Raw genomic sequence first — 68,553 nt, forward strand, 5'->3', positions numbered from 1 at the left:
CATTGTTTACTTAGGGTCTGCTTTGCGCAATAAACAAATATTCTCTTTTCTCAACCCAGGTTCTGTTGTTACTGAAACTGAACTCACACTATGGTGTAGTGGGTAGCCATTCCAGCTTTGATCTGGAAGTTCCAACCCCCATTGAGACTTCGGCAACTGTCACGCCTACAAGGCAGGGCCAAGGGAGGCGCCTGGAGACCTGAGATCTGGATAGGCTGGCTCTCACTGGGTTCTGGGACCCTGGACGGTGGAGGTGGGCCAAGCAGAGTTCCAGAGAACACCGCTGGATTGCGATGCACCTTCCCCAGACCCCGCGACCTACCTATCCCTTAATTTGTAAGTTACGCCATTAAATAAATCTCCTTTTAACTACGTGGAGTGGCCTTAATAATTTCACCAATACTATGGGCCATTTGCTGGTGGCAGTGGAGTGGAGAATGGGATCAGGGAGCACCCAGAAGTCCTGCTTGGAAGCAGCGAGGGGAACCTAGGTCAGAGGATGTGGAAAGCTGCATACCTGTATCTTCCTTCAAGCTGATATTGGGGCAGTTCGGATTACAGGAAGCAATTGTAGACTCACTACCTATGGAGAACCAGAGGTCCTAGGCTCTGCACAAATGTCAGGGGATGACAAAGACCCAGGACCCTGAAGCCTTCTGAGGAAGGCGACTAGACTTCTAGTCACACAAGTTACATGATTCTCGAGTACCACTGTGATCAGGCTTGGGGGACACCGATGAATAAAGGACTTCTCCACAGCACACACAAGCAGCCCAGCTCCCCCAGACCACCACTAACACACACACACACACACACACACACACACACACACACACACACACACACTAATAAAGGACTTCTCCACAGCACACACGAGAAGCCCAGCTCCCCAGACCACCACTAACACACACACACACACACACACACACACACACACACACACACACGGTCTAGGACAGAGTCAAAAGGATCCACTTACGTACTTCTTTGGTTTGAATGTAAACCTCTCTGCAGTGCATGGTACTGCTTGTTTCTAGAAAGGAGGTGCAGGAGAGGGGAGACTAAAAGAGGAGATTTCACTGTAAGCACTTTACATTTGGAAGCTTGCACACAAATTACCAATTCAAAGGGAAAAATCCAAAAGATGGGCTGGTGAGGTAGCTTAACAGCATGATGGCGCTTGCTGTCAAGACTAAGGAGCTGAGTTCTAGCCCCAGGACCCACACAGTGGAAGAAAAACGGACCCTAAAACCATTATTCTCTGACCTCCATGCACACTCCCCAAATAAATGTAAAATTAACAAAGCAAAACAACACCAAAAAAAACCACCAAAACTAGTTTTTGAGATTCCAACTGGGCTGGAGAAATGGCTCACTGGTTAAGAGTACTTCTAGAGGACCTTTGAGGTCTCAAAAGCCCACCGCATTCCCTGCTAGCTCACTCTGTCTCCTACTGGTGGGCTAGGATGTGAGCTCTCAGTTACTGCTCCAGTGCAAACCTGCCTGCCTGCCGCCATGTTTCCCACCATGATGGTCGTGGACTAACCCTCTGGAGCGGTGAGCCCCAGTGAAATGCTTCCTTCTGTGAGTTGCCTTAGTGATGGTGTTTGTCACACCAGTAGAACAGTCACTAAGACACCTGGCTACGTAGCAAAGTTTAGGCCAGCCTGGGCTGCATGAGACCCTGTTTCAAAGATCCCCAAACCAAGCAACTGGGGCTGGAGGATTGGCTAATCAGTTAAGAGTGCTTCCAGAGGACCTAAGTTTGGTTCCCAGCACCCATGCTTGGAAGCTTACAACCACCTATAACTCCAGCATCAGGGGATTCACCGCACTCTCTTGCTCCTTGGGGAGCATAAACAAACCTTTAAACACAAAAACAAAGAAACATCCCAACCAACCAACCAAACAACAACAACAAAAGCATGGTGGTTATTAGAGGGCTAGGAGGGGACCTTGGAGGTCAGTATTTAATCGGGGCTAGTTTTTATGTCAGCTTGACACAAGCTTGAGTTATTTTGAAAGAGTGAACCTAACTTGAGGAAATGCCCCCACCAGATTGGCCTGTGATGCAGGTTTTGGATTGATACTTGATATGGAAGGGTACAGCTCACTGTGGGTGGTACCTGGGCTGCCGGTCCTGGGTGCTCTAAGAAAGCAGGCTGAGCAAGGCATGATGAGCAAGCCAGTAAGCAGCACTCCTCCATGGCCTCTGCATCAGCTCCTGCCTCCAGGTTCTGCCCTGTTTGAGTTCCTGCCCTGACTTCCCTCAGCAATGGAATGTGACCTGAGAATTCTAAGCAGAAATAAGTCCTTTCCTCCCAATGTTGTTTAAGACCATGGTGTTTTATCACAGCGATGGAAATCCAAGACAGTGTTTAATGGGGATAGTTTAGAGTTTCCAAGTTGAAAAGGTGTTCTGGGGATAGTAATAGCCACACACTAATGCAAGAACACTTGATTTTTGCTTTGTTTCATTTTTTTCTGAGACGGGGTTTCTCTGTGTAGCCCTGGCTGTCCTGGAACTCACTATGTAGACCAGGCTGGCCTTGAACTCACGGAGATCCACCTGCCTCTGCCTCCTGAGTGCTGGGATTAACAGTGTGTGCACCACTGCTGGGCATAAGAAACAATTTTTTTTAGATTATTTTATGTATATGAATGTTTTGCCTGCAAGTATGTATGTGTATCATGCATGTGCCTGAGGAAGTCAAAAGAGGGCTTCAGATTCCCTGGAACTAGAGTTATGGATGGTTGGGAACCACCATGTGGGTGCTGGGAATCAAATCCAGGTCCTCTGCAAGAGCAGTAGATGCTCTTAACCACTGAGCCAACTCTACAGCCCAAGCTACTTAATTTTTTTTTTTTTGTTTTTAATTCTTCAAGACAATGTTTCTCTGTGTAGCCTTGGCTGTCCTGAAACTCTATCTGTAGACCAGGCTGGCCTCAAACTCACAGAGATCCATCTGCTTCTGCCTAAGTGCTGAGATTAAAGGTGTGTGCCACCACTGCCTGTCAAGGTAATTAATTTTAATGAAAATTCATTTAAAGATGGTCGAGGGGGAGGAGAGATGGCTCAGCAGTTAAGAGCACTTGCTGCTCTTGCAGAAGACCCAAGTTCAGTTCCCAGCACCCATACCAAGCAGCTCACACCCACCTGTGACTCCAGTCCAGGGGACCCAAGGCCTTCTTCTGGCTTCTGGGGATCCCCACACACGGGACATACACTCACAATCACATATACATTTTTATAAAAAGTCACGATAGGAAAATGTATGTTATGTGTACCTCACCACAGTGGAAACCACTAAGTCAGAGAGGAGGTCACATTGCCAGACCCATTGCATGGTAGCTGTATGGTCTTGGGCACAGCATTCTCTGCCATGATTGTCTTCTCTGTATAAACAGTAGAACACTATTGTCTATGTGTCTGGCTCTGAGGACAGAGTCTGCATAAAACATCTTAAGTGATGCTAGGCACTGAGAACACACTTAGTGTACATGGGCGCGTTGCGTTCGCTTATCTCCACTTTAAAGGTGTAGGAAGACCTTGTCACTTAGAGGTTCCCGTTTTCAAGACTGTACGTGTGAACCATGGAAGTAGCAGATACTGGGTAACGGGCGCTGCCTCACCCATGGGCTTGGGCTTTAGGATGAACTTTTCCTTTGCCTCTGCACTGCATTGCTGTATCCAGTCAATGTAACTGGGTTTACCGACTCTCAGATGTTCATGGGTAAGGTTACTTCAGGGAAGAGTTCTTGTGAGGTACCTCCACAAGATGTTTTGTAAACAGCGCCTTGAATTTTTATCTTTGAGTCCTACAGTGAAACTGTCTTTCTGTGTCTCTCCATCCTGAAACCAGATGTTAAATAGGAAGCCCTTCTGAACTTGTGACATGGCCACTAATGATACAACCAGTGGCTGTACACTGAATGGTTTTGAGTGTCATCAAGCCTTAAAAGTGAATGCAGGGGGTGGGTGGAGAGATGGCTTGGACATTAAGAGCGTTGTGTACATAGAGAAGACCACAGAAGGGGTGTTTGGACAATCACAGCCTTGCCTTTTAGCAATCAATCACAGGAGAGAGGAGTGCTCCCTTCGTAGCCTAGGTGGACATGGCTTCCGGGGTATCTAGAATTCAGAGGCTTTTGACAGCAAGAACTTACGCCTGTCTCAAACAGCCCTGGCTGAGGCTCCGCCCTCAGGAGCAGGGACAATCAGCTTTTATCTATGTGTCATTTTCTCAAGGTGTCCACCGAGTGTTCCAGATAGCTGGTGCTGACCTCAGGTCACTACGGCTGGATGTGTGACTAACAGTCCCTTTGCTCGTGGCGACACGGGCAACAAGGGAGAGTCTTGTCATACGGAGTCAACTGCCCCAGTGTGGTCTTGTCTGTTTATAGGAAAATAAACATCAACGATGTTTACAAGATAAAGCTAACTATTAACGTCAATAGTGGCTTTAACAGATTGCAACAATGCTTAACACCTGTCCAGGCAGAGGTGGGCCTCCGTCTCAGTGTCCCCAGGCATCAGGACTCCTGCTCTTCAGCTCAGTACAGATGGAAATGCTAGTGGGTGGGAAGGGGATGCTGCCCAGGATGGAGGCTTCCATCTCTGATTAGATTGCATTTTCCAGGAAGCTCCGAGACCTCCCAAGGACCTGATTTAGACTAAGCGCGACCCAGAAGGCGAAAATAAGACTTCTTCCAGACCTCTAGCTCCAGGGTTTCCCAGGTTGGCCCGCCAGGGGAATTCTCCCTGTTCATTGGCTATTCATCTCTGACCGACAGCGTTCGGGATAGTAAAATTTCCAAACGCTGTCCCCGCGCATGCGCCAGCTGGTTTCCCGGCGAGCCCCGCGCGAACTTCCGGCACCGGGAGCTGGTGGGGAAGCTGCCAGTCCCCGTGCGGCTCTGGGCGGCGTGTCCTGGGGGCGGGACCGGAGCTTCGCGCAGTCGGGCTCCTGCGGATTCGGCACCGGAGGGGACACGCTCCTCGGGGCAGTGGGCCGCCTGCGGCTCCTTGCTCTCCGGGTCCCCGGGTAGCACCGCTGAGCCCGCCGCTCTCGCCAGGCTGCTGGGGACCGTCCCCTTTTCCCACGTCCTGTCGAGCGACCCTGGTGAGTCCCGGCCCTCTCCTCGGTCACTGGAGGGTGAGGCAGAAGGCTCGAGAAGAGAAGCGTAAATAAAGTGCTTGTGGTAGTGGAGAAGAATTGGAAATGACCCGAATGCATCACTCGGGTTGGTTGCGAAACAGCAACACCCCCATGCCGCAGAAGCTTATAGGTGCACTAATGAAGAACCGTTGCTAGGTGAAAAACGCAAGATCCAAAGTGGTAGGTCCTTAAGATCTCATTTATGTAAAGCACACAGAAAGCACTTGTCGGTTCTGAAGATAACAATTTTCGTTCAGTAAAAAGCACAGGAAAAAAAAATACGGCACATATCATATATCAGATTGTTGGTGAATCAAATGAAACATGTATTGGTATATTAACATTCCCCTCCCGGTTTTTAAATTATGATGCTCATGCTAATTAGACTGTTGAAACAAAAAGGGCAAAAATTCGAATCACACTTATGAGAATATTGTGAAGCAGTAGCAACATAAAATCCAAATACATGGCGTTAAATGGTGTTCATGAGGCCTCTAATACCACCCCTTATCTGGAGTAAAATATTTCTGGAATTTGTAAGCTTTTTTTAAAAAGATTTATTATTTTAGGTGTCTTGTGTTTGCCTTCATGTATGTTAAGCGTACCACATGCATGCAGTGTTTGAGGAGGCCAATAGAGGGCGTCAGATACCCTGGAATTGGAATTAAAAATGGTTGCGAGCCTCCACGTGGATGCTGGAAATTGAATCTGCTGCCTCTGTAAGAGAAACACATACTCTAAACCACTGAGCCATCTCACCAGCCCTGTCAATTTGTAAGTTTTCAAATTTTAGAAAAATAACAGTATGACCTATTAGTAAAGGGACTTGATACAACATTCATAATTAAACACAATAATTAGAAAAAAAAATTTGAGACCGTTTTTTGCTCTATTGCCCATACTGGTCTCTAACTTTGGGCATTCCTGCCTTGATCCTTATAGTTCTGGGATTACATATATATATCACCATGCATGTACCAATATATCCAGTGAAATTTTTTTACAAGTGAAGCATATATGCTGAAAACATACCTTAAGAATAGCTGAATAGCTGGGCAGTGGCAACACACGCCTTTAATCCCAGCACTCAGGAGGCAGAGGCAGGCTGATCTCTGTGAGTTCAAGGCCAGCCTGCGCTACAGAGTAAGTTCTAGGACAACCAGAGATGTTATGTAGAGAAACCCTGTCTTGAACCCCCACACCCCCAACCACCACCACCAAAAAAAAAAGAATAGCTCAATGATTAATTTTTTTTCTTTAGATTTAGTTATTTTGTGTGCATGAGTGTTGTAACTGCATAGATGCCTGTGCAACCTGCAGAACTGTTGCCTGAGCAAGTCAGAAAAGGGCGTTGGGTCCCCTAGAACTAGAGTTACAGATAATTGTGAGTCACTGTGTGGGTGCTGGGAACCAAACCTGGATCCTCTGTAAGAGCAACAAATGCTCTTAACCCCCGAGCTCTCTCTTCAGCCCTCAAATGATTCCTACACACACACACACACACACACACACACACACACACACACACACACACACACACCAGGGTCTTCTAGATCCTAGGACAGCTTCAGACTTTGCACGTAGCTGCAGATGACTGAGTACTGGAGTTACAAATAGGTACCACCCCACCCGGTTTGATGTAGTGTTGGGGAGCGTAGGCTCGGCACCCACTGTAGCAGCTGAGCTACATGTCAGTTGGCTCAGGGAATCGTTACAGCCTCGTCACGTGCTTCATTCTGCCATTAAGCCTGAGCAGTTACTATAAATGAAGATAAAAGTGTGCTCATACCAGTAGTGCTTCCCAATGAGTCGAATTAGGTTTTGCCGTCAAATGGGCCATGAAAAACCCAGATTTGGGATGTCAGATATAATAATAAAGGATTGTGGGTCTGTGTAGAGCACACCATTACAGTCAGGCCTAAAGAGGCTTTAGAGGTACAAAAGAATACAGGTGCCAGAGTCCCTAGACTTTGTACCAGACTGATGTATTCCACTCTTCCTCAAATCTGTTCTTTTACTTTTCCCAAAGGCATATGTGTCCTGATGCCAGCCCAGCTGTCACAGAGAATCCCTGTAGGAGACTGACAGGATCAGCTCTGGAGCCCCAAGCTAAGGCTGACTAGCCCTGAGCCTTCGGCCAGGGGATGGCATCCCTCCAGGAGCTCCAAGCCCAGGCTCCTGGGGAGGAAGAAGGACTTGTGATTGTGAAGGTGGAAGATTGCTCTTGGGAACAGGAACCTGCCCAGCAGACGGACAGCAGGGATTCAGAAGCCTGCCGGCAGCGCTTCCGCCAGTTCTGCTACAGGGATGTGGGTGGGCCACACGAAGCCTTCAGCCAGCTCTGGGAGCTCTGCTGCCGCTGGCTGCGGCCTGAGCTGCACAGCAAGGAGCAGATCCTGGAATTGCTGGTGCTGGAGCAGTTCCTGGCTGTGCTACCAGGGGAGATCCAAGCCCAGGTGCAGAGGCAGCACCTCGGGAGTGGTGACGAAGCTGTCGCTTTGGTGGAGGACATACAGAATCAGTCATTGAAAGCCTGGCCACAGGTGAGGGTCCTTTCCCTAATTAGGAGCCTGAAGAGTAGAGGCTATCTTCATGGAGACAAGTCTCTCCAGGTGACAGGGAGAATACCAAATCCAGGGCAGCACATACACAATCCCAACGTAGCAGCATGTGATGTGTTTCTTAAGTAAATGTAGTCTATTTTTCATGACTTCATTGGATTTAAAGTGGTTATGGTCCAGAAAGGTTTAATTTTTTCTTTTGAGACAGGGTTGCTCTGTGTAGCCCAGGCTGTCCTGAAACTCACTCTGTAGACCAGGCTGGCCTTGAACTCAGAGATTCACCTACCTCTGCCTCCCCAGTGAATCCAGAAAGGCTTTAAGCTCCATACAACTATTCATGTTTTGCTCTACTCAGTCAAATATGGTGATAAGCATCAGATCATGGGAGGGTATGAGAAGGTAGAGCCATTGAAGGGTACCCTGCTGTCTTGAGTGCTTGACCCTGGGAGCATCTGGAGACATGTGAATGAGCAGCTAGGGTGTGAGGTTCTGCCATTGACAGGAGGAACCCTCCCCCTTCCCCCCCCCCCCCCACCTTTCTCCCTTGCTAAGTAGCTGTAACTCTAGCCTTTCAGGGATTGGTTCTTGCCCCTTGATCATGAAGTATCCTTGAGTATAAAACATTGCCTGATGTCACCTTCTTCTCTCTTTCTTTCTGGGCCTCCATTTAATCTCTTCCCCTACCCAACCCCCAGCCTCCTAATGGGTATGTCTCCTACCTCCTTCCCCCACCTCCAGTCTGGTCTCCGGGCTAATGGGCGTGTTATGGTTACTACACAGGATGGACTCTCGGAAGTGGAGCCTAAGGCAGCAGCCCAGGGACTCCAAGCCGCAGGGCCTCCCCAGAAAGCAAGAGTACAGAAGCAGCTGCCTGCACCCCAAGGGCAGCCTAGCCATGGTGAGTAAGACTCTTCAGTGAGCAGTGTGGCTACACAGGGCCTAGGTTTCTTCTCTAGAATTGCCCTGAGGGTAGCAGCACAGGGAAGCCCAGTCACGCGAGCACATGTGTGCATGCATTTGGCGTGTGTACATATGTGGTATGGACGAAGCCATCCGCCTCAGTCCTTGACCTTGGCTGTACGAAGCTCTGTTCTTCTCCTTCAGCCCAGCTTCCTGTTCTTAAAGAAGGACAGACAGGAGAGGTGGTGGACGCTTGCTTTGGCTCTGCAGTTCATGTGAGTGAGCAGTCCCTTTGTTCTCTCTGCGGGCTTGGTGCTGTTGAATGTATGATTTGACCCTCTTGTCCCCACTCACAGCTGCCTGGGAGACCTGTGCTGGGTCACATCTCCCCATTCCAAAAACCTGTGGCACTGGGAGACATCCCTTTCTATTTCTCCCGAGAAGAATGGGGCTCCCTGGACCCTGCTCAGAGGGATCTCTTCTGGGACATAAAGAGAGAGAACTCCCGGAATGCTGCTCTCGGTAAGCAGATCTATGGGGCCCTCTTTCTGCTGTAATCCTGGTTTTTCTTCCCACCCTTCCCAAACTGGGTTCTAAAGCTAGCTTTTTCTGAGTCTTCTCAACAGCCTCCTATGGTGTTCAAGTGTGTGTGTCTCTGTGGGTTATGTGACCAGTTGACAGTGTTCTCTGTGTACAGCTCTGTGCTAGCGCCATGCTGGGGGCTTGTAAGGGCATTTTCTCAGTCAAATCTCAGTCTGGTATGTAGCAGTGTTTGTCCCCAGACAGAAGTCTGAGATTCAGTGAGTTTGATGGATCTTGTCAGCCACAGACATGCTAAAAACAAAACAAAACAAAACAAGCTAGAACCCTGCTGCACCCTGAAGCCACACCAAGTCAAGCCCTTTCTCAGCATTCCCTGGTCTCACTGGGAGTGGGTTTGGAGCTCCTCCTGTGCAAGGCTGCCGTGTGTTGTATCTGCAGAGCTGGAGCTTAAGGAATAGGGGGCCACAGTAGGTACACATACACATACTGCCTTCGGGTTACAGACTGGGAATGGGCCATTGGCTTCAGCTGTGGGCCGTGGCACTGGCCAGCCACAGGGTGGGGAACAGGCAGAGGGTCTTTGTAATAGCAGGTGCCTCTACGGAAGAATCAGCTCAGCTGCTCTCTAAGTCTGCCTCAGAACTGCTCATTTGCTAGCCTTTTGTCATCTTCTCATTAAAAAAGGGCTCTTACAATAAAATCACATTTAATATTTTTATTTTGTGTACAGTACAGAGAGGGGCATGTGTGGAGTCAGAGGATGGCTTTCTGGAGTTGATTCTTTCCTTTCACCGTGTAGGTTCTGAGTGGAGCTCAGGCTCAGTGGTTAGGCTTGGCAGCAGGTGACTTTACCCATTCAGCCATCTTGCTGGTCTGTCTAGTCATTTTGTAGGTAAGACGATTGAGGCTTGATCTGTCTGAGCCGCAGCAGCCTGAATCTCAAAGCCAGGGAGATTTCCCCGAGTTTCTTTAAATCTCTTCCCGTCCCAAAATCAAGGGGAACAAAAGAGGCTTCTCCCCTCCTTGCAGGTTTGGGATCCCAAAGCCAGAGTGACAGAGGTCCTCCGGAGGAGGCCGTGACAGCATTGTTGGGACAGACTGACTGTGGAGTGAGTATGTCCTGGAATCCCCAGGAGGCCGAGACAGAGGTCTGGAAGAGTGAAAACCCACCGAGGACAGCCCTGGGCCCGCTGGTGGTAGCTCGTCCTGGCCGGCCGCCCACTCGCAAGCGTCAGTTTCGGAATTTAGTTACTGAGAAGCCGCATAGCTGCGGGCAGTGCGGGAAGCGCTTCCGCTGGGGCTCAGACCTAGCCCGGCACCAGCGAACGCACACTGGTGAGAAGCCGCACAAGTGTCCTGAATGCGACAAGAGCTTCCGCAGCTCCTCTGACCTGGTGCGTCACCAGGGCGTGCACACGGGTGAGAAACCCTTCCCCTGTTCTGAGTGTGGCAAGAGCTTCAGCCGCAGCGCCTACCTGGCTGACCACCAGCGCATCCACACAGGCGAGAAGCCCTTCGGCTGCAGCGAGTGCGGCAAGAGCTTCTCATTGCGCTCCTACCTGCTGGACCACCGGCGTGTGCACACGGGCGAGCGGCCTTTTGGCTGTGGCGAGTGTGACAAGAGCTTCAAGCAGCGTGCACACCTCATCGCGCACCAGAGCCTGCATGCCAAGATGGCCCAATCCGAGGGGTGAGTCGCCAGTGGGACCTGAGCAGCCCAGCGAGGTGGACACTCCCTGTGAGCTTCACAGCCTCTCTTTGTTCCTCTTGGAGAATTCTCCTTTTGCCTGTGACCACTGCCAGCCTATCAAGGGACCCAAGGGCCCCATACTCAGAACTGGCCTGCCTGCTCCCAGGATCCTCCCACCTGTCTCTCCCCATCCTGCTCTGGATTTCTTTTCCACTTGTCTCCTGGAGCTTCGTAGTTTCCAGTTGAGTATCAGGTGGTGTAAGGCCTTGGGCAGGACCTAGAGATTCTCTCCAGGACCCTCCACCCTTGCTTGGCCAGAGGCTACCTGTTTCTGTCTACTTGTGCCTTCCAGTGGGGACTGGCCTTCATCCTCAGGGGACTGCTGGGCTTTGGGAAGGACCATGGGCCCACACCAATGAGAATTTAGGTCCTGGGTTTGGTCACAGCAGCTTCCTGGCCTTCCCTCTCCTCCCTCCCAACCTGTGACCATTCTGTACTGACCCCAGGAAGCTGCCTAGATGTCCTGCTGTGAACCCCAGACACACTTGCCTGCAGGTGCTCTGGCTGACTATAGCAGCAGGCTGACTCTGGAGAGCACCCACTCCTCCAGAGGTGTGGCTTTTGTTGTACTTAACACTAGCACTCTATCAGCACTTGGTAGCTCACTCCTCCAGCACTGTGTTCCATGTTTTTAATCTGCGTTGTGTGCAGATTCACATTAACAGGGACAGACCATGGACCCTCCAAGAGGGCTCGGCCCAGTGGGCTTCAGAAGAGTTTGAATAAACATGGAAACTTTCCTTGAGGCTGTCTTTTTTTTAGCTGGCTTTTCTGAGTTGGGGGCGTCAAAGTTATCTCTTGGCTCAGTAACACTAATGGTCATGGTGTATGCAGTCACCAGGGGGAGCCACATCCTGTATCTGCAGCCCTGTGACTGCAGCCCTGTGACTCACCCAATCGGTGCAGTCCTGGTTTGGAAGAGCAGGAGCCAAGCATGACTTGGAGTCTGTCAGGCCCTCCTTCACTTGCCCTGGTGAAATGAGCAGGGACTAAAGTGGGACCGACCGACTGAATGAGGGGACACGCCTGCCTGCTGCTCTGTGGGGTCAGAGCTCAGAACTGCCCTGTGTGAGCTGGAAGCTGTCAGGTTGATCAGCCCAAAGGAGTCCAGCTGTTACTCCCAGCCAGCCCTCAACACCCCTTCCCTGTCCCAGGACGAGCTGGGCCTACACCGAGCCGGTGGTGCCTGGTCAGGGCCAGTCACTCCTCTGACGCTTGCTGATCCTCTTGGTTTATTTTGTCAGCCTCAGGGGGCCTCGCCTGGGGATAGACAGAGACGAGATGTTCCTGTCCCTTATTAACTGGTCGTGTGTGCCAGCCTTTGCCCTCAGGTTCCTTTCTCTGCCAGCCCCCAGTTTATCACATCGGCCTGTGGTCTCACCCATCCCCATTCCCCACATGAAGCAAGCAAGGTCGTACTGTTGACCAAGCAGGTTCCCGTCAGCTGCCTATCCTGCCTCTGTAAGCTCTGCACTGTCGTATGCTTGGGTTTTGTGCGCTGCCCCATGGAGGACAGAGGGAAAGGATGCTGGGAGCAGTATCAGGGCTTTAGAGCTGGCAGCTCCCTCCTAAAGGAGACACTTAGGTGTAACAAGATCAGATAGGAACATGGGCCAAGGGCTAAGAATAGAATTGAACTCAAGCTCATGGCTCAGGTGGGAACACATGAATACCAGCCATGAAGTTATCAGTCAGAGCTGGAGAAGGGAGCTGGGCTGGGGGAGTGGAGCCCAGGGTTACCAAGGAAGGACAGAGTCCAGACGGAATCATTGCAGTTGATAGGAGGTAACGTGTGTAGAAGGGGGCAAGGGTCAGGCCCCAGTGTACAGGGAACCAGAACCAGGGAGTAAGCTCCGGGCTTGGAGGAAGCCCCACCTGGTCCTCATGGCCTTCCTGGTGTCTGGGACCCTACAGGCGGCAGCACAGTTGGTGGATGCTTGGGACAGCGTGGGGAGAAAGGTAGTGAGGTGCTCTACCTGGCCCAGCCCATTCCCAACACCCAGCTGGGCTCCAGCCCAGCACAGCTCTGCTTTTCCTTTCCCAGGGGAAATACAGTGTGCAGGGTTCAAGGGTAGCCTTGATACTCAGCAGCCCCGGGGTGTCTGTGACTGCAGTTGCTGCCCTGGATGGTGTGTCCCAGGCTCTGGGCTTTGAAAACTGTGAGAAGAAGAAGGTCCCAGTCCAGGTGAGCATTCACCCCACAACCCTTAACCCTTAGCCACAGCACTCACTTTTAGCTGGGGCCTCACTAGACTTTGCCTCTTTCTCCTAGAGTTTCCTTGAGGAGCTGAGTTTGTTCCGGGAGCAGCTGGATGTCAAGAGGGGTGCTGTGGGGTGCGCCCTTGTGGTTTTGATGGCCCCCAGTGGGCAGCTAAGGCAGCCACAGCTGCTGGTTCAGGAGCTGAGTCGCTGTGACGCCTTGCAGGGTTGCCCCAAAATCTTCCTGTTGCTCTCCAGTGGCCTCAAGGGTGAGTGACTAGGCAGTGACCCCAGTTCTGGGAGGGAAAAGTGAAGGTGGGGGATGAACAAGAAAGCTGGGGCCTTCTGTCCTACCTACACAGCCCTGTGGTGCTTCTCCACCAGCTGCCTGGGAGCCTGAAGCTTTCCTCACAGGTTTGGGGAAAATCTGCAGCCAACATCCTCACTGGTCACTGCTGCAGCTGCTGACGGAGGTGGGGGACCCGGAGGAAGGGAAGGCGGGGCCTAAATCTCGCTGGCTCCCCAGAGCCAGTTAGAGCTAAATGTATTCACATCCATTGCATCTGTTCTGAAAACCTTTATCAGCTACACACAAGGCATGGGCTGCAGGACATGCCTTCACACCTACACAGGACCACCCAGACTCCAAACTTCCTTTACACCCCACGTCTTTGCCCGAAGTATTCCCTCGATGTGGTGTGCCCTCCCTGGTGGCCTGGCCAGTCTCACTGTCATCAGTGGTACCCTTCCTTGTGCTGGTATCTACAGTGAAACTTCAGTCTCAGCCTTGGACAGGCACGCAGGCAGCGACTGCTGATCTGCTCTATTCAAAGGCCCTGTGGCTGAGATAGGCTTAGGTTTGGTCCTGAGGTCTGAACATCTTGCTAGGTAGTTCAGTGGTGTCTGAGTGGCCTAGAGGTGTAGAAGTGAGAGCTGTGGGCTCTCTCAGCCTAGCCCCTCTCCAGGTTATGCCACCTTGGGAGTCCTCCTCCACAGATCTGTGCTCCTCCAGGGAGGGTCCTGCCTCTGTGTGTATTAATCCCTAGGGTGAGATAATGAACTTGAGTGTGAGTCAGAGCCTAGGTCTTGCTTACGTCCATCCTGACCTCTCTATTCCCCACTTTCCCCCTGTCATGTGACCTCCGAAGTCTTCAGTAGCTCTGAGCTGGCTAAGTTTCCCCTGGAGCCAGGATCTTGACCCTCTGTTTGGGTTGCAGCCCCACCCCCATTCCTAACGGTACAGTTCTCTGAGGGGTCCTTGGGCCCCGCCTTCTAGCTCTTTTGCAGAGTGGCTGAAGAGCCTGCTGGGGATACCTACTGCCCAGTCTTCAGGACCTCCTTGCGGGGGACCCTGTGTTTGCGAGATGTGGAGCCCTGGAGGCCAGAGGTGAGGGGCAGGGAGAGAGGCTGGTCCTGTGTGGGCAGATGGAGGTTGGGTGGAGGCTGAGAGAGATACAGATGGGGAGACGAGGACTGGGAGTCCCCTCAGCCCACTGTGTGTCCCTAACCCTCCGTACAGTCCGACCCCGGACCAAGTGCACAGTATGACCTGTCTGGGACCAGGGCCGCCCTCCTACTGGCTGTGATTCAAGACCGGCTTGGGACACAGCATGATGTGGCAGCACTGGGGGACCTGTGCCAGGCCTTGGGCTTCAAGGTCACCCTGAGGACAGACCCTACAGCCCAGGTCAGGGAAGTCTAAAACTGGCGGTGCTTGGAAGGAAGGGCGTTCTGCCCCTAGGACCCTGGAATTTTCCTTCCTGGGTTTCTCCCACATCACAGGCAGGAAATACATCTTATGTCTAGCCTCTGACTTCTTGCTACATGCATATGACAGTCACTTCTCTGCCCTGGGAAGCCTGCTATCGAGGATAGAGGCTGAAGAGGTGCCCCCAGCCCCATGGAGAGCAGCCAGGGTCTGGCTCAGACCTTGCCCTTGCCCTCACCACTCCAGGCATTCTGGGAGGAGCTGGCTCAGTTCCAGGAAAAGCTGGACACTCACAAGGGCCCTGTGAGCTGTGCCCTGGTGGCCCTGATGGCTCACGGGGGGCCACAGGGGCAGCTGCTGGGTGCTGATGGGCGAGAAGTACACCCCGAGATGCTGGTACAGGAGCTGAGCTTCTGTCGGGCCCTGCAGGGCCGCCCCAAGATCTTCCTGCTCCAGGCCTGCCGTGGTGGTAAGAGGCTCTGCCTTAAGCCCAATCACCCACCCTGGCATTCCTCTGCCAGCCCTTGGCCTCCCCCATTTTCCACCCACCTCCTCCAGGAAGCCTGCCCACTAGCCTTTCCCTGCCCCCTCTCCATCTTCCCCACAAACTTGACCCTGATGACTATTGCCAGCTCTGTAAGCCTGCCCCACTATTTATATGGAGTCTAGATCACCCAGAAATATCCCGAGGTACCACTGAGTAAAAGTATCTGCCTCCCTCCTTCTCCAGGGAACAGGGACCCTGGGGTGAGGCCAAGAGCTCTCCCATGGTACAGGCGCTGGCTGCGAGCACCCCCAGCCCTCCCTACCCAGGCAGATGTTCTTCAGATTCATGTGGATGCCCCAGGTGGGTCTGCCTTCCTTCTAGAGCCTGGGCTTGGCACACTGGTGGTGGGAATCATTCATGACATACTTCCAGGACTGTCATGGTTCTGCTATCACCTCTGCGCCTTCTTTGCCAAGACTCAGGGAGGGACCTAAGTGACCTAGCAATGTGAAGTCAGCAAGGAGAACTCGCTTCTTTGAGTTCATACAGCCTGAATGCTGTAAGGCTTGTGGTTTTTCCATCTGTCCTGCGCTCTTTGCATGGCCCTGTGCTGCCCTCGAACCAGAGATGACAAGACCTGAGGCAGTCAGGGTTCCAGGATGCTGCTAAAGGGGGTTGACTCTTTTTCAGGCAGCCCTCCCTCCACTCCAGGAAGCTCTAGCCAAGCAGACATCCTTACTGTCTACGCAGCTGCTGAGGGTAAGTTGTCGGGGACCTAGCTTCCTGCCCCGAGACCTGGGGTGATTTTAGTATCAGCAAGAGCAGAGGCACCAGCCCAGCTGCAGTTAAGCCGTCTTCTCCCACAGTTTATTCTTTGTAGTCATAGTAACCATGGCACACTTTTGTCAAGTGCCTACTAGACAAGCACTTGTGAAGGTCTTCAAGGACAGGGCAGGTCTGTTTGCCGCAAGACCCTGTCAAATGCTTGGTGCCTAGCAAACCCACAGTAAATGTTTGTTCTGCATTGAGTCTACCCAGATACTCTACAAATATCAGCAAGAAGTCCCTGGCCCTGTTCTGGTCTCAAGCCAGATACCCAGAATCCCCGCTGCTTGCCCTTCTCACTCCTCCCACCCACAATAGGCCTCTGGGGCTTGGGAAGCAGAGGGCAGCAGGCCAAGGCTGACTGACTCTCCGGCCCTATCCCCTGACCTAGGCTGTGTGGCCTATCGGGACGAAGAAAAGGGCTCAGACTTTGTCCAGACGCTGGTGGAGGTCATCAGAGCCAACCCTGGAGGAGATGTCATTGAGCTGTTGACAGAGGTGTGAAGGGTAGGGACAGGGACAGAGAAAGAAAGGCTGGGTTGGTGGCAGTGTTCCCATTATCTCCCACTTACCCCAGGGAAAGGAGAAGGCTGTCTCTGTCTCTGTGTCTCTGTCTCTCTCTCTGTCTCTGTGTTCCCCCCTTCTCTCTAGGATAGTAAACACCTTTATTACTAGGAGGGATCTCTGGCGCTCATAGTATGAAATGGTCAAATACACATGGCCCCCTGGTCAGACCAACTCAGAAGCAGTATATATGGGAGCGGGGAGCCTTTCCCACCGGGTGGGGCTTTTTTTAGTAGAGCAAGGAACTCATGTTAAACCTCTGGGGCTGTGTGAGGCTCAAAGACACCTCAAAGATTAAGTAGTCCTTGAAATTTTAGGCTTACAGAACAGGCAAGAGCCAGGCGTTGTGGGGCATGCCTGTAGCTGGAAGGTAGTGACTGGATCTCAGAGTTTGAGACCAGCCTGGGATACATAGTGAGATTGTTTCAGAAAGCATCCCCTCCCCACAACGAAACCCCAGCAGACAAGGACTGCAGTGGGTGTGCCAGACTGAGTAGTCCCTCGGGGCCTAGCTGAGTGTCGTTCCTCAGGTCAACAGGAGAGTATGTGAGTTGGATGTGCTGGGGCCAGACAGTGATGAGCTGCGCAAGGTCTGCTTGGAGACCCGCAGCTCTCTCCGGCGCCGGCTCTGTTTATAGGACTGACAGCCCTGCTGCTTCCGATCCATCCCCCTTCAGCACTCTGTCATCGATGCAGCCAGCATCTTGGGCATGGGAACTCGGAGAGCGTGCAATAAATATCTGTTCACGATCCTTGTGCTCCGGGAAATTCATGCTCTCTCCAATAAGTGAGATAACGGGTAAAGTGCCTGGCACTAGATAGAGGAACAGCTGTGCTCCTGGGGACCAGAGGTTGGTTTGGGTCTGTGCCTCGCGTCTGAGACTACGGAACCTAACAGGGCTGGCCTGCATATGCTGGGAGCGGCCTAGGGAGAAAGAAGTCCTGCGAAGAACCAGCTCAGGGACCATAGTTCTCTCAATCTCCACCTGGCTCTAGGCACCAAGATGCAGGAGAGGCGAGCCAAGTCCGGTCCCAGACTGGAAGAGACCATTGCGGATACACCAGTGACGTGATGGCGCAAGCGAATGGATTGTCCATAATCCTGAGTTGAGGGCCAGCAAGTGGGGAGGAGGTCCGAAAGGCGAGCTTCTCGGATCCAGAGGGCTTCCACTGGCGGATTGCCCAGGAGGGCTCAGACCGGTTCAAACTTGTTGAAGCTCCCAAGCATCTCACACCAAATAGATTAGCCCAAGGGGCGGGACCTTTCTCTAGTTTAAGCATGCGCAGTAGGCTCTTGAGAAAGCCTTATGGGAAGAACTAACCCACATGCAAACGTAGGGCCGCGTGGCCTAATGGATAAGGCGTCTGATTCCGGATCAGAAGATTGGGGGTTCGAGTCCCTTCGTGGTCGCTGCGAGTGTACCGTTTTTATAAATCCCACTGAAAAATTCCCCGTTCTTGGGTTTGCTCTCTTCTTTTCACCGCACGGCTCTACGGATTCCTGATTCTGTCTGGTATCGCGGACGACTTGAGAGCAAGTCCAGCATGCTAGTAATCAGTAAGTGAAGCCCGCTCAAAACAGGGTACAAGCAGCACGAATTAACGTCGAGGAAGGGGGTTGCTTGCAGGAGGGATGGGAGTTGTCCGAAGGGCAAGCCAAAAACAGTTGGATTAAAAAACTCAGTAGCCTATCCGGTTGATTACACAATGTGGTGAATGCAATTAATGCCGCTGAACAGACATCTGAAAATAGTTAAAGCAGTGAATTTGGTATATATATGTCCACAGCTCTAAAATCCGTGAAACAATCTAATAGATTAGATTTCTCACAATGCGAGGCTGTCCTTGTGCAGGCACACAGGTGATCCCACCCAATTTTTGGAAGGTGGAGGCAGGAGAGTAAAGGCCAGTCTTGTCTCAACAACAAAAAAGCTGTCTCCTTACAGGTCCAATGTAAATGTAAATTTTTAAATAGCAAGAATACGTCCAGGATTGAGGTGACCTTTCTCCTGGGGGGTGGGGAGGAATCTCTATTCAAGGGATTCGGTGGAAAAAGAAACGTCTTTCATCCCCGCCACTCCTAGCGGAGCTACCCAAGGCGAGGGCGGGGAGCCCGCTCAGGTGGCCAGCGCTGGGGGGAGTCATTTGCTCTTCAATGTTACAGTGGTTTAATGAGGCTTGTAAATATAAGTTAGATCAGTTACACACACACACACACACACACACACACACACACACACACACACACACACACACACGAGCTAAAGGAGAGCCAAAGGGACCCGAGGGTAATGTAACTGGGCTGGAACTCAGCCTCAAGCCAAAGATCTCAGGTTCTTCCAACTGGGCTCACTGCGCAGAATTTGTTCATTTCCTTTTTCTTTCTTTCTTTCTTTCTTTCTTTCTTTCTTTCTTTCTTTCTTTCTTTCTTTCTTTCTTTCTTTCTTTCTTTCTTTCTTTCTTCTCTTTCTTTCTTTCTCTCCCTTTCTTTCTTTCTCCCTTTCTTTCTTTCTTCCTTTCTTTTTCTTCTTTTTGAGGGTGAGTGTATCAAGTAAAATATATAGGCCAGCTGTATACTCTATAAAGAAAAACAGTGAAGACCTGTCCCTACCAAGTAAGTAGCATTTGGTCCAAGAGACAGAGGGAGAGGACTGGACAGAGGCCGAGCACAGTGCACACTCTTTCTGGAAAGGGAACCGGCACTGCAAAACACATGTATTACCGTGCCGGCCCCTGTAAGTCTGCATCCCAAACACGTTTTCCCTACCCGCCGTCCCGGGTCAAAGGGCTCATTCAATATTTGAGTCTTGGACACTGCACCACAGAAAGATGTTATCCTCACTCTAGACCAATGAGCTAAGATAAAACCAGTGATGCATTTTTTACTTTCTTCTTCTTCACAAGTGCCCTTTTAGATCCCAAGGGTGCTCCGGGGCCTTGACTTAATCAGAGCTGGAGCCTTCACTGAGAATGGACGCGAAAGACTGCAAAACGGGCGGCGATTCACGAAGAAGTAGAAGAGACACAAGATACCCGCAGAAAGAACGGAAAGAAACTAGTGAAAGATACATAACACCTCTTTCTCGTCAGCCCCGGTGGCCTAATGGATAAGGCATTGGCCTCCTAAGCCAGGGATTGTGGGTTCGAGTCCCACCCGGGGTAAGAAGCCTGTGTTTTAGACCCTTAAACACCTGGAAAGTCAAAACGGGTAAAGGAGAAACGAAATAACGCTTCAAAATTGGAGAGGTGGTTTGGCACACCTTTCAAGTTAGAAGTGATTTTTGTTTTCAAATAAATACATGTTTTCACTTTACAAAATACCGTGTGATGGCATTTGCACTACTTTTATGAACCACCAATTATGAGTTGATATTAAAACAACAATTGTTCAGAGTCTAGACGTACAATTTTATTGCGATTCCCCCCCCCTCCTTTTTTTTGTTACTTATGAGAGTCTTGTTAAGTAGACCAGATTGGGCTCGAACTCACAGTCCTTCTGCATCTTCTTCCTGAACCCTGGGATTACACATGTACAACTTGACTCCAGGTTAGGTTATAGATTTTTAAAAAGTCTTTTTCTGTGGTTGTTTATTTGTTTGTTTGTTTGTTTTTCGGGATAGGGTTACTCTGTGTAGCCCTGGCAGTCCTGGAACTCTCTCTGTAGACCAGGCTGGTCTCAAACTCACAGAGATTCACCTGCCTTTAACCCAGTGCTGGGATTAAAGGAGAAATTCTTATTGATTATAAACCAAATTATTTAGAGATTAACTTCCAAAACAACTGATTAGTTTTTAAATTAAAGATTGGGGCTTGGAGCATAGCTCAGTGGTAGACACAAAAGCACAGAATACTATTTTCTTAGCTTTAGTACATGTTTGAAATAGATATTAATATTGTATGTTAAAAATACGTATAATACTCGGCTTCATCCTTGGGGTAAAAATGCCCCCAAATACAAGCCTTGATCTATTGTAAAACGGGAAGCTTCTGATGCCTTGTGTCCCACGGAGTCTTCTTAATTGATGTTGTCTTTCACAGGAGCCTCCCTGAGGTTGCTGGTTCACCTTATGTGTGAGTCTGCATCATGCAGGATGAAATTATATTTTCTTTGTTTTAGTAAGAGCAACGCTGTGGCCGCAAGGTAACTGTATGGAGGCCTTCGGGGTTTGGGCCCTGACCTTCTAGACATTCAGCCTCCAATAGAAGACACTTCTGTTTGTTTTTGTTTTAGAACAATTCATGATTTTTATTACTTTAATTAAAAAAAAAAAAAGATTCAGAACGAGGGTGGTGGCGCTCACCTACAATCCCAGCATTGGGGGCCAGGGGCAGGTGAGTCTTTTCGAGGCCAGCCTGGACTACTCTCGAGTTCCAGGACAACCTGGACTGGAACCTGCTTTTAAAAAGGGGAGGTGGGGGGCTGGAGAGATGGCTCAGCAGTTAGGAATGATGGCTGCTATTCCACACCCTCACACAGACATACATGCAGGCAAAACACCAACGCACATAAAATAAACAAAATCATTTAAAAAAAAAAAAAAAAGGGGAGGTGGGCGGGGGCTTCATGTGTATTTCGCTTCCTGACCCCGCCCCTTCAACACTTTCACAATGATTTTTGCTCCCCAAGATGGAAAGCAGACACTTAGGCTCTGCTAGAAACTTGTTTTAGACAGTCTCGAAAGGACTCAGTTCCCACAGCACGAGGATTTTGGTGCTTCCCCCAACTTTATCGGCATACAGGTAAAACACTCCCTTTACGGAGGGTTCGAGCCAGCCTAGTTTTGTTTGTCGGAAAGCCTACCCCAAGGAACCATTCTTAGTTCTTCTAAGCACTGTCCCGAATGGAAAGAGGACTCGCTTCTTGAAGAAGTCTGTTGAGTCACCGCCCAGGTTTGGGAAGTTCAAGGAAGTTCTGAGAATCAGCAGCTCACCTCTCCAAGTAGTGTCGATAGACAGGGTCCTGAATGTTCTTTGTACTGTACCTGAACATTTTATGTAAATACTATTTATTTGTAAAGTATCAGGTTAAATATATAAAAATTAAATATAAAGAGAAGAAAAACTCGCCTCTTCAAGTTTCTGGTTCTGTAGCCCTATGACCACAGGGAACGTATATGGAAGCCTCAGCCTTTATTAAACACGACGCCTGTATACTACAGACGTCTGTCCAGTTGCAGATCTCATAGACAAAACTGCTCGCCCAACGTGGGGCTCGAACCCACGACCCTGAGATTAAGAGTCTCATGCTCTACCGACTGAGCTAGCCGGGCGGCGACAGCGGCGCTGTTCCCCACAGGCCTCTTGAAGTTCTTCAGGACTTCCGGGTTCTAGACTAAGTGGGACTTGTTCTGACCTAGGAGGAGCATCCAGCCTTAGACGGTGGTGGGTCTACCCCTCCAGCCTCCTACAATTGCACTGCCAGGGTCCGCGTGGCCCCTTCCGTTCTCAGGAGCCACAGCGTGGGGGGCAAGGTGGTGGGCTGTGAGGATGTTAGAGACCCCCGTTTAGGGCCTGATCGGTTTCACGGTCTAATAACCATGGGCGAGCCTGCCTTCTCAAAGTCGCCGCAGAGACGCTGGATCCCTTGCCAGACGCTCTGCGGAGGTGAAGTTTGGAGCGTTCGTTCTGCCGTCTGCTGCGCAAGAAGCGAACCCCGAGCCCAGCTCTGGCTTCTGTGTCGGTGTCTCTGAGCCGCGCGGGTCTTCGGGGCCGAGTCCAGGCCGGAGTGGGCTCGGCCAAGAGACAGGATCTGCGGTTCCTCGGAGGACCCCGGCTCTTCCCGGATGCTTGAGACCCGGGGCCTAGCGGATCAGGAGGCGGCAATCCCCTGTCTCATTCTCGAGGTTCTAGACTTGGATTCTATTTGGGGTGAAATTTCGAGTCGGGGTCCACCTTGAGATTGCATTGCTCACGCGAGCTTTCTGACTTCCCTTTCCCGGAGGACGGTGGTCCCTGGTCATTCACGCCTAATGCTGGGCCTCAGGGCTGGGGTCGGACCTACCTTGAGTGTGTGAGAACTTTCTCTTCCGTCCTTCACGGTGCCGCACCTCCCTCCGTTTTCCGGAACCCACAGAGAAACGAACTCGGAGAGTCCTTCCAGGCAGGACTAGAGGAACGATTCCACAGAGGCGGTGTGTCAATCGGGTGAAGAGATCCAAGGACCAACTCCAGACCCTGCCCTCACAGTGGCTCGTTGGTCTAGGGGTATGATTCTCGCTTTGGGTGCGAGAGGTCCCGGGTTCAAATCCCGGACGAGCCCGTGTGTCCTTTTTATACTTTTTAGAGAGAAAAACTGGAGTTCAGCAAAGTGCTAGATCCTGGGAGAGTCGGTGGCATAGCACAACTTCAGGCACTAAGTAAGCTGGGTCGCCTGTCGCCAGCCCTGTTCTTCCAGATTATCTCTGGTTTAACGGAGCTGTGGTGTCTTGGTGCAGCTAGAGGACAAATGGCTTGCCATGTAGATCCTAGCAGAGAACAAGGACAAATCCCTCCCTGCCACCCCTGTCTCCGCAGATGCCTGGGTGTCGCATGCCAGGCCACTCAGGAACCATCTACGGCCCTGGCTCAGGTCGTGAAGTTAAATTCTGGCGAAGCGGGTGTTCTGAATCACCTTCTGGAAATGCTGCCCTCTGTGCCTTCCACAACCACGGGGAGGAGATGGCAGCAGCAGAGGTTGTGTGCCCTCAGCCTTGGGACCACCACGATAGTGCTGGGCACCTGGGCTCCGATTGCTTTCTGCACACTACAGTATTATTAGATTTTATTGTTTGATTATCAGGTATGGCAAGAGGAGATGACTGCCACTAAAAAGGTAGTTTGCTGCTCACAGAGGAGAGAGAATGGCGTCTCAGCTGTGTTATGAAGGCAGGTGTGACCGCTGAGGGGAGGGGTAGAGGGCAGAGAACTGCTTACATAAACACAAAATGGAGTCAGAGCGAGATGACTTCACCTTAATCATTTCAACAACAGCCACCAGGGTTAGGAATCACCGTGTCTTTAGCTCATCCGCTTTGAGGTGACATGGTAGAAACTGCAGGGCCATGCCAAAGAGGGAGTGGGGCCCCACACTGATCTAGGGACAGATAGACAAGACTCAGCCTGACCTGGAGACTTTCCCCATCCTATGGCGGACTTGATGAGCTGAGCCTACCGGGTAATGGGGGGGAGGGGGTCCCCATTTGTGATCAGAAGCAGCCTTGGACTCATGCTAAACTCATCGGATTATACTTCTCGATAGTAGAAGTATAATTGGGGTACCTCCTGCAGCACTTGCTGGCCTGGGCACTTCTCTGCCCACACCCTGCTTGGCTGTCACACCTCACAAAGGCATGCTAGGCAGTTAGACAAGCGCAGGGTGGTGTCTCTAGAGTTGGGGTCCTACCCACAAACTACTCAGTCTGGGGCTCTAACTCAGACACAGAATTAGGGGGACTCCTAAGAAGACACTGAGCCTGCTCTGGGTTATTACAGGTTGTATGAAATATCAATGTTCAGACTAGGTTTAGCCTTGAATGAATCCATTTTATAAAGCACCAGTTTTGATCTGAGTTACTCCATCTTGAACATAAATGTTAAGAAAGAATGACTATCTTGTTTATACAAGTAAATAATGGCTGTCTGCCAGCACAAGGAGGCAGATCGGCAACATATTTCTACAGGTAGATAACAACCCCTACAAATGTATTAAATCCTATCACTCACACCAGATGGAACCCTTCAGAAGGAGCATCCTGAGACTGAAGTGCGGCAGACATGCCGACTAGTCACCCCACCCTGCCACTTATTAGGAATTTTATCTAGGGAAATTGTCATAGCAAAGGAACTCTGCCTCCAGACTAAGGCTCCAGCGCACTTTCTGCCGCCTGCTACACTCAGTTGGTTTCAAACTACCTTTCTAAATGGCTGGTCACCTGGTGCCTGTCTGAACAACACTGGAAACAGACAGGAAAAAAAGCCAACAACCCAATCATGTTCGCTGTCCTGGACGTTTCAAATCACATTGCGGGGGCCCTTTTGCTCTACTAAAAAGTTGTGGGTAGGTGAAGACAATCTCTTCAAGTTTCAGCTTTTGGTAGCTTTCTATCCTTACATTGGCAGCTGAGACCTGTACAGCAGCAGGGAACGCCCTCTAGTGTTCTGCCCTCATGCCAGCCTCCAGTGCTGGGGCTTTTCTACCGTTCAGACAGCTCTCCGCTGATTGGAGCTGGGTGTGGAGGTGTACATGCCTTTAATCCCGGCACTCTGGAGGCAGAGGCAGGTGATCTCTGTGAGTTTGAGGACGGCCTGGTCTACTGAGTGAGTTCCAGGACAACCAGTGCTACACAGAGAACCTTGTCTCAAAACAAACAAACAAACAAACAAACAAAAAACCCAACAAAACAAAACAAACAAAAACCTGTCTCCAAAAACAAAAAACACTAATAGTAATTTTTGTTGTTGTTGTTGTTTTGTTTCTCTGTAGACCAGGCTGTCCTGGAACTCACAGAAATCCGCCTGCCTCTGCCTCCTGAGAGTTGGGATTAAAGGCGTGCGCCACCACTGTCCAGCACAAATAGTAATTTTGACAGTGCTCTATGGTTAAGAGAGAGTTCATTTGTCTCATAGGTACTTAGATCCCGTACACCATTACAGCTTTTACAGCAAAACTCCCAAACATCTTATATGGTGTACTGATTAGTTTCCTATAGCTGCTCTTACAAATGACTAGAAGTGGGTGGCTGAAAACAGTCGAAAGGTATTCTTGAAATTCTGCAGCCAGCAGCTTTTCCTTGAGGTATTTACAAGGCCTGCTTCCTCTCCAGGCTCCAAGGAGGACACTTCCTTCTCTCTCCCAGACTCTTGTAGCTGCCTGCAATTGTTGTGGAATATTATTTTAACTATGTAAAGATGTGTTACATTTGTTTATGTTGTGGAATATTACTTTAACTAGGCAAAGATGTGTTGCATTTGTTTATGCTGCATTTGTTTAACTACGTAAAGATGTGTTGCTGTTTCACTTTGCTGCCTAAGGCACCTGATTGTCCTAATAAAGCTGACTGGCCGATAGCTAGGCGGTAGGGGATAGGCGGGGCTGGTGGGCAGAGAGAATAAATAGGAGGGGAATCTAGGCTCTAGGCTGGAGAGAAGAAAGGAGAGAGAGAAAGAGAGGGAAAGAGAGGGAAAGAGAGGGAAAGAGAGGGAAAGAGAGGGAAAGAGAGGGAAAGAGAGGGAAAGAGAGGGAGACATCTGGGGCCAGCTAGACAGCCAGTCATGGAGTAGGACATACAGAACGAAAGAAAGGTAAAAGCCCCGAGGCAAAATGTAGACAAAGAGAAACAGGCTAATTTAAGTTATAAGAGCTAGTGGGACAAGCATAAGATAAGGCTGGGCATTCATAACTAGTAATAAGTCTCCATGTCATGATTTGGGGGCTGGCGGTTCAAGAAAGCCAGGTACACACAATCTCTATTGTTCTTCAATTACAGACACATGCCTCGTCAGACTAGTAGTCTGTGTTTTTTTTATCTTGCCATTTCAGTCGTTACATGGGGGCTTATTCCACGTCACTATGACCTCACTTGACTTTACTAATTACATCTGCAAAGACCCCTGTACTATGATATGAGGTTCTAGGTAGACGTGGATTTTTGTTGTTTAAGACAAAGTCTCACTGTGTAGCCAAGGCTGGTCTCTAGCTCAGAGAGAGCCACCTTCTTCTGCCTCTTGAGTGCTGGGATTAAAGGCACGCACCACCATACCTGGCCTATACATGCATTTTGGGGGAAAACTGTGCCACCTAGTCCAGATGTTGTTGTTGATTTTTGTTTTATTTTGAGACAGTCTCCTGTGTTCTATCTAGGCCTTGAACTCACTAGGCAGCTGAGGATGAATTTGTACTTTTTTTTTTAAAGACAGGTCTCACTCTAGCTTAGGCTGGCCTGGAACTAATGTAGGCCACACCATCCTTGAATTGTGCTTATCTTCCTGACTCCTAAGTGCTGGGGTTACTAATGTGAAACGCCATGTCCAGTACAGCTGGGAATTTTAAAACATCATGCAGATCCATCCATACACAGCTAGCAAACCACGGGACCAGTCCAAAAGCATCTTCTAACATGGGAGCAAGACCCTTCCTGCCTCAACGTCCGAACAGAACAGATGCAGTCAGAGGGGACTCATGCTGTCAGACTTGGAGTTAGGAGACAAAGTACTCAGCTGTAATCCAGTCTGGCCCTAAGTAGAGGGACCTACCTGTCTCTCTGCTTGTGAGTGACATTGGCTTAGCAAACCCAAGTATCTGGTGCTGCCCGATCGTCTGATCATTTTGATTGTTTGATGGTAAAACTGAGACAGATAAATGAGCTGTAACTCTCTGGGATACTGGGCAGCTGGTAAGTATTGTTAAAGCCCTGTTAAAAATCACAATTAGTGAATGATTTAATTTTAATTTTAATTTTTTGAGACAGGGTTTCACTGTGGTCTGGAACTTGCATGTAGGCCAGGCTGGCTTGAAATTTACAGAGCTCTGTCTGCCTCTGCCATCGGAACGCTGGGAGTAAAGGCGTGCGCCACCATGTCAGCTAGTTTTTTTGTTTTTTTAATGTAAGCTCATCTTTTGATGTTCGTTTTTCTATAAGTAAGCAAGGACATTGGTGATCGGGGCAATTTGAATTCCTAAGTGGCAGCTCTTAGACTCTCGCTTGTTGCCCTAAAGCAAAAGGACTGTGCCAGTCATACTGCCCGCCAAACCGCTCCCATGACGGCACCAGCTGTCTGTAACAAAGGCTGAAAGCTTTATAAGGAAACCACACAAGGCTGACCACAGAAAGATTGTTTCAGTTCCCAAGGGTGCAGCTTCAGGCAGGGCTATTTCCGTTTTTACCAGTCTTTTTACAATCACAAGCCTGCACGAATTCTTGGTGACCCTGCAATCATTTTCATCCCGGGCCAGAAAGGGAGCAAGCACATCTCATAATCCAGCAGAGGGATTACTGTGATTAGTTCTAAAGAGAAAATATTGTGATTGGTGCAAACTCAAGCCTTCATTTGCATGTGAAGTGCGCTGTGATTGGTGCAAATACCCCTTTCCTGGCCTGGTGATCTGGTGCTCGGCTCTCTTGCGTCGTCCTGCTGAGAGATTCCCTCCTGTACTGTCTACCCGATGTGGCTTCTCACCGGCTTACCTCGTTTCCTTTCAGTAGTGCAGGCTGAGCTGCAGCCGTGCAGAGAAGCAGAGTCGCCGCAGGAACTGCTTCCCCAACGGTGGAAACTTGACGGGCACTCCTGGGGCTGCTCTTGCCTTTATCCCGACCCCACACACTGTCGTCGATCACAGAGGGATGTAAAAGCTGCCAAATACCAGCATTTGATTTTCTCCTTGCCTTCCCACAATTAATATTTAGGTAGAGTCGCTCATGAGACCCTCACGCCTCTTCTAGGGACTGTAGGCAATTAATGGCTGCTGGGGTGGGGGTGAGGGTAGGGGGTTACGATTCAATAAATAACTCTCCATCCATGCTCATGCAAGCAGCCTACTAAAGCTCAGTGGGTACCAAGCCAAAACCAAAAAAAAAAAGCATGCAAGAAAAAAAAAAAAAAAAGGCACAAAAATAGGAGGAAGGCTTTTTGGGAATAGGGGGGGGACCAGCCGGAGTGGGAGGGAAATGGGGGGGACGAAATGACCAACATACATTACATAAATGTATGAATTTGTTTAAGAATAAATTTTTAAAAGACACCTCCCTCCCCACTAGCTAGCAGATGGGTAAGAAAAGTGTGGCCTCCTGCTGGGTTTGATCCAGAGAACTCTCATAGGCCTAGATGAGACCCATCCTTTAAGAGCCATTGCAGGGGTACACGCCTTGTCCCCCATATTTTCACTGATCTACACTCCTTGACATGGACTTCACTGGCTAAGAGCAGCTCTCGAGTTTCTTGTCTCTGAAGAAGATGCGATCGATCGCTTGAGCGAAGCTTCTACCTTTTGGCGCAGTCGCCCCTGCGTGCCTATCGGGCCTCCAGGCATCACCCAGTGGTCTCTCGGCGGCAGCCCGGCCCAGCGTCTCTGCCCATCCGTGCTAAGCGTGAACTTCCCGGGCCCACGAGTCTGAGTTCCTCGCCAGGAGGGCCGGTGCTCTCACTGCTTTTTACTTTGAAATTTTTCCGCGGTAATTTCACCAAAGAGCAAGAAAGGGACAATAGGGCTTCTGTAGTTCTCAGCGTAGAGTTTCTTACACAGCCCGGCTAGCTCAGTCGGTAGAGCATGAGACTCTTAATCTCAGGGTCGTGGGTTCGAGCCCCACGTTGGGCGAGGCTTTTTGCTGTAGGAAGCTTGCACTACAAGGCTGCTAATTGTTTCTAACTTGGTGGAATTCTAAATGTGGCACCAAAAACATTGGGAAACTGGACCCCCTCCAGGGCTCGTCCGGGATTTGAACCCGGGACCTCTCGCACCCGAAGCGAGAATCATACCCCTAGACCAACGAGCCACACAGTTAAAAATTCCCAACACTTCCTTATAGGTCCGTATTCATTCCCAAATGAGTTGCGCCTTGCCGCTTGCCGAGGCTGTGGGGTGGGGATAAGAGTTTGGCAATCTACCATGGAGTCAGCTTCGAAGGAGGCCGTACGTACCTCAGAGAAAAGCTGCACTTTGGGGAAGTCCTTGCCCGGTGGCTGAGACTGCTGTGGAGGCTGTGTTTTGCGGCCAGAGAGCAGGGAGGAGGCAAGGAACGTCCATTAAATAAGCCTCGCCCCGAGTTCTCCCCAAACACATGGCCAAACAGTCCCACTGGACGCCCAAGACTGGGAGACGCTGCCGTAGCTCAGCCAGGCGGGAAATGTATGGAGTCTGGTTCCGTGGGTCGCAGCCGTATCATTTTGTCTGCATCTGGAAGGTTCAGCCCCAGGCTACGGTGTCTGTATGGGCAGGACGCTGGGAATCCTAGAAAGCTCCTTAGGAGCAGCTGAATTAGGAGCACCTCCGACCAAAGGAAGCAGATACCCAACTGGCATATGGTGGCCCTTCCAGTTCCGTGGGTGGTGTCTGGGACCTGGCCCACTTGGGTGGCATTGTGAATTCTGATCTCACTCTGAATTCCAACACCACTGGGTTGATTTACTCCTCCAGTCTGTCAGGACTCAGAGAGACCTATTAGGTATCCCCTTAAGAGGGAAGAGCCTTTGAGGATCCAGTTTTCTCCAGCATTTGACTTTCTTGCACTCTAAGCGGGATTGGGCCAATGAGCCCACGTACATTCTTGTTCTCTGCTCACTTGTGGTCGTCCTTGTGCCTGGCTCCACCCTAGTGCAGCAATAGCCTGGACCCAATTCCCCATGGGGTCCTATTCTGAGAGATGTTGACTCAGGACTGACCAGACAGAACGGGGCGAAGGAATCCCACAATTCAGTAGTGTGGGAGTCCCAGTTCTGTTCTAAGCTGCAGTCAGTCAGGTGGGAGGTGGGTAGAAGGCTTCTTCCAGAGGTACCTAGTGCAGCCAAGGAAGCAGGAGCCCAGGAGCCCAGGCTCTGGACTTCTGGATTGCCCAGCCTTTCCGCCAGCCTGAACTGCCTTGTGAGAATTTCACAAGACCTCTGCCTGTGTGGTCAGCTTGGTACTCCTGGAACCTTAGTGCAGAGTTCTGAGACCAACAACGGTGGCTCAGTCCTGCGAGGAGAGGCGGGCAGTGATTAAGGCTACGATACTTTGCTCCGGTAGCCCTTGGAAATGATACAGTGTTGCTCTGAGACAGGGTCTCTGTAGAACCCAGACGGATTAAAAGTGTGCAGTTTTGGGTTTTGAGACTCTTTCCAGGCCTCGAAGAACTTCCTTTTGTCAAACCTCCACTTCAAAGCTTGGTTGTTTCCCACCGAATCCACTTAGGAGTAGTCTAGGACTGTTCACCCGTAGCAGGGTGACTTTTGGGGATAGCTTAGGCAATGTGACAACAACCTGTCTCAGAGATGAAGGAAATAGAGCTGAGACCCATAGCTATCGATTTCTAGGATTCCATTTCTTTTTCTTGCCATATCACAAGAAAATACCTATATATTTTCGAGGGTCTCGTGTTACGCAGGCTGACCTCAAATTCACTGGGTAGTCGAAGATAACCTTGAACTCCTAATCCACCTGAGTCCACGTATCAAGTACTGGGATTTTAGGCTTTTGTCACCACACCTGGCTACAAACATACATATTTTAAGGACTTTAAATCTATGTAGTCAAGTTATAAGTCTTTGGTTTGTCAGTTTTGTGTTTTGTTTTGATTGGTATTTATAATTTTGAAAAATGGATTATGTCTGGACTTGCCTTTGTGTTTTCTAATGTCAGTATCCTGCCTAGAACGTCTTCTACTTTAATGACCCGTAAACCCGTCTCTATTCCACGCTGGCTAGTTATTTAGAGAATGGAAATTTTGCCGGCTTATCATCTCCTTGCTTTATGTCACTGAACTAGCGCTCACCCTGGAAATCCCACAGTGGCTGTGGACCGCTGAGTCCTTATGGTTTTTCTGCATGCTGGTACCGGACAACCGAGGATCTGGGGGGGGGGGGGGGAATAAACAAACGCCAAGCAACTCACTTGGAGGCAGGGAGGGGAGCAGTCAGGGTGCGTTGGCTTCTTGGCCTAAGGGTAGGAGTCTCGCTTTGGGTGCGAGAGGTCCCCGGTTCAAATCTCGGACGAGCCCAGTACTGAGACGTCTCCGCATTTTTACCCAGGTTCCCACTTACCTCTTATTCCTGCACAAGCAGAAGGCGGAGGAGCAGACTGGGAGAGCCGAAGAGAAACACGAGCTTTAGTAAAGGGCAGGTAGAACTTCAGAGACCTGCCAGGGACGGGGTACGCTTTCGAACAGATTGCGGGGTGTCTCGGAGGTCAAATGAGGACGGATAGGAATTGGACACTCCTCTCCCCACTCTGGGCGTGGCCCCTGGTGTCTCAAGGGGGACTTTCTTCATCAGGTGAGGGAGACGCGAGGGGAGGGACATTGGCGGCCACTTTTCTCTTGGGCCTGAGATCGTGCTTGCACCTCGTGGAGTTTTCGCCCCACTGTCGACTTATCGAAGTCTCTTCTTTTCTTTTTTCTTCTTTCTTTCTCTTTTCTTTTCTGTCTTCCCCTCCCTTCCCCGTTCTTCCCTTCCTTCTTCCTTTCTTCCTTTCTTCCTTCCTTCCTTCCTTCCTCCCTCCCTTCCTTCTTTCCTTCCTTCCTTCCTCCCTCCCTTCCTTCTTTCCTTCCTTCCTTCCTCCCTCGCTCTCTCTCGCTCTCTTTCTTTTCCTTTTTTGAGATAGAGTCCTTCTGTGTAACCCTGTCTGTCCTGGAACTCTAATGTGGAGGAGGATGGTCTCGAAACTTAAAGGCGTGAGCCACTACACCTGGCTAGGGACTCTTTTCTGAATTTTGGCCCCGATGGGCAGGTGGGATGCAAAATGGAAGAGGTGGCGAGGAGCGAGGTACCGCAGACACTCAGCTGACGTTTACTGCGCTCTGGAGCTGCTGCGTGGCCAAGGAGGCGCGGCCAGGGACCCTCCACGCAGCCGCCCTGACTCTTAGGGATTCCATCTGATCGGCGGCAGAGACCTTGGCGTCTAGACAGCTGCCGCGTGGCAAACGCTGATCCCAGCCCTGCTCCCCCGTAGACAATGCCAAGACCGAGGGGACACAGGACTGCGGGACCTGGGGCTGTTCCCCACTTCGTAGGTCGTGGAGGGGGGCTGGAAAATTGGAGTGTCTCTGCATACACAGTCCCGGAATTTGCCCTTCCAGAAATATCTGCTCTTCCAGGAATATCTGATACCTAATTATCCTCCCTACCGAGCTGTTAGTCCCGCCCCTGTTTCAACAACCGCCATAAAGTTGAACTACTGAGGAACTATATGTGGCTCGTTGGTCTAGGGGTATGATTCTCGCTTAGGGTGCGAGAGGTCCCGGGTTCAAATCCCGGACGAGCCCGCTGTAGTTTTGCAAACACTAATTTTGTTTTTTAAACAATCATTCCAAACGTTCATTCCCTACTTCTCTTTCCCTAGACACTAGAGAGATTTAGATTAACCCTGACACATCGGCTTTGGAGACTGAACCCAGGCTGTTGCAGAAGGTCTCAAACTTCGCAGCTGGCCACCCTGGCTTGTTGGAGGAGCGCTTCCTGAAAATGTCTTGATCCAGTCTTTAATCCGAAAGAGCATTAAAACCTGCAACTCCACTCTCTGTTCTTGGCTTAGGTCAGAGTATGTGGAGAGGCAGCTCTTCGGGTAGGCAGATGCCTGGGTGAGAAATTTAAACTTCATATGCAAATCGGGTTTATACCTGTGCCCTCAGGCACCCTTATATACCCAGAAGAGTTTGCATGGGTCCGGCTAGCTCAGTTGGTAGAGCATAAGACCTTTGTGTGGTGTTTGTGTATGTGTGTGTGTGTGTGTGTGTGTGTGTGTGTGTGTGAGAGAGAGAGAGAGAGAGAGAGACAGAGACAGAGACAGAGACAGAGACAGAGACAGAGAGAGACAGAGAGAGACCGAGAGAGACAGAGAGAGACAGAGAGAGCGCCAGCTAATCCTCGCTGCTCTGGAGCTCACTATGTAGACCAGGCTGCCTCTGCCTGCCTAGTGGTTAGCTTGAGACTGTTAGTCTTATGGCCCTGGGTTTTAGCCCCACATTGGGTGATGTGATGTTTTAGCCTGGACAATAGAATGTGCTCCCCTGCTGAGTTCCGTCGCCAGCTATAGGAAGATAACGTTTTAAAAGGCCGCTGGCTCTCTGCAGCCCTCCACTGCAGCTCATTACAGCTGCGATGCAGCCCTGCACTTTTCCAACTACTCTGTGGGGTTAGTTAGAAGCACTGAGAGGTGCTTCCTATGTACTCAAGAGCCCCAGTCTTCTTTCTAGGGCCACTAAAAGGTTGACTCTGGACTCCCCCAACAGCCCGGAGCTTGGGAAGCTGGATTTCCTAGAGCAGAAACCAGGAGCTCGGGCAGGAGGTGCAGGCTCTTGGTGTTTGGGGGCGTTAGCAGAAGGCCCCCTACTCAAACCTCTTCTCCCACACTGTCACTTCTCTTTCTGTTGTTTTTCTTTTGTTTGGGGGGTTTTCAAGACAGGGTTTCTCTTCATAACACTTTTCTCTGTGTAGCCCTGGCCATCCTGGACCAGGCTGGCCTCTGCCTCCCGAGTGCTGGGATTAAAGGCATCCCTCACCACCGCCCAGGAGAAACTTCCCCAGCTCCCTCTTTCCTTCTCTAATCTCTGGTCCTGAGGTCAGTAGCTGGGGTCAGGCTGGGGTCTGTTCCACTCTGTTCTGTGGGCATGGCAGGTCTGGTCTTTGTTTTTGTCTGGGAGACTTGAGACTGTGTCTGAACCATGAATCATAAGTGATGCGAATTTGCATATTGGAATACCAACTTGGGATGGGGGGGGGGCGGCAGCAAAACAAGGCTGGAGCAGATTTAGTCAGCATGACACAGGACTTGTTAAGCCTTTCCACCCCTGGCAGAAGTAAATAACCAGGCTTTGGTGGGGAAACACACTTTTACAACAGTATATTCTGCAGAATCCCCGGTAGGAAGAAATGTATAAAGAAGTTAGAGGTGAGGTTTTCACTGGAGGGACGGCTCAGTGGTTCGGGGCATTCACTGCCCTTGCTGCAGTTACTGAGCTAGCTTCAGTTCTCAGTGCCCATGCGGAGGCTCACATCGCCAGCAATGCCAGTGCTGGAGGATCGGATCCCCTCTTCCCGTCTGCACACGATGCACATGAGCTCAGCCTCACACATCCACATAAATTTAAAAAATTAAATAAGGGGATAGAGAGCTGGCTCAACAATGAAGAGTCCTGGCTGCTCCTCCGGAGGACCTGGGCTCAATTCCCAGACTCACATGACAACTCACAACTGTCTTAACTCCAGTTCCAGGGAATCCAATGCCCTATTCTGGCCTCTGTGGGCACCATACAAAACACCCTTACACTACAAATAAACCATTCAAAGAGAGAAAGAGTTGAGGTAAAGATACCCACTGCCAAGCTTGAAACCCTGAGCTTGATCCCAGAAGCCTCATGGTTGAAGGAGAGAACTGACTCGTGCAAGTTGTCCTCTGACTTCTCATGTGTGTGGCCACGTGCGCATGCATACCCCCATGCACACACACACACACACACACACACACACACACACACACACAAATAAATGTAAAATATTTTCAGAAAAGAAAGTCAGCAACTTACCTTTTAAAATTCCAAGAAAATAAGTCCTGTGAGCAACAGTTAAGTTTACTGTATCTAAAGAAGGACAATGATGAAAATATCCTTGAAATAGAAAGGTCTTTGAGTTTTAGAGATGGAAAAAAAAAAAAAGACTGAGTACTTCTACATAGAAAAAGCACTCAGTGATTGAAACTTTAAAACTAGACGGGGCTGAGGTGCGGTACAGTGGTGGAGACCTGTCCAGTCTGTGTGAAGTCAGACTTGAACCCCTGTGGGCGGGGTGATGACCACCGAGCCCTTCCCATGCCGGCTCTCTTTGGCCTCTTTCTTCCACGATTAAGGATGCTTGCAATTTACATGGATGAGGAAGCTCAACCCAGCCCTTAGGGGGGGAAATAAGACTCAGGGATACAACTCAAGACAGACCCCTCCCCCCATCAGAGCTGTGTTCTGGAGACTGCGACCGACTCTGCCACCGAACTAAGACCTGAGAGGCCAAGGCTCTTGACGACAAAGGCAGGACGCCGGACTCACAGGAGACACCTCTCCCGCTTAGATTAGGTTAATGTTGGGAAAACAAAGGAAAAGCGGAGACGCCTGGCTGATCAAACACACAGTTTAATAAGCAGCTACTGGGTGCCTGTCTTCTGACCAGATGCGCAAAGACCTAATGCAGGTGCCGATCCAGGTCGGGCCGTGCTCCTCCAGCGCCAGCCGTGGCTGCGTGCGTCTGCGTTACATTTCTCTGGTGTGTGAATAGAGCAAGTGTCAACCAAGGAAGGTCTGGCTCCGGCTCTGGGGACGTTTACTTTGAGTGGTTAGAGGGCGGGAACTAGAAAGAGGGTTCCAGGGCCCACAGACGGGGTGGGGGTGGGGTGGGGTCGTGGTGCTGGTGGTGCGGCAGGGGATAGGGGAAGGAGAACCAAGTGTGAGTGTGTGTGTGTGTGTGTGTGTGTGTGTGTGTGTGTGTGTGTGTGTGTATGCGCGGCTGCGGATAGGTAAGAAGAACGAAGCGGCAGTTCACCAACATTCATCTCTCTAGCATGCAGACAACGGTTTTATTCCCGGGGAGGGCCGCAGGAACTGAACTCAGGGTCCTCACTTCCCTCTCCTGCTGCTCCTTTGGGCGCTCCTGGCTCTGCTGTGTGGGGAAATTCTTAACTCTTTGGGAAGCTGCCCCTAACCTCTGAAATGGGTGTATGTACTTAGCTAGTTTTTAAACACCTTCAGATCATGGTTGGTAAAAATCCTAGAGCAGCTGGCGGTCATTAGGTGTTTGCTCGGCTAGCTCAGTTGGTAGAGCATGAGACTCTTAATCTCAGGTTCGTGGGTTCGAGCCCCACGTTGGGTGGCCATGTATTTTTGGCTTGGATATTCATGAGTCTTAATATATGGAGTTATATGTCACTTGGATGGAAGGCACAGCTTCCAAAGGAAAGCCCCTCACTTCATTGTTACTCCCTCCTCTCAGGAGATCCCTACCTTCTCTGGCCCAAACTTTGTGGGTAGCCCACAGGGTCGGGGATGGGCTGCTCAGTGGGCACAGAGGTAGAGACAGGGTTTGGTCCTGACTAGGGAAATGGAGTATCTTGGTTCTCATGGGTGCTGGATGAGGAAGAGAGAGGGTAGAGGGGAGACTTGAATGATCACGTGTTTTCCCCCTCACAAACAGTAGTTTTGAGTCTTTCCCCCTCCATCCTACAGACATCTATTGGCAGGCCGGCTCTTTGCTTTGTGTGTATGTGTGGGGTGGGGGAGATAGAGGGCTTGAGAACCTGCCGCAAGCCAAATATTCTAAGCGACATACAGTAGTGTATCTGAGGACCAATACGGGGCAAACACGGAAGCAGATTTAGTCAGAGTGACTCATACCTTATGAAGGACTCTAGAAGGCCTGAGCACGGCGAACACACGAGCCGAGCACAGCAAACACGGCACTGACAGATTTTCTCTTTTACCCCTTCTCCCTTGCTAAAAACCGTTAGATTTCATTCCTAAAGCTAACCCCGAGGTCCATTTGTCCACTGACTCGTTCCTGAGACAAAACACCAAGGTCCAACAATCAAAATTCATTATTTGGCTAATATATCCAATCAGGATTTACCAACCTGCCCTAGCAGAGACTCCCCCTTTTCTCCTTAAAAAACCCACTCCTACAAAAGACAAAACACAAAACAGATAAACAAAAACCCGCCTTCCTTCCTTTCTTGCTTGCTTGCGCTGGCTGTTACTGCTGCTGGCTGGCTGCCTTTGCAGTCTGCCCCCAGCCCGCCCCACCGGCTTGCCCCTCCTTTGGGGTAACACATCTCCTTTGTGCTAAGAATGTGGTGTGTGGGTGTGTCCTGTACCGATTCCGGGGAGTCGACCTCCCTTACAACTAACTTGCTATACCCTTCTGTCCTTGACAGAAGCACACAACTCCTATGATATTTCGCAGAATTCTCTATACAAAGAAATGTACCAAGAAAAGAGCAATTCACCTTAAAAAAAATACAACGAAACTTAAATTTTAGATGATGTGGGTGGTAGCACAATCGTAGAGCATATATATGCCTACGGGGTCTGAGTTGATCAGCTGGGTCCTAGCCTTCTCTCTCTTCTGCCTCTTTCTCCTGTAGCGAAGGACTCTTGCAGGTTCTACCCAGGCAACCCGTCTCAGGGTCATTGGAGTTAGGGGCTTGGGTATGATTCAGACATTGAGGACACTTGGGCTGTGTCGGATCGGTATTCTAGCCTTTTTGGAGCCTCAGCTGGGACGCCAAAGTAGACTCTGATAATCCATACAGAAAGTCCAAGTTGGAGCTCAGCCCACGAACCTCCTTCCCCCAGGGCCGCCCGGAGCCAGCCAGATCCAGGTCCCGGTTCCGCTGCCTCCCTCCAGCGACAGTTGTGTGGGGTTTACTCCCTGGGTCTGCCTGCGTGGATACTTGTGTGGGGTCTGATTCCGGCTCCGGGACCTTCTTTTTCCCGGTTGGAAGGCAGGGACTGGGAGGGAGGCCGTCCCAGCACGGTGGCTAAGATGGAAGGGAAGCCCCGTCTGACACCGGCGAAAAGACGCGCCCTCCGTTAATTTCGTCCCAAGAAGGGCTTCCCTGGCCCGCCGTCCTCCCGGGCAGCAACCCTGGGGCCCGGCCTGAGAGAAACCTGGACATCCGAGGTGATTAGGGTGGGAGACCCCGTGCAGGCCCGGGACGTTTGTCCTCACTTCTCACAGGTGCTCCTACTACCTCATTCCAGTACCCTCGAGCCAACCTTGGTAATGACAGTGCTCAAGACCTGCACCGTGAGACGCCCGGCTAGCTCAGTCGGTAGAGCATGAGACTCTTAATCTCAGGGTCGTGGGTTCGAGCCCCACGTTGGGCGGCTTGGCATTTTGGTTTGGATTCTGAGATATTGAGCATTGTGAGTGGGATAGGGTGCTGTTTTCTCTCAACGACGTTTTACCTCTCTCTCTCCCCGTACCGGATTGCCGACTTTTGGCTCAGTTCTGCTGACCCCTAGAGAGTTCTGCGGTGGGGGATGGGCTGCGCGCGACTAGCAGCTCATCCGTCACTCCGGACAGTGAGCGGAAGTGAAGACAGTGGGTGCGTAGGGTTGGGGTCTCTACTATGGGTGCTTGTCAGGAGCGGGGAAATCCTCGTCTCTGCAGCCTGATCTGGTGGGTCCCAGCCCCAGGACTCTAGGACCGCGATGAGAATTCTGGATGCAAATCCCGGATGAGCCCAATCTGTCCCCGCCCCATCGTATTCTGTCCATCACCAGATGTGGCTGCAAGAGCGACACTTAACTGAAACCCAGCGCGGCACGTCGGGCCTGTGTTCTAACAAGCCGTTGGGTTTTCAAAGTAGGGATTGAACCCGGCGCACCCTACGTTACTGAGCTATATCCCCAGCCACAGGAAGGCAACTTCTAAAGGCTTCATGCTCTCTGTAGCTGCCCACGGCTGCTTTAGATTGAATCACAGCGTTGTACCTGCCAAACTACCTTTCATCAGTCTAAGTTGGAGGTACTGAGAGCAGGCTTCCTTCACATTTAACGACAATGTTCAGAGGCTACTAAAACTCCAGCCTGGGACTCGGCCGCAACATTGGCTCAGGATCCAGAGGGTCTTGGAGAGAGAGGCTGGAGTCTGGACCCAGGCTGAAGTGAATGATGCTTGTAGCTGCTGACAGACGCCTTCCTCTTGGCCGCACTCCCCCCCAGTCATCTGATGCAGCCTTCCTGGGCTCAGCACTCCTGGTCCAAACTCAGGTCCTGAGTTCCACCCAGCACCTACAAGTCTGGGTTCCTTTCATTCTGTAACATTCTCAACCTTCTTAATGCTGCGACCCTTTAATACACTTCCTCATGTTGTGGTACCCCCAACCATAAAATTATTTTCGTTGCTACTTCATAACTGTAATTTTGCTACTGTGATGAGTTATAATGTAAATATCTAATATTTCCGATGGTCTTAGGTGACCGCTGAGAAAGGATCCCTGGGCCCAAGGGGTCGCGACCCACAGGTTGAGAACTACCGTTTTTTGGTGTCCATGCGGTTGGCAAGGGCTCTTGTTTTTGTTTGCGATGAAGGGTTTGAAATTTTACTATGAGCCAGGATCGTGAGTGATTGAATTTGTGTATTTAAGTAACAACGGGGGTGGGGATGGGTGTGGTGAAGCGGGGTTGGAGACACAGGCTTGTTAAGTCCTTCCATCCCTGGCAGAAGCAAACTACCAATTTTGGGTGGAACATCACACATTTCTGTTACATTCCACAGAAATACCCATACAAAGGGAAAGGACAGTTCACCTTAAAAATTAACAAAGAAACACGATACAATCTGGCCACACGACATAAGCAATAGGCATAAGAAAGAAAATCACAAAGATTTCAGATGCTGAAGTCACCAGACAGATCATAACACAATCACACTCACTATATTTAGAGACTTGAGAACAATGGGGATATCTTTGAGGCGGAAAAGTCCTTCCATCTTTTGGACTGAAAAAAAAGAAGCAAACGTTTCTGTATTTGAAAACACACAATTGAAACTTAAAAAGTAGATGAGGGTAAGCACCCGTCACAGTGACGGAGCACTTGCTGGCTTAAGTTCCTGTGTTGGCCTCTAGGGTGTGCGTCGAATCTGTCTTGGTTAAACCAAGATGATCTCCTTGTCCAAGGGTCATTGGACAAGACCCTGGGAGTGCAATCCAAGTACTGGGGACTCGGGCTGGCTGGAGTCAGTGTTTTTAGCCAGGTTGGAGCCTCACCTGTGACGTCAAAGTAGGCTCTGCTAACCCACTCTCCGAGTCCCAGCTGGAACATAGTTTACTGACTCAAGCTCCCAGGCTATGTGGTCCTTAGACTAAGCCAAAGACCTGGGACGGTAAGTCTCCAAACTCCAGGGTTCTAGCCCTACCTGCAAGCGAACACCTCTCCCATTTAGGCTTCGTTCTGGGGAAACTGGGCTGGAGAAAGCGGAGAAGCCCAGGTCGGGCCAGCAACCAGCTGAGTCTTCTAACTGGTGTAGACTCAGACCCGACACAGGGGCGGTCCTAGGTTCAGATGCGCTCCTCCACCGCCAGACCTGTCGGGTTTTGTCCCCCACATCTGGATGTGTATATGTTTTCGTGAGGTGAGAGCCGAACGCGACTCGGTGCGGAACTGGCTGGGGCAAGCTTGTTTTGTGCGGTTAGAAGGCGGGGACTGGAGGAGGCACCACCTGGAGACAGAGGTGTGAGACCCCCCAGGTCGGGGGCTGGGGGGAGGGAAGATGGGAGCTGGAGGGTCAGCCCGTAAGCCTCCTAGGCAATAGTTTTGTCCTGGGGAGGGCGGTGTGTTGGCCTCAAGAGGACTAGGCTACACTTCCCAGCCCTGGGGTTCACCCCACACGCAACGTCGTCCCTGGCCTGAGGGAAGGAGCAGCCCGGGTGTTGGAGCTGAGCATCTGCTTCGTGGGGAGTTTCAAAATAGTCCTAGTGTCCTACATAGATTTATTAACTCACTTAAGTTCCAGTATCTTCAGGCTACTCTTACTAATTTGTTCATTCAATGGCAGGTTTTCAAGACGCCCGGCTAGCTCAGTCGGTAGAGCATGAGACTCTTAATCTCAGGGTCGTGGGTTCGAGCCCCACGTTGGGCGAGTTGGTATTTTTAGCTTGGACTAAGAGAATCCAGAGACTACACTGGCGTTCCATTGCTGGCGTTCTGCATTCTTTCCAAATTCTTAATCCGAATTCTCTCAGTTCCTATCTCAGCTACAGGACAGAGAACAACTCAGACTTAGGCCAAAGCTAAAAGCAATGAGCAGTCTGTGGTTCTTTGTCTCGAGAAGCAGGAGAGGGCCACGAGATACACCATCTGCTCTACTTTTGACCTTCTGGTTGGAGGGGGGCACTGAGCAGTTTTCCTTGCCCTTAAATTTACCCCGTCCAGACAGATTTGAAATTCAATTCTCTTTAGATCTGTTCAAGCCAACCATAGTAGTCTATCATCGCCCTTAAAAGAAGCAGATGTTTCTAGTTCTTAAGGCTCGTTGGTCTAGGGGTATGATTCTCGCTTAGGGTGCGAGAGGTCCCGGGTTCAAATCCCGGACGAGCCCTTCCTGTTTTGAACTACTTATCATATATATGTTAAGTATATATATATATGCCTATGCTCCTGGCCCTGGAGGTGGAGATGCTCAGAATTCACAGTCAACCTTGGCTACATAGAAGGGTTGACTAAACAACAGATGAACAGAAGTCTCTAAAGTACTCCAAGTCGTTTTTTTTCTTGTTTGTTTTCTGTTGGAGGCAGGGTCTCCTATAACTCAGGCTGGTCCCGAACTTCGCATTTCCGATCTTCCTGCCTCCACTTCTCAAGTGCTGGGCATATAGGCATGTGAATTAATCTGGTTGGAGCCCAGAGCTAGGCAAACAATCACTGAGCCCATAATTCAAATTTTCAATCAACAAGAATGGCTGGGATTATTCAAACTAACCTGATGTATAAAAATAATGGAAAATGCTGGATTTTTTTTTTAAATCAATCTAGGTGTGATGTCGAAAAAAACAAACAAAAACCCCCAAACAGCCTTGAAAGTGGGTAGGATGGTGCAAGTCTGTGATCCCAGCACTAGGGCGGATGGGGCAGGAGAACTCAGGACAGCCTGAGCTAAGTCGTGACCCCCCCCCCACCCCCATCGAGTTCCAACCAGCCACAGCTGAGAACTTTCAGGACAGTAAAGGAATTCTTAGCCAAATGTAAATGACCACGGGAACCCTGGGGAGGTGCCCAGTGTCTCAGAATAATAGTTCCTTAGAAAGCGTTTGCCAATCCCTCTGCGCCCCGGGGGATGCAGAGAGAACTGGAGCAGGCGGCTGGGATGAATCTGTGCTGCGCAAATGAGAATGCGCAGGAAAACGCCTACCTGCCCCACTCCCACTGGCTGCTACTTCTGGACCGTTTTTTTCTTCTGGGAGAGGAGATGTCCTAAGATGTTGAGACCCTCAAATGTCTCTCCGGGGTCTGTGGAGAACAAAATTACATTTCCTGAGTTTATTATCGCTGCATTCTTCAAAAACCTTCAAGGAGTGGGTTCAAGAAGAAAGTGGTGGAGCCCTGACTAGCATGCCCTAGTCTCTGGTTAAATCCCCTGCACTCAACCTAAAGCAAAAGAGAAGAGGAAGGAACCTTTTATACCAGGGTCAGAGATGATCCAGTTACTAGGAACAAGCCTAACCATCCAGGCAATTGGAAATATAACTCAACCAAATGGTTCTTCAGGAAGATTTACCAAGCTGGCATGTACCTGCTGACTAGTCCCAGAGTCTGTGTAGCATTTTTGCCAAAAAATTTAGTATGACTCTTATGATAAAAACAAAACAAAACAAAAAAACATTTAGAAGCTCAAGGTCATCCTCAGCTACATGGTGACTTTGAGGCAGCCTGGGCTACATAAGACAAAACACAATTAAAGAAATCGGGGTTTGTGGTACAATCTACAAGACATCTGGCCTGCTAATAAATGCCAGTTTGAAGTTTGCCAGTAGTCCTTAAGGGCAAATCTGGTACCAGATCACCGATCTCTAGTCATCAGTAATCTGTTCTTGGGTCCCAGCATGACCTGTAGGGTCGTCAGAGGTCTGTGCCCTTCTCGGGCCGCTGGTCTTAGCATCTTCAGTTCCGCGCCCGAAACTAGCTAGGACCTCAGCTTTTCAGGTCTTAGTCTGAGCTTCCTTTTTCTCTTGCTTTCCGTAAAAACGCAAAGGATTTTAAACTAGCAAAGACTTCGCGCTTCGGATGGGAAGCGTATTCCAAGAACCGCGGGCAGCCTGCCCGCCGCTGCGGGGTCCTGGATGAGCCTCGGCCTCTCAGCTCGACGGTTCGAAAGCGCAAGGCAGATTCCAGTGCAGAGGACGCCGATAGATGGCGAGGAGGAGGAAGGTGTCCCTCTAAGGTTCCGGGAGCTGGAGGGCGGCGTGGAGACGGATCCCAACACTCCAGAGTCTGCGGGATTTTCACCACTGGGTAAACTGCCAGCTACCTTGAACGAAGAGAGCGTTTCCTGAAAACTCCACCTAGAAGTCGCATCGGGCAGCTCTGTGGGGTTTTGGCTGGCACCCCGATACTCCTGGTGCGCCGGTGTCTGCATATGAGGCTCAGGGCCGAATCTTCAGGGTCCTGAACGGCGGCCAAGCTCCGAAGGTGGCGTCCAGTCCCGTGGCTGCACGCGTGAGGACGCGGAGAAGGCTCTGACTTCTGCGATCGAGCCTCAGCCAGGAACTCCCATTTTTCTAGTGCTATCCAAGTCTTCATCGCAAGGTGAATGCGGTGTGTCCGGAGCCAGAGAGCTCCGGGAAGGAAGTGCAGGCGTGAGTCCCCGCGGAGCGGCGACTTGAGGGCGCAGGATCCGGAACGAGCCCAGCCAGAGGAGCTCCGTATGCGAGGGCGCTGGGGCTGGAAGGCTGTAGCGACTTGGGCAAGATGTCCTGGGTAAATAAATGCCCACACCAGTTACTGAACGACGGTTTAACCACCAGTGAGGAAGTATTCCTTTTAATAGTTTTCAAGGGAGGACAAGACTGTCTGCCCCAGTGGCCTAATGGATAAGGCACTGGCCTCCTAAGCCAGGGATTGTGGGTTCGAGTCCCACCTGGGGTAGTGAACTACCACCTGGGGGTTGGTAACATTTTGAGTTGCAAAATTAGCTATGCCAACTACAGCACAACACATGTACATACTGGAAAAAAAGAAAAGAAAGACGTGAATTTGCTTAAGAAATGTGGTAGGTATGGAGGGTTCAGTGACAGGTAACTTCTAGTTCTGTTCTGTCACAACCACACTACTGAGCTGCAGGCTGTATTTGTGAGTGTCTAGCCTGATAGCCTGAGATGGGAGGCTTTCAGATGTACAGGAATCTATTTACAAGATGTTTTATTGTAGCCGTTGGATAAAAGAAGAGGGAAAAGGATCATTACTAGGGAAAGAATTAAATACTTTTGTTTCTTTTCCTGTGTGTGTGTGTGTGTGTGTGTGTGTGTGTGTTCCTTTATATAGCCCAGGCTGGCTTTGAACTCTCTTTCAGCTTCAGCCTCCTGAGTACTACCCTTACAGGAGTAACCCATCAATGCAACTTGTTTGTTTTATTAATATGATTCAATCCCATGAAGAAAATTTAATCTATTCTGGTCTACTTGGATGATAAAACATGGAAGAGATTTTTATAAAACAAGCCCTTCATGCCCCAGTTCCTATCAGCGCTGAAGGCTTTGGGAGGCAGAAAATGGGAGACTAGAAGCTGGGCAAGTAGTCAGGTCAAAGGAAGAAAGGAAGTGAGGCTGCTCCCCTGACAGGGGACTGTGTAAGGACCGAAGGGCCCTTGAAGAATCGGAAGAGTTGAGGCACAGTGATTAATGACTCTCCCAGAGTCGTGGATAATCTACTGTTTGAATCTCTGTTTTAGAATGTCTATTTCTGTGACATTTATAGTTCCTTCGAGGTGGGAAAAAGTCGGGGTGGGGTGGGGGAGAATCTTGGTGTTGGTCTATGATTTGGGCTCCAGCAAATTCTGTCTCTACTGGTCTGTGATTTTGTGAGCGCTCTGATAGCATAAAGCCCAGGAACCTGTGAGTGCAGGGACAGCTATGGTTGAGGGCACCTTCCTGGAGTAAGCACTCCGACATCACTGAGAATGGAAGAGGGGAGATGTCCCTGGTGGGCAGAAGCCAGGACAGCTCCTGCAAGGCTTTGATGACAAGTCCAGTTTGGTTTTTTATTTTATACCCTAGAACCACAAGGTGGAGTGGGCAAGCAAGCAAGATTTCACAGAAGTGGAGGTGGCAGTCAGCAGATTGTTAAGGGATGACTAATTGCTTCGGCTATTTTTTTTCCAGGTCATTCTGTTTCAGGTAGCAAGTGAAGTCACGCTTGGCAAATAGGAAGTATAAGCAGCGTTTTAGTAAATTATTAAAGAAATCAATAAATCAGTATCTAATAATCGGTCTTTTTTAAACCCGACTTTACTTCACTATATTCTGGGAAGGGGACTGGTTGCTCAGAGCACGCTGCAGTCCCTGACTGCATCCTAGAGTAGGGCAGGCACGTGTGGTTTTCTCTCCTCTCTGGTGACCTTCCATCTTTTTCTACCTCCCTCCGCCTTCCGTCCTCACCCCTCTCCTCCTTCCTTCCCTCGGACTGAAGAATGCAGGGTGGCTCCCGGTGCAGGGTGGGGAGAATTACCCGCAGAAGAACAGTTGCACATGTTCGTGTTCAGGTTAACAGATCTGCTGGGTTTAAACCACAAGACTCAACCTGGAGGAAGAAGGGAATGGATGCGAAAAGCAGCAATAGATTCTAAGCTGGAGCCCACCTCTGTTCCCTTATTTCTATTTTCTCATTCTATCCTGTTCTAGACAGCATCTTGCCATGTAGCTCAAGATGGGCTTGGTATCTCTCCCCCTGTCTCCCTTGCTCTTTCTCTCCCTTTCTCCCTCCTTTCCCCGAATCTGCCCGGGCAGTCTTCAAACCTAATACGTAGCCAAGGATGGCCTCAAACCCTTGATCCTACTTCGTCAACCTCTTAAGTGCTGGAATAACAAGCCTGAGCCATCATGCCATCACTCCCAGTTTGCCTCAATCCCCCGCTCCCCAGGCTGGCCTTGAACTCACTGGGATTCCCCCTGCCTCTGCCTCCCCAGTGCTTGGATTAACCTTGCCTTAGCCTCTGCCAGAGCTGGGATTATAGGTATGAGCTGCCACACCCAGCTTTTCTCCGGTGTTTTAAATACTTGTTTTGTTAGCTGAGTGTGATGTCATCTCAGCATTTGGGAGACAGAGGCAGGCTGACCTTTATCAGTTCAAAGCCAGCCTGGTGCACATAGTGGGTTCTAAGCTTGCCAGGGTTATGTAGTGAGACTGTGTCTCCAAACAAACAAACAAATGTTGTTTTGTTAGCTTCTACACCCCTGGTGTAGATCTGGGCTCCATCAGTTTTTAACTCTTGGCTTCTTCCTATAGGTAATGCCCCCCCTTCCCCCGGCTTTGGTTTGAAGATCTTTAGCTATTTCTTCTTGTACCAGTGATTTACACACTCATCACGATGAACTCAACACTTTTCTACGTTACACTTTGGCAGACTGTGTTAGAGTATAATTTGGCTCAGTCAGTGTGTTGCCTAGTTTAAAAGCCAACCTGACACAAGCTGGTCATTTTGGAAGCTCAGCTGAGAAAATGCCCCCACCAGATTGGCTGTGTGTGTGTGTGTGTGGGGCATTTCCTGCTTGAAGATTGATGGGGGTGGGGTTCAGGGTACACGGGCCCTTGTCAGGTTAGATACCTTCGATAGAAAAAGCTGTTTCTCACGATTCCCTCTTTATTTTTCTTTCAGTCTTAGCCGTGTTGACCATTTGAAGTCTCTAGTCACAGTAAATGATTGTTATGACAAGTGATGACATAAACATAAAGTGAGCTCTTCCTAGGGGTGGTCCCTGACCAATCAACAGTAACAGAGTGAGGAGGGTTTCACTCTGACCAGAGATTCTATTCTCTCGACTAGAAGGATTTTTCTCTTAACAGGTCCTTTATTGGTGAAATTATTAAGGCCACTCCACATAGTTAAAAGGGAGGTTTATTTAGTGGCGTAACTTACAAATAAGGGATAGGTAGGTTACAGGGTCTGGGAAAGACGTAGCGCAGTCCGGTGGTGTTCTCTGGAGAACTCTGCTTGGTCTACCTCCAGCGTCCAGGGTCCAGGAACAGAGAGACAGCACATCTGGATCTCGGGTCTCCAGGGTCCTTTCTTGGCCCTGTCTTGTAGGTGTGACAGTTACTGAAGCCTCAGTGGGGGTTGGAACTTCCAGATCGAGGCTGGAATGGCTACCCACTACAGTCCTTAGTGCTATTGTATTATTCCCCCTGCTCTGAAAAAGAAACCCTAGAATTGTCTAGGAACATATCAGAGAGCAGCCCCTCCCCCACAGTACCTTTGACCTCTCTGGCCTCAGGCAGTGATGAGGCTTCCAAGGGCCCAAGGACATTTTTGGCTTTTAGCCAAGGAGACACTGGTCTCATTTCTTTGGGATCTTTTTACCCTAGATTGCCTACCAAATTTTTTGAACTTCCAGTTTTTTTCACGACCCCCACAAAAGGTAACCCTAACTGCCATTGTGGAATCGAAGCAGTGACACACCTGGCTTCTTCTAGCTAGATGAGGCCATTGGGCCTGGCAGCCAGGGTACCCCTCCAGCAGGCCTACCCAGGATCACATGGGTGCTTTTATTTGGATACCAGCCAGGTGTCTGGAGGAAGGGAAGTCCTTGGCTGGAACCTGGATAGAAATGGGAGAGCTATTGGCATTACAAGGCTAGGCAGGAAGCCAGGAGAACAGGACAGAGGACAGACCCCCGCCCCCCCCCCTCCCCGCCCCCCCTGCCCCGTTTCTCTGTGTATTGGTGCCTGTCCTGGATCTCACTCTGTAGCCCAGGCTGGCCTCGAACTCACAGAGATCCGCCTGGCTCTGCCTCCCGAGTGTTGGGATTAAAGGCATGTGCCGCCACTGCCCGGCTAGAGGACATTTTCTTAAAGGTCCAAATCAAAGTCCATTAGAATCTCTTTTAGAGATTGAGCCTCCAGGCCAGCCTGGTCTACAGAGTGAGTTCCGGGATGGCCAGGTCTACACAGGGAAACCCTGACTCAAGATTACAGCCTCTATCAATTAGATGCCTTGTTTTTCTTTGGCTTCTAAGGCTGGTTTCCAGAGTGATGAGCCCAGAATTTGCTTTCAGACCTCTAGACAGCTGTTGGCATGTCTGAATGAGAAGTCCCTCTCAGACGGCTCTAGATAGGAAGAGAAGTGAAACTTTCAGGTTCGAGCAATAGTGGACCCGTCTCCCTTAGCTTTAGGGAGGTGTAGCAGAGAGCTAGGGTCTGAAGTCTCCTACCCAGGCAGCATTTTTCTTTCTTTTTTATTTTTTTATGACAAGGTTTCTCTGGGTATCCCTGGCTGTCCTGGAACTCAATTTGTAGTTCAGGCTAGCCTCAATCTCACAGAAATCTACCTATCCCTACCTCCTGAGTGCTGAGATTAAAGGTGTGCACCACCTCTGCCTGGCTATTTTTCTTATCAAAAAGAAAAAAATGAGTGATAAATTTGTATGGATGACATCCCATATGGGTTTAAATCTAATGTCTGGGAAGTGAGATCTTTGGACTGTTAAAGAAACACACCCCTCATTTTAGTCCTCGGTTACACTTTCTTGTGGGATATTTAAGACCATGCAGGTGACCAGAATCAATACTTTCTTTTAACAGTTAAAACCAGTTGAAGATCTAGTCCTCAGGGGTCACTTTAGTTTAGAGGAACCTCTGGCTTCTCTGGCTTCCCTTTACCACTTCCACCATGGAGGTCTGGAATCATCTCTGTGGTCTAATGTCAAAATGCATTGGCCTCATCACTGGGCAGTAGAACCATGCTGGAGTCTCCTCTGGGTCTCCCACTTCCATGATTCCATTAGGCACCAAGCCAGGTGAAAACCAGAAAAGAAAACAAAGTTGGGAGAAGAGAACTGGGACATGTAACTGGGCTGTAATACAGGAAATTATAGAGGTGCAGGAATCCCTGGGAGCTCAGGTAGTTTACCGGTGCTAACATTTTGATTCATGCAACGTGTGGTAACCAGGATGGCAGTGAAGTCACATGGTTATGGCCATCTTGATAATGTCACTAACCAAGGTGATGACCAATTCACTTGGTTGTCTTCATCTTGATAAGGTCACCAGTCAAGATGGTGAGAATACAATATAGTTACTTTTTGCTTATTGTGAGCACAGCTCTATGATAAAATTAGCCATCAGGACACAAATCTCTCTGGGATCCACGTCTCACAGATTAGATGTGGACAGTTAATCTTCTTCTGAAAAAAATAAATAAATAAAGGCACTGAGTTAGGTTAGCATGGGTGTAGGAGAAGATAGTACACGTAGCCTAGGCATGTGAATCTGGAAAAGGAAAAAAGAAAAACAAAGAGACAGAGGAATGACTTCATGGTCTCACCCCAAGAAAAGGGAGTCCATATGTCTTAGCACACACTGTAACCGTGAACTCCAAGCAGTGTCACCTAGACCTGTTTTGACCTCCCTGCAGTTTCATGGGAAGGGGAACCACGACAGGAGAGGGCAAGTGTAGGTGTGCCCAGTGCCTGTAGGTGGTGCTGTTGCACAGGAAGCACATGGATGGGCTGGGAAGGTGAGCATGACCTTAGCACCGTTTTCTCTCACTTAGGCTGAAGTCAGACAGATTTGTGAATACTGAATGGAGTTGAGGAGCCTCTGGACCAACCAGAGGAGTAGTTATTCCCTGTCTGGGGAATTTATTTCTTTAGAACTTTTTAAAAACTTAATTGTTTCCCATCCTGGCTTTATGAGAGTTAACCTACCAGACTCGAATCCCTACCTGACAGAGGTTTCTTGCACTTTGATAACCAATCAGAATCTAAGCATCTAGTAATGGAGGCTTCTTGTACTCCAAGTTTGAATGCTTCATACATCTCTAACCAATTCCCTAGTGGGACAGTGCCCTTTGTTAGACACTTAGCATTCGGAAGTCACCAAGGGCACCTATGGAGTTATGGATCAGGACTCCACGCTCACTTCATGTCGGTGACATGTCTCATTCATTCTCTTATTCAACCCTGGGATGGCCCAGCCACCAAGGAGTACTGGGCCGTTCTTTGCATTTCCTACCATGGTCTTTTGCACGGGAGCTTTCCAATCTCTAAGGCATTTTCTTGGGGCTTCTCACATTCCTGAGAAACTTTCTGTCCTGGAATTGTTATGGATCCAAAAGAGTGCCGTTCACCTGAGATCATGGAGGCCACCACAATGGGGGTGGGGCACTCTTCCCCTAAAGGAGGGGATCTAAACACTCTCTCAGATGGATTTGAAATCCTGGATAAGCCCCACAATTGTTAGCAAAATAAATCTTGATGTTGCACAAAGGAACACACTAAAAAAGAGAAAGTAGGCTGGGTGGTGGTGGCCCACGCTTTTAATCCCAGCACTCGGGAGGCAGAGGCAGGCGGATCTTTGTGAGTTTGAGGCCATCCTGGTCTACAGAGCGAGATCCAAGAAAGGCGCAAAGCTACACAGAGAAACCCTGTCTCGAAAAACCAAAATAAAAAAAAAAAGAGAGAGAGAGAAAGTAACTTGGTAAAGCAATTTCTTTTTGTAAAAAGGGCTCACTAGAAACCAAATAGGGATATTGAGCTTACTTGCCAAGACAGCCTTGGTCTTCTATCCCTGAAGTAGCTGGTAGCTGTGCCTCACCCCATTGGTTGTAGCACAACTTTACAATCTAATGCAATTGGCTAATTGAGACAAAGTGGTAGGGGTAGGTTCAGGAACTATGGGATCTTATTGGGCTAAATACCTTTGATAGAAAAAAAAATTGTTTCTCTCAGGCATGCCCAAGAGGCTTGTCTTCCTAGTGATTCTAGATCTAGCTCATTAAATTCACAACTGTCTTAAGATCAAAACTGTCTTAAGATCAAAACTGTAGTAGGACACATTTGGTCCATGATCTAGGATGGCCACAATATCCACACTCCCATCGAGAATGGTTGGTTCAGGTTTACGCTTGTGCCCCGGGAGGGGAAGACGACAGACTTCCCTTGTTTAGCAACTCAAGGAGGAGAGAAGCTGTATGTATGCTGTCACTGTTGGTTTGGAAGGGATCAGTGTTGATTTAGGGAGTCACTGTTAGTCTGGGAGTGGTCACTGTTGATCTGGGGGGGTCACTGTTAATCTGGGAGGGGTAATTGTTGGTCTGGGAGGGGTCACTACTAGTCTAGGAGGGGTCATTGTTGGTTTGGGGGACCACAGTTGGTCTGAGGCGGTCACTGTTGGTTTGGGGGGTCACTGTTGGTCTGAGGGGGTCACTGTTGATCTGGGGGGTTGCTGTTAGTCTGGGAGGGGTCACTGTTAGTATGGGGGGTCACTGTTAGTCTGGGAGGTCACTGTTGGTCTGGGGGGGGGTCACTGTTAGCCTGGGAGGTCACCGTTGGTCTGGGGGGGGGTCACTGTTGTTCTGGGAAGGTGTGATTTTGGAGTTATTGATAGATATGTTATATGGCAAGAGAAAGTCTATAAATTGAAGTTGAATAGAAGCTGTTGTAGTGAAGCTATATCTTCTGGGTCTGACAAGACCTTTGGCCAGGTTTGAAAAGACTTAGGACAGATTGCTATGGAGACTACAGAATACTTTGGCCCTGCTGTCATGGCAACCAAACAGCAAAAGAGTGCAGGGATAGGTAGACCTATGGCAATGATAATGGAGCTGTTAACATTCCCTCATGAAAAGGATATTATCTGACTCTTGTCTGAGCCTTACCCAGCCTGTCCTGTCCTAACCCATCCTCCGACTACATACGCTACAGGCAGTAGGAAGTTGGTCGGAGTTGGGACTCCGGTGGTGCAGCTTTTGTGAATTATTGTCATGCTGGGGTGGGACTTGTCAGTGATGAAGCTGCTTTTGAGTCACCCAAGCTTCAGTAATCCCTCACTCATGCGCCTGTAAGTGACCTCTCACCCAAGCTCCCCTAAGCCCTACCCATGTTCCTGTGAGTACCCCTCACCTGTGCTCCTGTGAACCTCACTCATGGTCCTGTAAGTAATCACTCAGCAGCAATCCTATATAATCCATGGGTTATAAAATAACCCATGACGTCATCGGCTCACCACAAAGGCTCTGGATGGAATACTCCCTTTGTTGATGTCCTATCTGTAGGGTGAAAAGGGCCAAGGAAAAACACCCTGACCCTGACTTGACCCCAGGGCCAGGGCTTGAAATCCCACCAATCCCTGAGCTTGCCCCAGAGTCAAGCTACAGAATCCCACCAATCCCTGAGCTCAAAATCCCACCAATCTCTGAGGTCCCTGAGCTTGAAATGCCACCAATCCCTGAGCATGCCCTAGAATCAGATCACAAAAATCTACCAACCCCAGGCCACCCTGGAAAGCTCCAATCCCCCCCCCCCCCCAAGAAACCCTATATAAGCTCTGTACTCAGTTCAGTTCGCTGCTGCTTCTCACTCTAGAGGCACCCACCCTCCTGGATTTTCCACCCCCTCCCCCCCCACCAATAAATCTTTTCAGTGAGGTTTCTTGTACTTTGTAACCTTTTCGCTGGATCCGATCCCAGCTGTAACTGCTCAGCGGAAGAGAACTCTAACACTTTCTCTGGGGAAACTTCCTCTCGGAGAGCAGAGTTGTTACACTTCGTGGGACTTTGCTGGAGAAATCCTCCCCTGCTGGGGCAGAGTTGTTACATTGGGGAAACCTTTCCCTGCTACAGGCCTGTAAGATGCTGAGCTTGTAGTGACTTTGTGGTACTCCTTGACTCCCGACGACTGCCAGGATACCTCTACACCCAAGCTGTAATGCTCACACTATCTGTATTGAAGAGACGTTTCTTTACTTCTCCCCAGAAAAAGTCACACAACAGAAACAAAGTGAAGAGGAAATGCATTGTTGTGACGTCATCATCGGGGTCCTGAATTTAGTAATATCTGAAAACACAGACTTCCAGAAAAGACAGTTTGAACTTTGCGGTTACATCCATCAGTAGATCCCATTTCTCTTTAGGCTGATTAAAGTTTGTTTTCTATCACTTTCAAATAACACATTTGCTAATTCATGACGATTCTCTTTTGGACTTTTTTTTTGTAATTAGCTTTGTGTATTATTTGTTTTATTTTGATTTGGGGGGACTATTTTTGGAGATAGGATGAGCAGAACTTATCTATTAGTGTCTGATGAGGCTATAAGAACCCATTATAACCCTTAGGTTTTAGTTTTGAGTTATCTGTAGTAACTGACTAGTAATTAAGACACATGAATAAAGAATTGGGGTAATAAATAACTCAGGGCAGATTAGAATAACATACATTTTGTACTAGTTACTTTTGTGTCCCTAGAGCGGGACTATCTAACAGAAAAAGTTCAGAAGGGAGGGTGTGTTTTGGGCTTGTAGTTTGGAGCCGTCAGCCTGTGGTTGCCTGCCCGAGTGTGCTTGGGAAGAGCATGAGAATGGGAGTATGAATTAAGAGTGCTTTTCCACCTCATGACAGAGAGGACGGAGAGTGAGGGGCAGACAGGCACTTGAGGCAAGGTACAGTCCAGAAGGACACAGCAATCGACCAGACCTGCAGCTTCCAGTTTCCCTAAATACGGACAGTAATGAGACACAAAGCCTCAAAACATAAACTTGTTGAGGACAATTGCATTCTAACCTTAAGTTTCCAAACGACATAATTTCAAGGATTCGGGTGACACTTCTGACTCAGAGTGTGTGGTTGTTTTTATGGACAGTTAGTGGTATTAATCCAGGAAAGGGAACTTCACAATGTGTAAGATCAAATGCTTTATGACAACCTTACAATAATTAATCACCTATAGATAAAAAAGTGTGTGTGTGTGTGTGTGTGTGTGTGTGTGTGTGTGTGTGTAGACAGGGTCTCATTTGACTAAGGTTGGCCCCACTATGTAGCTGAGGTTGGCTTTGAACTCCCAATTCTCCTGCCTCTACCTCCCAAGTGTTAAACTTACAGGATGTTCCACCATGCCTGGATTATAGAGAAAATTCTTTTTTTATTAATTAAAAACAATTTTTATGTGTATGAGTGTATTGCCTGCCTGCATGTCTGTGTACCACAAGCATACTTGGTACCTGCAGAGCTCACAAGAGAACATCAGATCCCCTGGAACTAGAGTTATGGATGGTTTTGAGCCACCATGTGGGTGCTAGAAATTGAATCTGGGGTCTCTGCAAGAGCAGGAAATGTTCTTAACTGCTGAGCCATCTCTCCAACCCTGAGAAAAATTCTTGAAAAAGGTTACCCATGGGACTCAAGATCTCTCTTTTACTTATTCAAATCTACATTCTATCAGTTTGTAAATAGACTCAGCAATGGTTTCTATTTCTTATTCCCTCTAAAATTAAAAAAAACAGTAGACTTGTCCCATGGCCCTTTGTGAAAATGACTGTCAGCATATGACGGTGCATGCGCACACAACATGATCTCCAGACAATATCTACCCAGGGTACAGATGACTAAGCAGAGTGATGCAAATGTGACTTAGTACATGACCTCTGCCTGGTGGGCAAGGGCTCTGATGAGGTCAAGAGTCGTGAGATATTTAATATCAATTGTTTCAACTGGTCATGTGTCACAGCTCCTTGAGGTGGCTTACTTCCTCGCTTGAGGGAGGGTAAAGTTTTGTGACTCTAGGGAAGGGGGTCAGTTGCTTTCCCAAAGTCATATAACGTAACAGGCAGCAGTGGATTAGGAAATGTGTACAGATCTGTGAAATTCAGAAGCTTATTAACTTTCTACTTTATTTCATTTGTATTCTTTTGGGAACATGGTCTCACTATGTATCCTTGACTGGCCTGAACTAACTATGTAGACCAATCTGGTCTGGAACTCTCCCAGGTGCTGGGATTAAAGGTGTATGCCATCATACCTGGCTCTCTTTTTAGTATTTATTTATTTATTTATTTATTTATTTTTTAAATTTTTTTTATTTTTTTGGTTTTTCGAGACAGGGTTTCTCTGTGTAGTTTTGTGCCTTTCCTGGAACTCTCTCTGTAGCCCAGGCTGGCCTTGAACTCACAGAGATCCGCCTGCCTCTGTAGCCCAGGTTGGCCTCGAACTCACAGAGATCTGCCTGCCTCTGCCTCCCGAGTGCTGGGATTAAAGGTGTGAGCCACCACTGCCCGGCGTGTCTTGGTTTCTTTTCTATTGCTGTGAAGAGACACCATGACCAAGACAACTTGTAAAAGAAAGCATTTAATTGGGAGCTTGCTTATAGTGTCGGAGGGTAAGTCCATGACCATCATGGTGGGAAGCATGGCAGCAGATGGGTAGGCGTGGCGCTGGAGCAGTAGCTGAGAGCTTACATCTGATCCATAAGTTGGAGGCAGAGGGCAAGAGACTGAACCTAGTGTGGGCTTTTGAAACCTCAAAACCCAATCCTGGTGACACACTTCCTTCAACAAGGCCACACCTCCTAATCTTTCCCCAAACAGTTCACCAACTTGGAACCAAACATTTAAATATGAGCCCATAGGGGCCATTCTCACTCAAACCAACACAGTGTGTGTGTGTGTGTGTGTGTGTGTGTGTGTGTGTGTGTGTGTGTGTGTGTGTGTGTTTGTGTCTGTGTGTGCGCGCGCGCACACAAGCAAGCCATAGTGCCTGTGGCTACCAGAGAACAAGCAGCTGGAGCCAGCTGGAGCATGTGGGTCTTGGGGGATCAGCTGAGGTCATCATGCTCGGTGGCTAGTGCCTTTAACTGGGCCATCTCATCAGCTCTTGAAGGTCAGTCTCTTGATTCTTACATGGCTTCACATTTCTCAACAATGACATTAACTCGAACTGGGTGGGCAGAAGAGAAAATACTGGATTCTGAGGTTTTCTGTAGCAGAAGGGTATCGCCTGTAATCACCCTCAATATTCCACCGTTTTCAGTGTTGTTTAAGTCCAGAGGCAGAAACTCAGGCGACAGGTCCTTATCATCAGTGTTGGACCCCAAAGAGCCCAAGAAGGAGAAAGGACAAATTGCTTGTCTCTAACGAGCCTCTCAGGGACTATGGCCCTAGTGGCCATGGAAGCTCCTCTGAAGCCTTGTCCTGTGACTCCTTCAGATGGCCTTCTGGTTCTGAGGGCTGAGCCCAGGCTCCAGAGCCTCCTGCATACAGCCCAATAACACCAGTGACACTTCCTCCACCCTCAGACCAACAACTTCCGGCCAAGTAAAAAAATGATGCAAGCCCAACACTTCTGGTGACATCGAGGACTGCCATCTGCTCTCAGTCAGGTTAGTAGGACTTTATATTGCAAATGGGAGGTGGAACCTTCCAGGAACACCCCTAAGTTTTAAGTGGAACCACGTTAACAGTCCTGAGGTCACTGACCATTCTTTATAATCACCCATTCTAACCAGTGTCTGTCTTGCCAGTTCTGGGATCCTGACTGTGGAGAGTCCAGGTTGGCCAAGTCTCTGCCCAGACCTCTGATTCATCCTTTCTGCTTTAATCCTGCAAGTCCAGCTCAGTGCACCTAGCCAAGGAGTCCTGGTTTAGAACTTGGAGGTGAGCTCTGTAGACCTGAGGCTAGAGAGCAGCACAATGTGATTATCAGTCTGGGGTGGTTTTGGATGAGGCTAATTTGGTCTTCAGAGCAAACAGGAATTTGTGATTTGTTCAGATTAGAAAGGATGGAAAGTCCGTGTTTCCTCCAAAGCAACATTCTTAATCATACCGATAACGTCGATAATACTGGAAATTAAATGCTTGCAACCTGCTAGCATCTATGGCAACCACTCTGTGTGGGTATGTGTGTTTTTTGTGTTTTTATATTTTATTGTTAATATAGATTAATTGTATAAAATATGGTTTAATTGTGTATAATTTTACACAATTAAATTTAGTTTTACACATGTATAAAATATACTCTGATCACATGTAATTCATCTCATCTTTTACTGACTTTTTCTTCCCCTCCGGTGTCCCTGTCCCTTGAAGTAGGTTCCCTTCTACTTTAATGTTTTTATTATTATTATGCATTAATTATTAAAAATAATGTTATTAATTAAAATTTAACAACAGATACAATCTCTCTCTGTAGCTCTGGCTGTTCTGGAACTCACTCTGTGGATCAGGCTGGCCTCAAACTCACAGAGATCTGTCTGCCTCTTCCTCTGGATTAGTGAGATTATAGGTATGTGCCACCATGCCTGACCTTGTTTTTTTTTTTTTTAACCTAGATTTCCCATTTGAAAAGAAATGTAGCCATGTGATAGGAAGCACTTGGGAAGCAGAGACAGACGGATCTCCATGAGTTTGAGGCCAGTGTGGTCTACAGAGCAGGTTCCAGGACAGTTAGGGCTACACAGAGAAACTCTGTCTGGAAAAACAAAAACAAAAACAAACCCGAAACCCAAAATAATGAACAAATAGATATGTAGTTTTTTGTTTTTGTTTTTCCTGATTCTTATTTTTTAATAAAACACCACAATGTATATACACACCATACTTTTTTTGTCCCTTAATCCATTGATAGACATCTAAATAAAATTGCTTGTATCTTAGGCTGTCCTCAAGACTACTATGTAGCTGATGACATTGAACTCTTGACCCTCTTGCCTCCACATCCTGCATTCTGAGATCCCAGGCATATACTACCACACCCTCCCTCCTAACTCGGCTAGATTTCTTATGTCTGTAAATTTTCTTTCTTTTTTTCTTTTCTTTCTTTCTTTTTTTTTTTTTTTAGGTTTTTTGAGACAGGGTTTCTCTGTGCAGCCCTGTAGGCTGTTCTGGAACTTGCTCTGTAGATCAAGTTGGCCCTGAAATCAGTGATCTGCCTGCCTCTGCCTCCCAAGTGTTGAGATTAAAAATGTGCTCTATCAGCACCAGGCTATGTCTGTAATTTCTTAAAAATCACACTTTTATTTTATTTTCTGGGGACTGGAAAGATGGCTCAGTGGTTAAGAGCACTGGCTACTCTTCCAGAGGACCTAGCACCCATATGGCAGCTCATAACTGTCTCTACCTCCAGCTCCAGGGAATCTGACACCCTCACACAGACATTCATGCAGGCAAAACACCAATGTACATAAAATAAAAATAATTTTTAAAATTATACTTTTAAAAACCATTAGGTGGTCAGGCATTGTTATCATGTCACCCATGAACTTGGGAGGCAAGGCCAGGAGGCTTCTAAGTTCAAGGCCACTCAGGACAACTGGGGGAGACGCTGTCTCAAAGATCACAAAGGGAAATAATAATAGAAAGTTCAATCAGCACACATTGCTGACCAGGAACTTACTGTCATAATCCATCCAACATCCTTCCTAAGATGCACAACCCATACACACACAACCCATACACACAACCCATACACAAAACCCATACACACACAACCCATACACACACAACCCATACACACACAACCCATACACACAACCCATGCATATGCAACCCATGCATACACAACCCATACACACACAACCCATGCATACACAACCCATGCATACACAACCCACACACACACAACCCATACACACACAACCCATACACACAACCCATACACACACAACCCATACACACACAACCCATACACACACAACCCATACATACACAGCCCATACACACACAACCCATACACACGCAACCCATGCATACACAACCCATGCATACACAACCCATACACACACAACCCATACACACGCAACCCATGCATACACAACCCATGCATACACAACCCATACACACACAACCCATACACACGCAACCCATACACACACAACCCATACACACGCAACCCATACACACACAACCCATACACACGCAGCCCATACACACGCTGGCTCACGGTGCTGATGAAGAAATGAATCCACTGCAGGGAGCAAAGTACTCACACTTTCGCTAACTCCTCTGACCTAGTTCTCTGTAATTTTAGTTGTCCCGTCTTCACCAGTATTCCCAAGTTTCAGGATTTAATCATCTTTGCCTGCTCATAGGCCAATGAGAGGCAGCAACCAGTCGAGCGTCTCCGAGTTCCTCCTCCTGGCACTCTCCAGGCAGCCCCAGCAGCAGCAGCAGCTCCTCTTCCTGCTCTTCCTCATCATGTACCTGGCCACTGTCCTGGGAAACCTGCTCATCATCCTGGCCATCGGCACAGACTCCCGCCTGCACACCCCCATGTACTTCTTCCTCAGCAACCTGTCCTTTGTGGATGTCTGCTTCTCCTCCACCACTGTCCCCAAGGTGCTGGCCATTCACATACTTAGGAGTCAGGCCATTTCCTTCTCTGGGTGTCTCACACAGCTATATTTTCTCTGTGTGTTTGCTGTCATGGACAATTTCCTGCTGGCTGTGATGGCCTATGACCGGTATGTGGCCATATGCCACCCCTTACACTACACAACAAAGATGACCCATCAGCTCTGTGTCCTCATGGTGGCTGGATCGTGGGTCACTGCCAATCTGAACGTCCTGTTGCACACCCTGCTCATGGCTCGACTCTCATTCTGTGCAGACAACACCATCCCCCACTTCTTCTGTGACGTCACTCCCCTTCTGAAACTCTCCTGCTCAGACACGCACCTCAATGAGCTGATGATTCTTACAGAGGGAGCTGTGATCATGGTCACTCCATTTGTCTGCATCCTGGTCTCCTACACCCGCATCACCTCTGCTGTCCTGAGAGTCTCATCCTCAAGGGGAAGATGGAAAGCCTTCTCCACCTGCGGCTCCCACCTGGCTGTGGTCTGCCTTTTCTACGGCACCATCATTGCTGTGTATTTCAACCCCTTATCTGCACATTCATCTGAGAAGGACACGGCAGCCACCGTGCTGTACACAGTGGTGACCCCCATGCTGAACCCTTTCATCTACAGCCTGAGGAACAGGGACCTGAAAGGGGCACTACGCAAAGTGGTCCAGAGAAGGACTTCTTCTGTTTAATGAGAAGATTTGGACTGATCCTTGTTCCCTATCACATTTCCGAGTTGAGCACAATTCAGCAACTGGACTGTGTTAGGCTCAGTCAAAAACAATTGTTTCATGCTTGTTTCATTCACCAGGTGCATGAATGTGTTTACCAAATAATGGGACTTGGTTTTGCTCTTTGTTTGTTTCTGGGGTTCTAGGGATGGAACCCAGGGCTTTGCACATGCTAGGTCAGAGCTCTACCACTGAAATACATTCTGTAGCATTCATACTAAACTTTAAAATTATTTTGTATGCCAGTCAACTTGTTACTTTTTGTCTGTCTGTCTATGCTTCATGTTCATATGTTTGGTATATGTTTGTGAATGTGTAAACTGAGGACAGAGGTCAATCTTGGATGTCATTTCTCAGGAGCTGTACACCTTATTTTTGAGACAGTGTCACTCATGGGACCTTAGGCTCATTAATTAGGCTAGACTGGCTGGCCTGTGCGCCCCTGGAATCCACTTGGTTTCACGCCCTCAGCCCTGGGATTACAAACACACTCAACTGTGTCCTGCTTCTGCATTGGTTTTGAGGATTAAACTCAGCCCCTCGTGCTTGGAAGGCAAGAACCTGACAGACCGAACTACCTCCTGTCTGAAATAAGATTTACTTTTGAGCTAAGTGAGTGTGGTGCCGTATGCAGAGGCAGGTGGATCTCTGTGAGTTTGAGGCCCCCCTGGTCTATATAGAGAGTCCTAGGCCAGCCAAGTCTACACCGTAAAACCTTATCTCAAATATAAACAAGAAAAAATGTTTAAATGTTTTTGTTTTTATTTAAATGTATTTGTGTGTGTGTATGTGTGTATGTGTGTATGTGTGTGTATGTGTGCGTACGTGTGTGTATATGTATGTGTGTGTGTGTATGTGTGTATGTGTATGTGTGTGTATGTGTGTGTGTATGTGTATGTGTGTGTGTATGTGTGTGTGTATGTGTGTATGTGTATGTGTGTGTATGTGTGTGTGTATGTGTGTGTGTGTGTATGTGTGTGTGTATGTGTGTGTGTGTGTATGTGTGTGTGTGCCAACCTCTTCCTGTTCCCTTGTGGACCAAGCCCCACTTCCCCACAAAGCCTCTGCTTTTGTGTTCTCTCAGATCCATTATTTTTAGAGTTATCCTGTGCTCTCCAGAAGACTTCAGCAGCCGGGCGGTGGTGGCACACGCCTTTAATCCCAGCACTCGGGAGGCAGAGCCAGGCGAATCTCTGTGAGTTCGAGACCAGCCTGGTCTACAGAGCGAGTTCCAGGAAAGGCACCAAAGAAACCCTGTCTTGAAAAACCAGAGAGAGAGAGAGAGAGAGAGAGAGAGAGAGAGAGGAAATGGTGGTGATGGTAAACAGATGGAAGAGCATGGCCTGCGCTTTCCTTTGCTTTCGTGCTGGGGACAGTGTGGAGGGCCACACATCCTCTGCAAACACTCTGCCTCTGAGCTGCATCCTCTGCCCTCTTCACAGCTCCTGAGAACGTTCACTGAAAGAGCTTTTTTAGAAAATGAAGACCCCTTTAATCCCAGCACTTGGGAGGCAGAGCCAGGTGGATCTCTGTGAGTTCGAGGCCAGCCTGGGCTACCAAGTGAGTTCCAGGAAAGGCACAAAGCTACACAGAGAAACCCTGTCTCGAAAAACCAAAAAAAAAAAAAAAAAAAAAAAGAAAGAAAGAAAATGAAGACCCTTATAAAGAGGAAAGAATAAACAAATATGTTCCAGAGCCGAGTGGCCCGACCCGTGTGTCTTCTCATGGCACTCTTCCTCCTTTGCACAGATGTCACTCATGTCTGTTTTAACATCTGATAAGTAAGATTAAGTTTCTTCAAACACGTGTTTCTTTGAGGATGACGATGATGTTCGTGTGACACATGTCAATGTATATAATATATACGATCTTGGAAAGTTTGGAGGAGAAACAAAAGCAAAAGCCATCACTTAAAATTTGCAGTCCCATCACTCAGATTTGAACCCTCTTCTATTGTCCTAAAATAATTCTGAACGTGGAATAACTTCTGCACCTACTTACTTTTTCATCTAACATTGTTATTATTAATTTATTTTAATAAAATGTTTTGAGGACTTATTTATTTTATTTGTACAAGTGTTTTGCCTCAATGTATGTATGTGTACCACATGTGTCTGGTGCCAGGGAGGCCTGGAACTGGAGTTACAGGCTGTTGTGAGCCACCACCTGGGAGTTGAAGCCAGGTCCTCTACAAGAGCAACAAGTGTTCTAACCACTGAGCCACCCCCGAGCAGCCCACATCTAACTTTCTGACTGTAAGATCTGATCTGTAAGAGCAGCTAAGCCCGGATGACTGACTGACACCCCGGTGTTGCTCAAAACCGAGGGCCTTGGGTGTGCTGAGCATTCTCCCCACGACTTACATTCCAGCTCACTTTTATAGTTACCCTTTGAAAGTGTTACTTTCTCTCTCCATCCTGCTCCCAGTGGGATTTGCTAGACATTCCAGGCTGCCCTTAAACTACCAATTCTCTTCCTTAGCCACCTGATTACTGGGATTGCAGGCATGTGCCATGGCACGAGGCTTTGGTGTTTGCCTTAAAAAAAAAAAAAAAAAGATGTGTATTGGTCCACACCTGTAATCCCAGCACTCAGGAGGTAAACACGGAAGGATCAAGAGTTTATGCCAGCCTCAGCTATATCAAAAATTTGAGGCTACTTCTGCTACACAAGATCCTGTTTCAAAACATTTGCAAAATGTAATCAATGCAGTCCAGGTCTGTCATTTCTGAAAGGCCCTGTTGTTGTTAGTTTTTGCAATAAACTAACATACAGACCTCTCTTCTTCACTGCCCTGTAAAACAATGTCTCCACATCTGTTGTGGCTTCTGGCAAATGCTTGCCCTTCCTGACCCTTGACCTTCATGAGTTACCAAGGGAAGATGTGTTGTGGGGTGTGCCGTTCTGCCTGCCGACACTCTCCAGTAGGGACTTCTCCCTGGAGGCAGACCTTGCCTGCTGAGACCCAGGAAGAACACAAGAGTGAGTATGAGAGCTGACATGCAGGCCACTGACCGAAAGAGGCTAGAAGTAATTGCTCCTTAAAGCCACCATGGCTGGGCTCCTCGATGTCATCCTACAGAAGAATGACAGAGTTCACTCTATTTTGTTTTGAGATGTGGTTTTTCTATGGATATCGCTGCCTGGGGGAACAGCCTCCAAGCAGCACAGGGCTCAAAGGGAAACCCACAGCATTGGTGCGTACTGGACTTTTCTATCTGAGAGGGTTAGGGGAAAAGACACTCACACACTCTCTTGACACTTTCCGTCAGACCTTTCTGTATTCTTCTTTTGCATGCTCTATTCTTTACTCTCCTGGTGATTTCCTTCTCTCATTCTTGATGGTTTCCTTCTAGCTCTATCTTTTTTCTTGATGTTTCCAGTATAGTTCCTTCTAACTCTCTCATTCTTGATGTTTTCATTGTAGCCCATTTTAACTCTCTCTAATTCTATTTCTATTCTTTCCCTTACAGCTTATATACCCCAGCAAAATCTTTCAGAAAATATAAAAATTACAAAGTGGTTGTATTCTGTCTTTCAAATGAATAATTACAATGAATACAGAACAAACAGTAAAAAAAAAACATTGTTTTTCATATTCCTTACATGATTAAACATTTTATATATTACAGGTGAAAAGCAAATTATCTTAAGAACCCACATACATTCATACCCAAGCAACTTGTTATAGATTAACTGTGTGGGCAAGCAGGGTATTCTTCTCAGTCAGGTCTTTTACCGGCAGGCTGTGTTTTGCAGTTACAAAGAAAGGGCCAATTACTTTATTACTTATCTTGAAAGGTAATATTATAAGGAATCTTAAAAGAATCACAAACCTAAACTTTTATATATGAAAAAGAATCAGGGAGCAGTGTGAAGAATCATCGAGAACGACCCCCGGATGGAACCCCCCCCCCCCCCACAACCATGCCCAAAAGAAAGGCTGAAGGGGATACTAAAGGAGATAAAGCCAAGGAGCCACAGAGAAGATCTGCAAGGTTGTCTGCTAAACCTGCTCTTCCAAAGCCAGAGTGATATGAATTCACAACATGGCCCCACGATTGGGCATGGTCGAGCATGCCCAGCGGGATCTAGTCACTTCCACCTAGTCATTTCTGGATCAAACGTCTGGCGTGACCTGGACCTTGTGGCTTTGTGTGGTTGCATAAAGTGCACAATGCAACCACGTGATCTATGCGCATGCATAGAATAGCCACATGGGCCTGTGTGTGCAGGCGCAGCCCAGCCTTTACAAGCCGGTGCCATGATTCCAGAGGCCCCACTTCACTCACGTGTTCTTGTATAATATTATACATCCCAGGGGCTCAGGAGAGAGGACTACTAACAGCGAGAACTATTTTCAGGAAATAGAATCTCAGCACACTGAGCTCTATAGTCCACTTGCTTTAATTCCTCTGGCATAACATCCTTTATACACAGCTTCAGTTCTGTTCTCATGCCTAGCTCCTTTCTTGCCTGATTTCTCTCTATTTATCTACTGCTCCCTCTAAGTTCTATCTTAATTCTCTCATCTTAATTCTGCCTCATCTAGGCCCTTTTCATCTTGTTCTTACCCAGCTAGTACTTCCCCATCTGGCTCTTCCTCATCTTCCATCTCGTTCCTCTGGTGCTCTCTTCTAGTCCTTCAATCTAGTTCTTCCCCATCTCAGTTTGTTCCTCTCAAGTTCTTACCCGTCTAGTTCTTCCATTCTCTTTTCTCTTCTCTGTCCCTCCGTGCCCTGGAAGTCCTGGTATATAAAGCCAGGCTTCCAGGGTCAAACGGAGGGGTGATAAGAATCACATTGAGAGGAAATAACCGTTAATTATCATTTGCAACCCCAAAAGGAAGTGACCAATGGGGAAATGAATTAACTAAAGGCTAAATTCAGGTAATATCTAAGAAGAGGGAATCTTATGTGCTCAACTATAGTCTTAAAAGTGATTAGTAGAAAATGTTAAGAATCTATAAGTTGCTAGGTAATTGGGAGAAAATAGAACTGTCTTCTTTATTCCTGTGGCTCCTATCTGTCCAAGCTATCTGCTGTTTTTCTGCAGGGTGGGGGAAAGTGTGCTCGGTCGCTAGGCAAGCTGTGTACAGCTAGATGCCTTTGGTGATAGTTAAAGGGAGATCTGGAACTAGAGGTAAGGTTTGGGAAAAGAGGAAGTAAGGCTTAATTGGCACATCCACCAGGCCTTCTCAGACAGGTAGCCTGGATGCTTAAGTCTGTTCTTAGAGAGTACAGAGGTATCTCTGATAAGGTACTTTCCTCCATCTGGGGATGGACCTGGCCGGATGCTGCCAATGATGATAATTACAGGGAGGCTTGAACGGGGGTTCTGGCTGAGCATAGCTGTCAGCGCAGAAGGTTATCTAAATATTCCTAGAAGTGGTTAGGTAAAGAGTTAAAGGTCTATAAAGTTAGTAAGGCTGTAAGAAAGGAGGGTCCGAGCTAAATTGTGTAAAGCAATTACTTAAGGTCCACCTGACCTAGGCGGTGTCTCCTTGTGGAATATATCTTAAATCAGGAGACTTGCATGTGGACTGTGATTACTGCTAGTTCTTGAAAATGGCCAAGGGTGATATCTGATTCCAGAGAAAGCCTTTTCTGAGCTGTTCTCCAAATACCTGAAATGTGTATGTCCAGAGAGTGATCAGTCCACACTGTTAGCCCTTCTTAGGGAAAAGTCAATTGGGAAAACTATGAAGGCACACATGATTTTCATAACAGAAGACAGCTGATATATAACAAGCCAAGTAACACCAAAAACTCCTTGGGATTTGGCTTCCTCTGGAGGAAATCCTTGATCCCTCCGGGTAGTGACTTTGCCATAACCAGCTGAATTCTTACGATATATTCCTGCGGCCTTCAGCAACGTGTCTTTCCGCAGGTCTGTGCACATCTGTCCCTCTCCCTTATCTTAATAAAACTCTTGTTAGTGGATTCTGTCGTGTTTCGTGACTTTTCCTCACAGGGTAAGAGCGGCGCAAAAACCAACACAGAGCCCAAGCCTAAAAAGGCCCCTGCAAAGAAAGGAGAGAAGGTCCCAAGGGAAGAAGGGGAAGACCGATGCTGGTAAGGATGCGAATAATCCTGCAGAAAATGGAGACACCCAAACAGAGCAGGCACAGAAAGCTGACGGTGCCGGAGATGCCAAGTGAGATGTGGGCATCTTTGACAACCGTGTACTTCTGCTGACTGCACAGTTTGATATGCTATTTTATCAAGTTTTATAAAAATGCAGAATTTTGTTTTACTTTTTTTTTTAAACTATGTTGTTAGCACACAGAACACTTCATTGTTTTAGTGGGGAAGGAACATGTGTCACTAACAAAATGTCTCTCAAACTGGATTGATGATGGTTGATGTTGGAAAACATCTTTCCCTGATAATTTTGAAAGACTCCTCTGGGCTCTCAGGAGAGACATCCTGGTGTTGACATATGTGGCCACCATGGCACAAAATGCCATGTGTGGGAAACTCTAAATTCATTTTTGTGTCTTCCTCCCCTGTACCATCAACATAGACTCAACTCCCTTCAAACCAGAGACCTGTTGGAACCTGACCCCCAAAATTGGTTTTGCCAGTCTATCAGGCAGTCTGGACTTTGCAGTGGTATCATTGTGTCCTCAAAAGAGCAGCAGTTCCTTTTATAAAAGATTGTGGATCTTCAGACTGATAATTCTGCCGTGTTTGTTTGGTTTCCTGAAAGTCAGGGTTGGCTTGTGAAAAGTTGTTCAACAACATCCTCAATCTGAGCTGTCAGCCCTCACTCTAAGCTCTCCGCCTTTTCAAAGCATGGAATGTAGACTCATCAGGTTTTATAGTGACTTTCTGATTTTGGTGGTCTATACAAGAAGGGAGTTTGGAAGTTCTTGTATACTGTTAATGATTGTCTGGCCCATGTCCTACCTGGAAAACTGTGATTGTTTATGGAAAGTATCTTTAATAAAGCTGGATACAGTTTGGCTTGGAAAAAAAAAGAATCAGTCAGCTCTACTTTAAATCTTTAGGGTACATACCCACTCATCAGTACTTTTTTTTAAATTAAAAAAATTTGTTTTTGTTTTTGTTTTTTTGAGACAGGGTTTCTCTGTGTAGCCCTGGCTGTCCTGGAACTCACTTTGTAGACCAGGCTGGCTTCGAACTCACAGAGATCTACCTGCCTCTGCCTCCTGAGTGCTGAGATTAATTAAAGGCATGTGCCACCATAGCCTGTCAATAGTTTTTTTTTTTATATTAGGAGATTGAGAGCAGAAATGGGTATAAGGAATTAGTCATCACCTTTGATCACCAACCAAACCTAGAAAGGAAAGATTGGGCTGCTTTGTATTTCTGACCCTAACCTAATGGATCTATAACTCAGCTATGTGCCCTTGTGAACTTGAGATTGTTTTCTGGGGCTATTCATCTTAAAACTATTATCAAAGAATTTTGCCAACAGATTCGGAGCAAGTCAGATGTGCCATACTAAGAGGTAACCAAGTCACGTGGCAGAACATAGATTAAAAAATATGGGTTAATTAAGTTATAAGAGCTAGTTGGGAAAAAGCCTAATCTAAGGCCAAGCTTTCATAATTACTAATTAGTCTGAGTCATATTTCTTGACTGGCAGTCCAAAGATAGTCCCACAAGAAAGCTCGTCACAGCCTGTACACAGGGCTGTTTCCTCAACAAAAATGTGCTGAATATCAACTGACTCTCAGGCCCTGTGCTGATGCAGGGTTACCAAGAAAGGGCTGGAGCTCAGGTTCTAGCTGACAGGCTCGCATACACAGAGACACATACGGAATTGTCTCGGGAGTTTACTGAGGCAGACAGAGAAGCCAGTGGGATGAGAGATCAGCTGGTTGTGGTGAGGCAGAGGGGCAGCAGCGGCCGTGGAGGCCGGAAAAGCTTCAGTGATGACTAGTTCTCCCAGTTGATGGTGACTCTTCATCATTTAAGTAGGTAGCTCTTGCTACAAGAGACTCATTTTTATGCTTTGCTCTAATCGAGTTAGAGTGCTCGACATTCTGATTGTATTCTTTGACACATTAGGGATGTGCTTTGTGATACCTCCCTTTATTAATGAATGCAATGAATTTATAACATTCAGATTATTGGATTTTATAATTCATCCTATTCTACTGTATTTTAAAATTGGCCACATTTAAAAAAATGTTTGGCTTTTATGAGATTTGATTGAATTTAGTAAACTCATATCCCTTAAACATTTATTTTTAAGTCAGGTATATCATTACACTCATTCCCAGTCAGTAGATACCTGGCTTAGTGTGTCAGTCCTCTGAGATTCCTAGTTCTTCCTGGGTTAGCCCCACCCTTCATACACTGGTCTATGACTTCTAGCCATTTTCTTTCTTTTCATTAAAACTAATTTATTTAATGCCTGTGTCCCACATGTGTGCCTGGTGCCCATGGAGACCAGAAGACAGCATTGGATCCTCTGGGACTAGAGTTACAGATAGTGATAAGCTACCCAGTGGGCACTAGGAATCAAGCCCAGGTCATCTGGAAGAGTACTCAGTGCCCTTAACCACTGAGCCATCTTGCCTTGCTTTCCTATAGTAAGAGAACTACAGTATCAGTCACAAGTTATTTTAGGTTTTGAAATTTGTTTTCCTAATCTTTTATAGTTTTGTAGCCTACAGGTAATTTGAC

General features: G+C 48.4%; 3 protein-coding genes, 11 non-coding genes and 1 pseudogene across 21 annotated transcripts; 13 read left to right on the plus strand and 2 right to left on the minus strand.

Moving 5' to 3' along the window:
- The first annotated feature begins 4,869 nt into the window (after positions 1-4,869).
- Positions 4,870-13,090, plus strand: Znf213 (zinc finger protein 213). Of its 8 annotated transcripts, none has more exons than XM_052759212.1 (8): positions 4,870-5,339; positions 7,189-7,702; positions 8,501-8,618; positions 8,825-8,895; positions 8,977-9,142; positions 10,193-10,582; positions 10,667-10,853; positions 12,958-13,090. In XM_052759212.1, the coding sequence occupies exons 2-8, from the start codon at positions 7,304-7,306 to the stop codon at positions 12,986-12,988; spliced, it is 1,362 nt and encodes a 453-aa protein (XP_052615172.1). In that variant the 5' UTR covers positions 4,870-5,339; positions 7,189-7,303; the 3' UTR covers positions 12,989-13,090. The 8 variants fall into 8 exon arrangements, with proteins under 8 accessions (XP_052615172.1, XP_052615166.1, XP_052615167.1 ...); XM_052759206.1 differs by adding an exon at positions 5,729-5,933 and having other exon boundaries at positions 10,193-10,853; positions 12,958-13,089; XM_052759207.1 differs by adding an exon at positions 5,760-5,933 and having other exon boundaries at positions 10,193-10,853; positions 12,958-13,089.
- On the plus strand, positions 12,996-20,089 carry LOC128123162 (caspase-14-like). The gene is made up of 11 exons (XM_052759221.1): positions 12,996-13,098; positions 13,186-13,381; positions 13,497-13,585; positions 14,389-14,499; positions 14,632-14,799; positions 15,067-15,289; positions 15,551-15,667; positions 15,998-16,066; positions 16,524-16,630; positions 17,227-18,254; positions 19,601-20,089. Exons 2-10 carry the CDS (start codon positions 13,267-13,269, stop codon positions 17,332-17,334), a joined length of 1,107 nt encoding a protein of 368 aa, XP_052615181.1. The 5' UTR covers positions 12,996-13,098; positions 13,186-13,266; the 3' UTR covers positions 17,335-18,254; positions 19,601-20,089.
- Positions 18,035-18,107, plus strand: Trnar-ccg (transfer RNA arginine (anticodon CCG)). The gene has a single exon. It is a non-coding gene; the product is annotated as a tRNA-Arg (tRNA).
- On the plus strand, positions 19,786-19,858 carry Trnar-ccu (transfer RNA arginine (anticodon CCU)). Its single transcript has one exon. It is a non-coding gene; the product is annotated as a tRNA-Arg (tRNA).
- Positions 20,090-21,893: 1,804 nt separating the features above from the next.
- Trnak-cuu (transfer RNA lysine (anticodon CUU)) lies at positions 21,894-21,966 on the minus strand. The gene has a single exon. It is a non-coding gene; the product is annotated as a tRNA-Lys (tRNA).
- A 917-nt stretch (positions 21,967-22,883) lies between these two features.
- Trnap-ugg (transfer RNA proline (anticodon UGG)) lies at positions 22,884-22,955 on the plus strand. Its single transcript has one exon. It is a non-coding gene; the product is annotated as a tRNA-Pro (tRNA).
- Positions 22,956-28,912: 5,957 nt separating this feature from the next.
- On the plus strand, positions 28,913-28,985 carry Trnak-cuu (transfer RNA lysine (anticodon CUU)). The gene has a single exon. It is a non-coding gene; the product is annotated as a tRNA-Lys (tRNA).
- Positions 28,986-29,091: 106 nt separating this feature from the next.
- On the minus strand, positions 29,092-29,163 carry Trnap-cgg (transfer RNA proline (anticodon CGG)). The gene has a single exon. It is a non-coding gene; the product is annotated as a tRNA-Pro (tRNA).
- A 3,390-nt stretch (positions 29,164-32,553) lies between these two features.
- Positions 32,554-32,625, plus strand: Trnap-agg (transfer RNA proline (anticodon AGG)). The gene has a single exon. It is a non-coding gene; the product is annotated as a tRNA-Pro (tRNA).
- A 5,528-nt stretch (positions 32,626-38,153) lies between these two features.
- On the plus strand, positions 38,154-38,226 carry Trnak-cuu (transfer RNA lysine (anticodon CUU)). The gene has a single exon. It is a non-coding gene; the product is annotated as a tRNA-Lys (tRNA).
- A 2,688-nt stretch (positions 38,227-40,914) lies between these two features.
- Positions 40,915-40,987, plus strand: Trnak-cuu (transfer RNA lysine (anticodon CUU)). The gene has a single exon. It is a non-coding gene; the product is annotated as a tRNA-Lys (tRNA).
- Positions 40,988-41,374: 387 nt separating this feature from the next.
- Positions 41,375-41,446, plus strand: Trnap-agg (transfer RNA proline (anticodon AGG)). Its single transcript has one exon. It is a non-coding gene; the product is annotated as a tRNA-Pro (tRNA).
- Positions 41,447-43,916: 2,470 nt separating this feature from the next.
- Trnar-ccu (transfer RNA arginine (anticodon CCU)) lies at positions 43,917-43,989 on the plus strand. Its single transcript has one exon. It is a non-coding gene; the product is annotated as a tRNA-Arg (tRNA).
- A 14,923-nt stretch (positions 43,990-58,912) lies between these two features.
- On the plus strand, positions 58,913-59,854 carry LOC128123165 (olfactory receptor 1361). Its single transcript, XM_052759222.1, has one exon. It carries the CDS (start codon positions 58,913-58,915, stop codon positions 59,852-59,854), a length of 942 nt encoding a protein of 313 aa, XP_052615182.1.
- Positions 59,855-63,820: 3,966 nt separating this feature from the next.
- Positions 63,821-66,053, plus strand: LOC128123173 (non-histone chromosomal protein HMG-17-like; annotated as a pseudogene).
- Positions 66,054-68,553: the final 2,500 nt, after the last annotated feature.

This window comes from Peromyscus californicus, unplaced genomic scaffold, assembly GCF_007827085.1.
Source record: "Peromyscus californicus insignis strain IS unplaced genomic scaffold, ASM782708v3 Scaffold_3__1_contigs__length_106647218, whole genome shotgun sequence".
NCBI classification, from domain to species: Eukaryota; Metazoa; Chordata; class Mammalia; order Rodentia; family Cricetidae; genus Peromyscus; species Peromyscus californicus.

What these genes read in the sequence shown, in the direction of transcription:
- Znf213 (XM_052759206.1), top strand. Translation starts at nt 7,304, where the DNA reads ATGGCATCCCTCCAGGAGCTCCAAGCCCAGGCTCCTGGGGAGGAAGAA. An exon ending in CATTGAAAGCCTGGCCACAG is followed by an intron (nt 7,703 to 8,500) that starts GTGAGGGTCCTT and finishes GTTACTACACAG; the next exon opens with GATGGACTCTCGGAAGTGGA. An exon ending in CTCCCGGAATGCTGCTCTCG is followed by an intron (nt 9,143 to 10,192) that starts GTAAGCAGATCT and finishes CCCTCCTTGCAG; the next exon opens with GTTTGGGATCCCAAAGCCAG.
- LOC128123162 (XM_052759221.1), top strand. Translation starts at nt 13,267, where the DNA reads ATGGCCCCCAGTGGGCAGCTAAGGCAGCCACAGCTGCTGGTTCAGGAG. An exon ending in GCTCTCCAGTGGCCTCAAGG is followed by an intron (nt 13,382 to 13,496) that starts GTGAGTGACTAG and finishes CTTCTCCACCAG; the next exon opens with CTGCCTGGGAGCCTGAAGCT. An exon ending in GCTCCAGGCCTGCCGTGGTG is followed by an intron (nt 15,290 to 15,550) that starts GTAAGAGGCTCT and finishes CTCCTTCTCCAG; the next exon opens with GGAACAGGGACCCTGGGGTG.
- LOC128123165 (XM_052759222.1), top strand. Translation starts at nt 58,913, where the DNA reads ATGAGAGGCAGCAACCAGTCGAGCGTCTCCGAGTTCCTCCTCCTGGCA.